The 60,948-nt window shown below is 40.3% G+C and overlaps 7 protein-coding genes across 10 annotated transcripts; 4 read left to right on the top strand and 3 right to left on the bottom strand.

The window, feature by feature from the left end:
- The first annotated feature begins 12,943 nt into the window (after positions 1 to 12,943).
- Positions 12,944 to 25,905, top strand: LOC105277071 (polycomb group protein Pc). Of its 2 annotated transcripts, none has more exons than XM_011335219.3 (5): positions 12,944 to 15,170; positions 21,662 to 21,705; positions 21,789 to 21,912; positions 22,287 to 22,691; positions 23,039 to 25,905. In XM_011335219.3, the coding sequence occupies exons 1-5, from the start codon at positions 15,111 to 15,113 to the stop codon at positions 23,645 to 23,647; spliced, it is 1,242 nt and encodes a 413-aa protein (XP_011333521.1). In that variant the 5' UTR covers positions 12,944 to 15,110; the 3' UTR covers positions 23,648 to 25,905. The 2 variants fall into 2 exon arrangements, with proteins under 2 accessions (XP_011333521.1, XP_011333520.1); XM_011335218.3 differs by having other exon boundaries at positions 12,945 to 15,170; positions 22,281 to 22,691.
- Positions 25,906 to 28,322: 2,417 nt separating this feature from the next.
- On the top strand, positions 28,323 to 30,282 carry LOC105277073 (polycomb protein eed-A). Its single transcript, XM_026968715.1, has 2 exons — positions 28,323 to 28,443; positions 28,569 to 30,282. Exon 2 carries the CDS (start codon positions 28,589 to 28,591, stop codon positions 29,873 to 29,875), a length of 1,287 nt encoding a protein of 428 aa, XP_026824516.1. The 5' UTR covers positions 28,323 to 28,443; positions 28,569 to 28,588; the 3' UTR covers positions 29,876 to 30,282.
- A 445-nt stretch (positions 30,283 to 30,727) lies between these two features.
- Positions 30,728 to 35,738, top strand: LOC105277074 (inhibitor of nuclear factor kappa-B kinase subunit beta). 2 transcript variants are annotated; one of them, XM_011335222.2, is made up of 13 exons: positions 30,728 to 30,809; positions 31,261 to 31,486; positions 31,622 to 31,815; positions 31,880 to 32,038; positions 32,137 to 32,354; positions 32,432 to 32,536; positions 32,620 to 32,758; positions 32,838 to 33,023; positions 33,103 to 33,314; positions 33,422 to 33,712; positions 33,804 to 33,953; positions 34,040 to 34,273; positions 34,344 to 35,738. In XM_011335222.2, the coding sequence occupies exons 2-13, from the start codon at positions 31,375 to 31,377 to the stop codon at positions 34,408 to 34,410; spliced, it is 2,067 nt and encodes a 688-aa protein (XP_011333524.2). In that variant the 5' UTR covers positions 30,728 to 30,809; positions 31,261 to 31,374; the 3' UTR covers positions 34,411 to 35,738. The 2 variants fall into 2 exon arrangements, with proteins under 2 accessions (XP_011333524.2, XP_011333525.2); XM_011335223.2 differs by lacking the exon at positions 30,728 to 30,809 and having other exon boundaries at positions 31,170 to 31,486; positions 33,422 to 33,503; positions 33,576 to 33,712.
- Positions 35,732 to 40,491, bottom strand: LOC105277076 (translocation protein SEC63 homolog). Its single transcript, XM_011335224.3, has 12 exons — positions 40,368 to 40,491; positions 39,251 to 39,353; positions 38,983 to 39,097; positions 38,799 to 38,904; positions 38,215 to 38,438; positions 37,975 to 38,136; positions 37,629 to 37,857; positions 37,390 to 37,535; positions 37,141 to 37,288; positions 36,549 to 37,041; positions 36,169 to 36,460; positions 35,732 to 36,080 (listed from the first exon to the last, which is right to left on the bottom strand). Exons 1-12 carry the CDS (start codon positions 40,489 to 40,491, stop codon positions 35,940 to 35,942), a joined length of 2,283 nt encoding a protein of 760 aa, XP_011333526.1. The 3' UTR covers positions 35,732 to 35,939.
- A 326-nt stretch (positions 40,492 to 40,817) lies between these two features.
- LOC105277079 (UV radiation resistance associated protein) lies at positions 40,818 to 53,826 on the top strand. 2 transcript variants are annotated; one of them, XM_020030903.2, is made up of 10 exons: positions 40,818 to 41,653; positions 41,754 to 41,958; positions 42,103 to 42,690; positions 42,765 to 42,937; positions 43,015 to 43,241; positions 43,323 to 43,493; positions 43,569 to 44,528; positions 44,603 to 44,672; positions 44,777 to 45,007; positions 53,069 to 53,826. In XM_020030903.2, the coding sequence occupies exons 1-9, from the start codon at positions 41,549 to 41,551 to the stop codon at positions 44,966 to 44,968; spliced, it is 2,691 nt and encodes an 896-aa protein (XP_019886462.1). In that variant the 5' UTR covers positions 40,818 to 41,548; the 3' UTR covers positions 44,969 to 45,007; positions 53,069 to 53,826. The 2 variants fall into 2 exon arrangements, with proteins under 2 accessions (XP_019886462.1, XP_011333531.1); XM_011335229.3 differs by lacking the exon at positions 53,069 to 53,826 and adding an exon at positions 45,189 to 46,716.
- Positions 46,196 to 48,474, bottom strand: LOC105277078. Its single transcript, XM_011335226.2, has 5 exons — positions 48,009 to 48,474; positions 47,725 to 47,924; positions 47,433 to 47,587; positions 47,158 to 47,334; positions 46,196 to 46,994 (listed from the first exon to the last, which is right to left on the bottom strand). Exons 2-5 carry the CDS (start codon positions 47,895 to 47,897, stop codon positions 46,828 to 46,830), a joined length of 672 nt encoding a protein of 223 aa, XP_011333528.1. The 5' UTR covers positions 47,898 to 47,924; positions 48,009 to 48,474; the 3' UTR covers positions 46,196 to 46,827.
- Positions 48,576 to 49,687, bottom strand: LOC105277077. Its single transcript, XM_011335225.1, has 3 exons — positions 49,416 to 49,687; positions 49,135 to 49,249; positions 48,576 to 49,013 (listed from the first exon to the last, which is right to left on the bottom strand). Exons 1-3 carry the CDS (start codon positions 49,614 to 49,616, stop codon positions 48,643 to 48,645), a joined length of 687 nt encoding a protein of 228 aa, XP_011333527.1. The 5' UTR covers positions 49,617 to 49,687; the 3' UTR covers positions 48,576 to 48,642.
- Positions 53,827 to 60,948: the final 7,122 nt, after the last annotated feature.

A 60,948-nucleotide genomic window follows, 5' to 3' on the forward strand; every position in this document is an offset into this window, starting at 1 on the left:
ATCGGTGTCACAATTGTGATTTCATTCACGAAGTTATCACGTACCGGGTTCTTAAATCTTTTCATCCTTGTTTTATTGTATCCTTTGTGCTTCTGATAACGCTGTTATTTATTCAATTTTCATTACAGTTAATAGAAATAAAATAAGATAGTGCTGTTGTGATGTAACACTAATGAAATATTGCGATTCAAAGTCCCCGTCGTGAATCGGCGCGATAAATCAAACAGAATTTAAAATTTAATTATATATCAAAAGAAATAAGAAAAAGTTTATCTGCGCCAAACTGCGCCGAAGTTTTTTCTCAAAATGCTTCCCTGAAGACATATTTCAGTGCAACTTTTAAAATGGGACACCCTGTATATGTAATTAATATTATATTAATTACATTGCATCAGAATTATGGGAAAATCACTAAATTGCAGTTATATATATGATTTAGAACAATTTGAGTATGTATAGAATTTCGACCAGGTTTTTGGTAATCTTGACCACTGTGCGACGTAAAGAACGAACAAACTTAATTAATCAAACAATTTGAGTAATATGACGCACAACTTCCTTGTAATACCATTTCGCAGAAGGCGTACGTGTATATATTACGATATTCATCTTAAGATTATTCCCTTCTCCCATAGGCTCGGTGCACAATATACAAAAGAGAGAAACAGAGAGAAACTCCTACGTATGACCGAGTACAGGAGCGAGAAGGCGGGACTCAAAGAAACTGAAAGCGGGAGAGAGACGCGGACAAGAGAAAGAGACGCGCTTACCGCCGGCGAAGTGGTAAAAGAAAGAAAGTGTGAGAAAGATGGCTAGCACGAGCAAAGTGAAACAGAGGAGCGAGAGGATGCGAGAGGAAGAGAGAGCCGAGAAGGCTGGCAAAAGAGCCGAAGGTCTCGCGCTCTCTTGGCGTAACTGCAGACAGATACTACGCGCGTCACGTCGAGCCGTGCGCGTGTGTATGTGTGTATGCACGTGCGTGCCTCTCTCTCTGTGTGGAAGCGCCGACGTACCCACTGATGCTTCGAGAAAGAGAGAAAGAGAGAGAGACCCGTGGAATATCATAAAGCTGCCTTCTCTTGCGCCGCTCGTGACACGGCCGCGTTGTCTCCTAAACTTTCCGCGGTGCACCGGTGCTCGTATGCAGTGATATTGATATCCACTCCTTCAAAATTCCTTCTAGTAACGACGAGGATACCTCGTTCATCAGAAAAGTGCAAAGAGATGAAACGGAAATTTAGAATATTGCTGTCGATTTAGAATCTTTCTTCGAAAAAAATTAATGAAGACTTAATTATGTAAATAATCGTTACATATATATAATTTTGTATATCTATAATTCACATATAAAATATTTATAAAATTAAAGATGTAAATAACATAGAAACAGAGGAAAATATGATCAAGAAAGGATTGGCAAGATCTGGCACAGAATAAAAGATTAGATTTATAGTTCTTTCTTATACGCACTATCATAAAACCATGATGAGCGCATCATTTGATAAAATTCTTAGTAGTTCTTTCATATTGTCAAACATACGAAAGATTAACGTTCAAGATACTCTATGACGGAAATAAAATTTATAAAATATTCTTTAAAAGTCATCGAGTTCAATTCTAATAATGCCGATCGAAATTTCGTTACCTGGAAACATTATTTTAGCAAAGGAAATTTTTGTGGCGATCAAGGAAGTCCTTGAATTCGCACTAAACGCAACGAACGACGACCGCGGCAGCTCCGTTAGAATTCCGCTAGGTCTGAGAAGGATGCGAGAGAGAGTGGAATAGAACGAGAGCAGCAACGAGCGGACCGCCGCTGCGCGCGGAACCGTCGAGAAGGATCCGACAAGATGAAAAGGAGGAGGACGAGGAAGCGGAGAAGGCGGAGGTGAAGGAGGAGGTGAGTAAAGCGCGGGAGGCAGGGGAGGTTAGATCTTATTACGTCGCGCACCTCGTGGCTTACGATGCAGCCGAGACACCCGGAGCCGAAGTCATGACCAGAGCGAGAAATAGTCTGGAAAACACGAAGGTATATCGACCGCGATTGTCTGCTTAGAAAGTGAAAAGGACCACTTTGTGCAAAGTGCACGTTACAAAGAAAGCAGCACGCACACATACAACAAATTCTCAAACCGCTTGCAAGTCTTTAAACTAGTGCTTTAGTCGATATATGTCTGAGGAGGAAGGTTGCGCAGAGGATTCACCACTGACCTTCCCTACTCATCGCGCTACTGAAATATTGTAAAAACATGTTAGTTTGAACTTCGACAATACAAGAAGATATGTGAAACATAATCTTTCCAGTTCTCTTCTTTCTCTTCTTACCGCACTTTGAAGAAAGAAATGCGCATCTACAGCGAGTAAGCGATGGTCAACTGAAGTTGCGATCCTGTATTTTACATCGCAAGAATTAGAGCTACGAAGAATTGATCTAAGAAATTGTTATAGATATTTTGATGCGACAGGTGTGCAAGTTGTATCAATGCGATTGCTCGTGATGCTTTTCGAGATACGATTGCTCGAGGATTAAACTTTTGATACCTATTGTTTGCAAGCTTGAAGAATCAAATGTACATTACTTCCAAATAATGATTTGCAAACTTTTAGACCGGTATAAAAAATTGGTTTCACGCGATACGAACGTATTTTTACAGTGCGTACGTGTACGTAATAGAGCTGTGTGCGTATCAATGAAGAAATTAGCCTCGTAGTTCGAAGTTCCCGCTCGCATCGCAGGAAACGTTTCCGACTTCAGCAAGCAAGGCCACGTGCAATATGACCAAGCCTCTCGTGTAAACGGCGAAAACAAACCGAGATGCAACGCGCGATTTCTAACAGCGGAGGGGTAGAGGAGCGGAGGGATGAACGGCGGTGAGGTCGGGAAATGGGAGCCCGAAAGAGAGTCAAGCGAGGTACAGGCCTCAGGTCGGAATGCGCGAGAAACCGAGAGAGAAGGGTAGAGAAGGAGAGGAAGCGAGAGGGTAACAGCAGACTCGTTGTCAGTAGCACTCCCCGTAGAATACGTAGGACCTCGAACTCGTCCGCGGATCGATACGGGTTCCTGGTGGACTCGCACGAAGGGGAAGGGGAGTTCGGGGTGGAAGAAGCAGTGAGGAGGGAGGGTGAGTTGGGGGGTGAGTACCGAGGAGAACGAGAGAGCGACGGTGGTGTTTGTGGGGTGCGGGGGTGGCCTGGCGCGCGGGGACGCCTCGGGGGTGTTTCCATGACGACAGGAATTACCAGCAGGGGTGGCCTGGCGCGTATCGAGGGGGGGGGGGGAGGGACCCCTCGTCTTTCTGCCCCGCTCTCTTCCTCATCGGGTCCGGGTGTCCTCTCTTTCTTACCGTGGCGAACTTCTGATTTTGCAATGCTGACTCCGCCACTGGTCCTCAAAAGGGTTCCTGTTTCTTTCTTTTTTCCCCGGTGAGGAAGAGCACCACGGATGGCGCACCCCCTGCCGATCAACCATGAATTGCTCCACTCATCGAGAACTCGTGGAATTCGACCTGCAAGTGCACCGGCAAGAATTGATGATTTTGGATAATTCGAATACTGGCTCAGCATTGTACTTCGATTATGCCTGCTATTTGGCTGTGTGAATTTGAAAATATGCGAACATTTCGATAGATTGCCTCTAAAAATGGCTTGAAGATTTCGGGCGTTTCCTCTTCTCTTATTCTGACATTAATTTTCCAGTTAGCAGTTTTGTTTTAACACTAGACAACCTCAAGACTGTACTAATATTGTAACTCAATCATAAAATTACTTTAGACTTGAAAACAAATAAACCTTTAAAGTTTTACAAACGTATCAGATTTTCGCATTGAAGAGAGAATCCTAAAAGCTTCTTCTACGAAAATACAAATTTCTGCTATATTATTGATGATAAATCCGATTAATAACCGAAGATACATCAGCAGCATAGTGTGCAGGGTTAAGTGAACGATAACGATTAGATGATTCTGTTATCAAAAGCTTCTAAATGTATAAAGATAATGCGTAAACTTTAGTAAGCTCATGCACCAATTTCTCCATAAGCGGTAGCATTCACTAAAGTCAGCTAAATTTTGATCTAGTAGAAGATATACATTTTGTCATTGAGACGAAGTGTACACAATGCGGAAAATATGGTAATTTCAAACTAGAAATCCACTCAACGTGTCTAAAGGAATCCGAACAAAGAGATGACGAGCTGAATGATTCACCGAAATTGTCTTCGAGATGATTTATGATCAAGACGGCATAATTATTAATCCAAGAAGCGACAAGAATAAAAACCATTAAGTCTTCTGGCGCGTTTTTAATTTTAGTTCATATGAGAGAGCAGAAAATCGCACTTCATTCAGTCACAATAGCGTTGGAGCTACGCATCGCAAACGGCGTATTATTTACAGTTTCAATTTCTAATAAGGGAAAACATCGCTTTGAACTGAGTTGGCTTGAAATCAACAATCTGTACTACGCCATCGAAATTGTAGTTAACGCGATAAAGCCAATTTATTGCATCTAAACGCAACAGTTAGAACGTAAATAGTTACGCAAATAAACTGCACGCGAAAAAATGCGAAAAAACAAGATCTTACCGGAGCGCTTAAATTTGTTGCACCAGCAAGCGTGTTTTTATATTTGCATGATTTTTCTTGCCAATATTTCATAGATTGACTTAGTATTTATTCACCGCCTATCCATAACAGATAATTTCAATCATTGATTCCGTTCATACGTTGTCTTGTTGTAAAATGACAATGATTCTACGAAAGGCTTATCAAAGTATCACTACATGCTTAATGAAATTGCACTTTTACGCTGGTGGGTGCTATCGATCTTGAAACAAAGCATAGCGACACGGCAGATTGCTTGTTATAGCAAGTTAATTCTTACGCCTCGGACCGTAATTTTCGAAGCACAAAGATCGGCAAATGACAAAAGTGACCAAATTTTGATGAGTGTTTCCAAAAGTAGAATCGTATCGATGATTTTACATCAAGATATCGATACCGACGCCGAGGTCGTTGGGTCTCGAGGAATGGAAACTTCCACTCGCTTAAGAGAGGCAGGCGATATGCGCAGCGAAGGAACAATATCGACCACTGGCGCGCAGACGAAAAACCGCTAATTTATATCTCGGCTTGCAGACGCGATAGCGATTTCATTCTTTTTGCATATGATTATACACTATTTCGCAGAGCTACCTTTTAAATTTCATTCCGATCGCTGCAGTAGGAGCCGAGTTATAACAAATTTCTGGAAACCGCCTTTTCGATACGCAGCCGTGATAAATCTCGATGTTTAGCAAAAACTATCGACTTTCTAAGTTCAGATAAAGCTTGATAATTATTAAAAATATCCCCCGCAGCTTGCCGCTGTACAGATATCGTATTGGATGTTACTTATATTTTGTTTAAACTAAATATTTGCAAAATTACGAAAATTACAACATACAGATATCGTTTCAGAGTTCTATAACAATGTCATGAGAAAAAGAATTAAGACAATTTCTTAAAATATTATGATTAACATTAATTTCTTTAACGCAAGTGCAAAAAGTATCGCCATTCATAAAAAGACTCGGGTTTTCCTACGACTTTTCGGACATTTTTAAGCTTCATGACGCAAAACGAGGGTGCCAAAATAGATCGAGAATTATCGTTATTATCGTGAAATTAATCGTCAATGATTAGCTCGAGAAAATTTATCACGCAGTTGAAGTTACGCAAAAGGTTTTGCAGTGTAGCTTTTGTAGCTTTTGTAGTGATGCTATTTTCTCCGAAAAGGAAACGTTGAAAGAAGAGGAGGAGATGGTGAAGAACGGATATACTGTTTCAGGCCAGTCTTCTATACAAATGAATTTTTTCGAGGGAAGGTTTGGACGACCTGTTAAGCCCACCAAAATGGTAGTCTCCCGATCAGGCTCCAAATCAAGCAAGTCGCCTCCGGCAAACACAAGAGATACTTCAAGATAGACTACATGGAAAGAAGAGTTAGAATACTGAGAACGATTGATTTGAAAAGATTGAGTAATTTGTTAATTATTCGTTATATCGCTAGTTTGTTAATCAAGTATTTTTACTTTATCAGCGCTTATATCTTGGATTTAAATACGGAATATATCCAAATTTTACCGTATGAAGATTGCTAATGGTTATTATCGATATATTGTTAATTAAAATTACGAATCACAATTTTCAAGAAAATAGCTTATTATTATAGTTATATTTGTAAATGTTTTATTTAAAAAATAAGCTTCGAAATGGAATGGGATATCTTAAAAAAGTAGTAGCCATTGCAGCGTTCATTTCAGGAAAGTTATTTTATCTTGCTACTTTCTTTATCGATTCTCTCCTTTATTAAGCTTCACTCGCGTTATAACTCTACATGGCACGCATCGTAAATGAGCAGTAAGAAAAGAAAAATTATAATAACTCAGTTGAATCCTTCTCGCAATTAAAAATTACGCTTGTAACTGATACTTAGACTAAATTTCCTTCTTCTCATATTCTTCTACTGTTACATTGACGAGAATAAATGCGATGAAAAATACAATGTAAAGTTAAAGAACTTCCATCCATTTAAAACCCACTATTATAAAATATTTAGCGTAACAAACATAAAAACAATATGATAGAAACGCATGGAGATTACTTTTCTGTTACGTGTCAATCTCCGCGAATCGAACGTCGTGACTGAATAAACATAAGCCAAACACTCCATTAAAACATCTAACATGACGAGTCTTTCAAGTCCTAGATGTTCAGGAAAATGTCTCGCTTTGAGCGACGTATCCATTCAGTGTGTTTCGAATTGCCAGATAAGGCAGACGTATCAATGGCAATGCAATCATCCTCCGCTTTCTGCGCGGATCGGAAAGTTCACGCGTCAAACTTTTTCCGGATTCTCCTTTATCACAGGACTCGCGAGAGCAGACTACACGGGAGTCATCGTACGGTCGCGTTCGTTGCAGCAAAGCGTACTTAAACTTGCCGCGAGGCGAGTTCGCGCGATAACACGGGTCCGATAACGCAACGATGTGGAATCACGACCGCGTTATAAACAGACACAGCACGTGCATGTGTGCGATACGTCGCCGAGACGCGCAATACGTGCCGCATATGCGCCAATACTGTTGCATAAAGAGCGACGCGATGCTTCATCGCGCAGCGTGCGTTCGCCAATGAAACGAGATGACAACCGGAAATAGAATACGTAACCGAAACTGCGTCTCGGAAGTAATGCGTTCTGAGATTATAGAAAAGAACGGTTCTACCCACACGAAAATTGTCCAATCTTTCCCAATCAGGTATCAACATGGATTCAACCTAGATTTTCTGAGTACTTGAAACGGAGGAAAAGCTCAAATTTCCCTAAATAGATATATACATAATGATATTGATATTCTCATTTTATATACTTACATAATTTATATTTACATAAAATATACGCGTTTTCAAGTTAATAGTTAAGACACTATTAAGACATGTTTCTCAAATTCCTCAATTAAATTCTGATATTGTACTTGAATCAAAGACAGTATTTTTAAATTTTGCTCTAAAATAAGAAAGATAAGAATTTTGGTTTTAAAATTAGAAGAAGGGACGTTAGAAATCGAAAAGGTTGGAATTTGTAAGAAACGGATTTCAACTACCTGTTTATAACCATATTTCTTCGAAAGTAGCGCATTTTTTGAACTCATTCAGGAATGAGGAATTGGGAATGCTATCATCACCTATCTTACCTGAATGTGTTAACTTTTTCGGAAGTTGTATTTTAAAGCTTTCGACAGTTTTAAAGTCCTTTCGATTAGTTCCACGTTTTGCGAAACATGTATATGTATCACCAATAGTTCTTTATACGCGTATTATGCTCAGGCTCAACGTAATGATGTATAACAGCACTTTTTGATGTTCGTCCTACCCTCAGGAGACAAAACACCCTTTGTGAACCGTGAACCGTTCCGAAACTGAAAGACATTCTCATGAATGAGGGCTTGCTATTTTTCGAAGAACATAAGGTCGGCCGAAGAACGATAAGGTGTGCCGTGAGTTTAAACATAAAGGAAGAAAAAGGAAGACGAGGCAGGGAAGAAAGAGAGCACGCAGAGAATCATGGAGAGTAGTCGTTCGGTCCCTCAGAGTGCCGATAGGGCCCCAGGGCAGGGACGATAACCGAGCCCACAAATACCAAGTACCATCCGGCCGGAGCCGCATGCTAATGCCCACGTTACTGGGCCGCATCGTGCCCAGGGAGATCCGCGGATAGGGAAATATCTCGGATCTGTGCAGAACATGACAGCACGTACATCGGTCCGGCATCCCCGCGTCTCAACGCAGCATCCGCTGCGTAATTGCAATTGATTCTTGCGATTTACGGTAGCGCGTGTCGTGATCGCGGAGGTCCAACGCTGCGAAGGCCACGCGTTTTTCCTGAGCATGTCTGTACTTTTAGAGAATCGTAATCATATCCTAGTAGTCGAAGAGTAATCATAGTTTCATGAATCTATAATTGTCCATCGGACTATAAAAATATTCATCGCTCTCAATAATTCATGGTCTCCATTCATTCGATTCTCGTAATCTCTGATTCGGGAAATGCAGATGAATCGCCAACCATTTCGCCCATCGGGTCGACGAACGACTGATTCGTTAATTATCCGCGCAAACGTATTTAATGTATCAAATGTTACATTTCCATTTTCTTCATCCCGTTTTCATTCACGTAATATTAATGTAATTGTAATATATTAATCTTCCGTGTACTAGAATAAGAGAAGATAAAAAAATTAAATATCTTCGATATGAGATAAAAATAGGATAAATATAATAGCGCAGCATTCGAGTTTCATAAGAACATCCGGCTTATCATTTACTATTAGAAAAAAATCACTTGATTTTAGCATTTTTGCGATAATAGACTCAAATAAGACATTGCCGTGTTTCAGGTATAGACTCGTTGTATAAACAATCGTGGACATTGCGGCAGGAAAATGAGCAAAAGTATTTAAAGAGCAATAACTTTTGCTCTCAATGTATCTTTTATTTCATCGCACAGCGATCTATTCAAAGCGATTTGCGATTATTTAGTTTCATCACAAGTGCTTATTATGTTCGTCGTCGCACGTAAAAGCTGCATAATTTCGTAACGCGTGCGTGATGAAAGTTCCGCGACTGCACAGGACGATTCGACACACACGTTGACCGACGTGAAAGCACGAGTTCGCATAAGAGCGAGAAGGATCTGACGATAAATCGATAATTCGTTGGAAAAGCATAGGTTGAAGCGGTTGAAGGTATAGCTGTCGGTGAGTTTCGTTTATTTCTCTTCGAGCAGCTCGTGTAGCTGGTACTGGTACAGTCCGCCGAGCAAGTAATCATGTGTGCTTCGTTATGCCGAAGAGCTGTTCGGCGTGTAAAGAATGCCTTTTCAACGAGTTCGTTCCGATATTAAAATTGTCGTTTGTCCGACAATTTTATCAAATATAGAAAACACAAATTAATAAGAGCTTGTATAAGTGCATACAATTGAAACAGCATTTCAATTGAATGCGTTACATATTGCAGCAAATCCGTTTGTTCTTCTCAACCAGAGATTTGTTTGTCATTTTGTCATGGAAGAAGGTCTAAGAAGAAGCAAATTTAGATCTAAAAAACCGAATTAGAAAAAAAAGGTGAAAAGAGGCTATGAAATGAAAAATTTATAAAGAATGTAACTAGAATATCTCATTATATTTTCTCTTTGAGACGCGTTGTAAGCTAGAATATGCACAGTAATTTACAAGTGCTATACTAATTTTCTCTTAATTGTAAGAGAAAAACTTGTGCGCAAATGACGCACACATTTTAACCATTAAAAATAGTTTTTAGATATTATCTCACTTATCTTTTCGCAAATAAGAAGGCGCGCGTGCAGCAAACCGCTAATTATTATTAATTCCACGAGCTCCAAATCGTCTATATTGTAGTCCCCGAATCATCATCTATTCGGCATGTATTCTCAAATAAAAACTCGGCAAAAATCCGTCGCTAATTTCTCCGCAATACGCATGCGCTCGGTCCTAAAGCGCAAACCTTAAAACGACTTGTACGCGGAAACTGTCGACGCGATCGAGTTCGCACCTAAATAATTGGGCATGACAAATGGTAAGGAATTGTCCAGTGAAGATTTCATTCCAATATCTCGCGCTGTTCCCGAGATATTAAATAGCCATTTTTGACAAGGGCGACACGCGGCGTACGGTACGGCGGCTCTTCGGCATGGAAACGCGCGCGCCATCGACATCGCTCGCAGAAGCATGTCAGGGCCTCTCGCTCCCAAGCACGAGAACGTATGCCTTTACAGCGTGTTTATGCTGCACGATTTTTAACGATATTGCATACAATATCGGCTTATCATTATTTTCGTTATCCTTTGCTCGTATTCGCATATTTTTATAAGTATCCGTGTTTTAGTCGTGTTCTTTTATGCTTTCCGCGTGTAAAATAGAATAAGGCCTGCAAAGGTTGGACGAAAGAAACGGTGCCAGCAGATATAATTAAAATGAATCGATCTTTTATCAGACTGCGCTCTGACAACAGCTTTATAATTGTATATAAGCTGTAACCGTAATAATATAGTAGCGTGACAAGTAGACGATGTTTAATATTAATTATTATCGTGCCCTTTGCACATAGAATGCTGAAACGCACCCCTCGTAGAAGAAACACGATGGCGAATCGTATTCCAATAATACGTATTATTTCTGGAAAATCTAAGGGTAATATTAGCTCTAGGGGAAAATCTAGGAATAATATTGGCTCTTTATAATGTTAAAAGATCATTAGATATGTGAATCATGTTATAGATGAGGAAACAACTTCAAACTGACATCGAACTACTAATCTATCCCGATACATTCGTGTGAAACGCCATTAACGTTATCAAGTTACAGTTTCTCTAATTGCTTCCATAACTACAAAAATTCTCTACATGTGATTGTCGGAAAAGTAAACGGAATTCGTAGTATCCAGATAATATTTTATAAGATAGCGCGCTTATTTAATCTAGTCAATTTGCTAACCAGTTCGTTATATTCCTCTTTTGCTACGTATAGAATATAACATATCTCATTAAATACATATTGTATGTATTATATACGTGTTGCCAAACGTTTAAAAATTACATATCATAAGAAGATATATTATTGTTTACACAAGATGAAAATGATCTTGCTGCTATTTAGAATCAATTAACAATTTATATTTCAATAAAAACCATATACCATGTATCTACTATAATAATAAACTAACATAACTTCGTATGGCAGACCATAGGTATGTATGACGAATTCGTCCCAAAATATCTTAACTTTCTCTGCTAATATTCTCTGCCACTGGCCAGTTTGATACTCAACACCAACCTGATTACGCAGTTGGCTATATCTATATAAAATTTTAGCTGTTGCACATTGCTACAGTTGCAGTATGTGCCAGTAGAAGAGCAGCGCGACAAGCACGAGGTGAAGCAGACGTACAATAAAAACCGCAATTAATGATAAATACTCTAGTGGAGGCATCGTGGAAGAAAGGAAACACCGGTTCGTCAGGGCGAAAAAAGGAGAAGGGAGCGATTCACGCGTACTCGTGAATACGCCATCTACGTGGACCGCACCATGTATATCGCAGGGTTGCGCAATGCAATACCGCGCGCGCGAATGCGGCGACCGAGAATGCTTAACGCGCGCGTCCGCGTTTTCTCGTTTACGCATCGCTCGCGGGGTTGCGCAGCGTTTCGTGCACGACGATTGATTGCGCTCCGAAGGGAGGCGAGTCTCGCGCCGGAGGGAGACTCGAGTAGGTGGAGCGGGAGGAAGGGAGGTAGGGAGAAACGGGGGAAGAGAGCGACAGGGACCCCTGAAAGAGGGTACGAACCATCGCGAAGCTAGCGCGTCTACGACGCTTCTATCGGGAGAAACGAAGATGGCACACGAGAGAGAGGCGACAACGAAGTAGGTAGCGTAGGGGTCACGAGGTATAAGCGCAAAGAGAATGAGAAAAGAAAGGTGTACGGAGAGGCGGAAAGAGAGAGCGAGAGGCAAAGAATAGAGCGAGAGCACGGGAGAGGAGAATCGCGCGCGGTAGTGGTTGTAGAAAGAAGCGGCATCGCCGCACGGCTACTTGGCTCTCCAGGGCCAGGATATTTCAATACCAACGGTGGTCGGCCACCGACGTGGGACCGCACGGGGAGGGGGAACGCGACGACGACGGCAACGACGGCGCGGCGCGGCGCGATCGCATGTATGCGTGTGCACACCACATGTACGTGTGAATGCGCACGGACGCGTGTACGTCTACGTACGCGCGCGCCACACGTATGCGTCGGTATATCGTTCCCCCTTCGCCGCCCGCCCGCGCCCCTCGTCTATGTGCCCGCCCTTCGTGGCGGGTACACACGGCTTCGCGTCGTGCGGCTCTACACGGCCGTTCGACGAGAGAAGAGAAGCCCCGGTGGCACGATAGCGCGCTCCGCTATTCGGGTTTCCTGCGCGAGGGGAAGAGTGCGAAGGGAAGGGGCTCTGCCTCTATCTCTTTCCCGCCGTGAAGAGGGGGAGACTCTCTCGCCGAGACGCCGGAGACTTTACACACATAGCGGTGGGTCCGAGGGTGAGTGGCGAGGAGGGGTAAGCTCGGAGTCCGAGCGCGGCTCGTCGGTAATACCCGCCTTCGCGACGCGTCGAGGGGAACCGACGTGGGCCGAACCAGGCGCCGATTGGACGTCCCGACGAGTGGGGTTCGGGACATCGGTGGCGCCTTGAGGGCTCCGCCAATCAGCTGCCTCCGTCGTGGGTTTTTTATCCCGCTATTTGCACCGAGGACGGAGAAGAACGGTCCCCCCCACCACGTACCCGCAGTGTCCCTCTTGCACCCGGGTAACGCGCGCTCTCCATCTCGCTCGCGCGCTCTCTCCCCGTGTACTCGTCGGCGCAGGAGAGGACACTCTCGTTTCGGGATCCGCCGAGGTAGCACGCGTTTTCACGAGACGGGAAGAAAGTGTTGGATCGAGCGTTTCGCGTACGTAGCTGCGCGAGCGTACGCGTCGCGTCGATACTCGTTTTTGTTCGTTTCGAAAGGTGGTGTTCACCGCGCACAGGGTACAGTGCCTACTCCGAACCGTCTGGTGTGCGCTGGTGTGCGCTGGGCACAGTGTGTGACAGAACGTCGCAGGAGGATGCGGCGTTGCCGGATGCCGTAGGCGCGAATACGCGTACGATCGTACGGTGCGGTGGGACTGCCGAGGAGAGAAGTGGAGGCGCGCGCGCGTTCTTGCCCCGACGGAAAGGGAGAGAGCGAACGAGCGGCGTCGATCGATCTCAACTCGCGCGACCGGAGGCGGAAGATCGCGGGTTGTTGGTGCGGCTGCGGCCACTGCGAACAATTCTCGTGGGCATCGTCGCGATCGTACGCCAGTGACATTTGCTGCGCGGTGCTATCGACGAAACGGGCTTGGCAACGTCGCATCGACTGCCCTCGCACACGAACGTGCGCGTACACGTACCTAGAAGGGAACTTGGGGTGGCTGGCTGGTTGGCTGGCTGGCTGGCTGGCTGGCTAGCAGGCAGGCTAGCGGACAAGCAAGCGAGCAGGCAGGCAGGCAGGCAGGCAGACGGCTTTCTTGTTCCGAGGACGGCGCTCCTGGTCGCGCCGTCTCTCTTTTCTACCTCCATTGCGCTTGCTCTTCCTGTCCCTCGACCCCTCGTCCTCGGTCAACTCAATCGCGCTCTCGTTCTCTCCCTTTCTCTCACCCTTCCACTCTCTTAACCTCTATCACTCTTTCTCTCGCGCTCGCACACCGCACGTACCGTTGAGAGCCTCTCCCTTCCCCTGCCGCGCTCTTTCTCTGCCTCTACCCCCTCTTCTCCTAACCTCGAGCGGATCGGGCGAGTCCACTAGGCTCGCGAGGGGAGTTCGGCAGACCTCGGCTCTAGTCGGCCTCGATCCGCAGAGTGCGTTGGACGCCGCGAGTCGATCGCTCCGGTTTCCGAATATTCGTGACCCGAGGGCTTGGTGCATACGTTGCGGGGCCGACGAGTGCCGTGACGCGTCACCTGCGCATACCCGCGGTCCGCGGCAGTCCGTATTGCGGCCAGTTTACGCGCTCAGTTCGGGACGCACTCGACCAGCGTATATCCGTGCGACGGCCATGTTTGGTGTTTACGACGTGAGGGGGAATCACTGACGTCACGCACGAACGGGCCGCCCGATCTTGCCCGAACGGAACGGCGACCAGGGACGACGGCGATCACGACCACGACGGCAGCGACAGCAGCACCAGCAACGATTGAAAGCGTGCCGCGCCACGCCGGTAGCTACTAACACACGCGCAACCAGCGATAGGCGACCACCACCGTCACCTCGCGTCGTCGGTAAAACTGACGAGGCGACCGCGAGCAACCGGTGCATCGACGGTGCGTGCGGAGTAGCCAGTGCACGTACGCGACTCCGCACGCTGCGGACGTGGACTTGAGTTCTTTTTCCAATGGGACGCGGCGCGTGCACGCCGATTCTGCTCGCCGGTTCCGTCGCAGCTACTGGCCTTTCAAAAAACATCGCGCGCACCGCCATCTCTCACTTTACTTCATCTCTGTCTCCGATTCCGTCGTCCCATCTATGACATAGCACTACTTTCGACGCTCCGCGCTTCAGCTTACGCTGTTGCATCACCCGATCGTTCGATTTGTCGATGTCGAATGCCGTTTTGCCAGTCGGCAGAGGACGACGACGCGCGCTCCGTCACTGACAACGAACGTGCGAGTGAACTGATCGATCGTACGAAACCATAAATAGAATCGCACGCGCCACGTGATAATCGCACGTGTTTTACCTCGACATTCCGTGTTCATCGCTCGGCGACCTCTTGGAGTCGATGATCGTCTACGTCTAAATAATACGTACGTGTCTCACGGTCGCAGTGGTCGATCGTTGTGAACGTGTTCCCGTGAATCGATCTGCCGGATCAGTGTGTCGATGCATATGGTGTTTCGCGGGATACTGCGCGTGATTCCCAGCTACAGACTGGCAAGCAGTTTCCGCGCCCGACCGGACCACCAGGATCAGGATTAATAATCACACGCGACAAGAGCCATGGATCTGGGTGACAGAGTTTACGCCGCGGAGCGGATCACAAAGAAGAGGGAAAAGCGGGTTAGTATCGCGAGCTTCGAGCTATCGTGTCGAGGTGGCGCCAGCAGGCGGAACCAGGCGCGTCGCGCGCCGTTACCGCCTCTAACCGCTCCTCCTACCTCCTCTTCTCTCTCTCTCTTTCTCTCTCGCTGACAGCCGGCTTCTCGGCTACCTCCTTCATCACGGCTGTTAAACCGTATTTTGCGACGTTGGACGTTAAGGTGATCCTGGAGTTGCTAGTGAACTATTTTTTCACTATAGCGACGGTAATTGCAGTTTCGAAAATTCTCTTTATTGCTTGTGCAGAATAAAAAACCCTTTTCCACAAATGAAGTATAGATAGAAAGAAAGCCCGCTCTACAGGACTTTATATTCAAAATGGAAAAAAGTTAAGGGGAAGCTGGAGTTGCTAGTGAACTATTTTTTCACTATAGCGACGGTAATTGCAGTTTCGAAAATTCTCTTTATTGCTTGTGCAGAATAAAAAACCCTTTTCCACAAATGAAGTATAGATAGAAAGAAAGCCCGCTCTACAGGACTTTATATTCAAAATGGAAAAAAGTTAAGGGGAAGCTGGAGTTGCTAGTGAACTATTTTTTCACTATAGCGACGGTAATTGCAGTTTCGAAAATTCTCTTTATTGCTTGTGCAGAATAAAAAACCCTTTTCCACAAATGAAGTATAGATAGAAAGAAAGCCCGCTCTACAGGACTTTATATTCAAAATGGAAAAAAGTTAAGGGGAAGCTGGAGTTGCTAGTGAACTATTTTTTCACTATAGCGACGGTAATTGCAGTTTCGAAAATTCTCTTTATTGCTTGTGCAGAATAAAAAACCCTTTTCCACAAATGAAGTATAGATAGAAAGAAAGCCCGCTCTACAGGACTTTATATTCAAAATGGAAAAAAGTTAAGGGGAAGCTGGAGTTGCTAGTGAACTATTTTTTCACTATAGCGACGGTAATTGCAGTTTCGAAAATTCTCTTTATTGCTTGTGCAGAATAAAAAATCCTTTTCCACAAATGAAGTATAGATAGAAAGAAAGCCCGCTCTACAGGACTTTATATTCAAAATGGAAAAAAGTTAAGGGGAAGCTGGAGTTGCTAGTGAACTATTTTTTCACTATAGCGACGGTAATTGCAGTTTCGAAAATTCTCTTTATTGCTTGTGCAGAATAAAAAACCCTTTTCCACAAATGAAGTATAGATAGAAAGAAAGCCCGCTCTACAGGACTTTATATTCAAAATGGAAAAAAGTTAAGGGGAAGCTGGAGTTGCTAGTGAACTATTTTTTCACTATAGCGACGGTAATTGCAGTTTCGAAAATTCTCTTTATTGCTTGTGCAGAATAAAAAACCCTTTTCCACAAATGAAGTATAGATAGAAAGAAAGCCCGCTCTATAGGACTTTATATTCAAAATGGAAAAAAGTTAAGGGAAGCTGGAGTTGCTAGTGAACTATTTTTTCACTATAGCGACGGTAATTGCAGTTTCGAAAATTCTCTTTATTGCTTGTGCAGAATAAAAAACCCTTTTCCACAAATGAAGTATAGATAGAAAGAAAGCCCGCTCTATAGGACTTTATATTCAAAATGGAAAAAAGTTAAGGGGAAGCTGGAGTTGCTAGTGAACTATTTTTTCACTATAGCGACGGTAATTGCAGTTTCGAAAATTCTCTTTATTGCTTGTGCAGAATAAAAAATCCTTTTCCACAAATGAAGTATAGATAGAAAGAAAGCCCGCTCTACAGGACTTTATATTCAAAATGGAAAAAAGTTAAGGGGAAGCTGGAGTTGCTAGTGAACTATTTTTCACTATAGCGACGGTAATTGCAGTTTCGAAAATTCTCTTTATTGCTTGTGCAGAATAAAAAATCCTTTTCCACAAATGAAGTATAGATAGAAAGAAAGCCCGCTCTACAGGACTTTATATTCAAAATGGAAAAAAGTTAAGGGGAAGCTGGAGTTGCTAGTGAACTATTTTTTCACTATAGCGACGGTAATTGCAGTTTCGAAAATTCTCTTTATTGCTTGTGCAGAATAAAAAACCCTTTTCCACAAATGAAGTATAGATAGAAAGAAAGCCGCTCTACAGGACTTTATATTCAAAATGGAAAAAAGTTAAGGGAAGCTGGAGTTGCTAGTGAACTATTTTTTCACTATAGCGATGGTAATTGCAGTTTCGAAAATTCTCTTTATTGCTTGTGCAGAATAAAAAACCCTTTTCCACAAATGAAGTATAGATAGAAAGAAAGCCCGCTCTACAGGACTTTATATTCAAAATGGAAAAAGTTAAGGGGAAGCTGGAGTTGCTAGTGAACTATTTTTCACTATAGCGACGGTAATTGCAGTTTCGAAAATTCTCTTTATTGCTTGTGCAGAATAAAAAACCCTTTTCCACAAATGAAGTATAGATAGAAAGAAAGCCCGCTCTACAGGACTTTATATTCAAAATGGAAAAAAGTTAAGGGGAAGCTGGAGTTGCTAGTGAACTATTTTTTCACTATAGCGATGGTAATTGCAGTTTCGAAAATTCTCTTTATTGCTTGTGCAGAATAAAAACCCTTTTCCACAAATGAAGTATAGATAGAAAGAAAGTCTGCTCTACAGGACTTTATATTCAAAATGGAAAAAAGTTAAAAAAGACAAATGCAAGTTTTTAACTTTTTTCCATTTTGAATATAAAGTCCTGTAGAGCGGACTTTCTATCTATACTTCATTTGTGGAAAAGGATTTTTTATTCTGCACAAGCAATAAAGAGAATTTTCGAAACTGCAATTACCATCGCTATAGTGAAAAAATAGTTCACTAGCAACTCCAGCTTCCCCTTAAGTACCAACAGGTTACGGAGCTGTCACTTGACACACGTCCGTCTCGCGAAATGTACTTACCGAACTTAGTGTGCAGCTACACCTGCACCTCAAGTTCATCGATCGATCGGCTTCGACACACGTGTTGCCATCGGCGAGATTATCGATTCGCTCTCGTTGCAAAAACCGCACAAGCGATTCCGTATTCTCTACGTCACGATATTAATATGCCTGTATTAATTAGAAAAAGATTTTTAAAAACGTCCAGTACGATTTCATATTTCATAGATATAATTGTGAAAGAGTAAAAGTGAAATACAAATAGCCCACAATATTTTCGCATAAGTGGTAAATTGGTTTGCATGTATTAAAAAAAATATCTCGACCATACCGTATTCTAACACCGACTGTACAATTCTGGTTAACGGGAATTTGAAGGCGAACAATGGTGAACTCGTTAACGGATAGGAGAAAGGCCTCGTGTGTATGATGATCAGTTGGTAGCAACTGGCGGCGTGTTTTTACGAAACGCACTATAAAACTCGTCTACTACGAGAATAAAATTCTCCCGGACAAGCACGAAACTCGCGTGACTCTTGATTTAAAATGTTAATTTGTCAGTCGTGTAAAAAAGCTTGAATTATTCACTGTAACATCACGAGTCGTAAATACCGGAAGATGACGTTAAATTACACAGTAGTTTCACGCCGAAGTAGAGGATCACTCTAGCAGTATTCGATACTGAGCGAATTAATCGTCGAAACGCCAGCGAGTTGAACCTACCGTTTCACTCGAAAACGGAACGATTTGCAAGCTCTGGCCAAGTCTCGTTCCTCGCAAGACCGATTCAGCGTCTAGCTGCGAGCGAAATAAACGAGACTCACGGGGAGAGTCGACTGGCGCGTAAAGCATTAAAGTGCATTCACTCGCGAATCGATGACACGATTGTTACGCTATCGACATGTAACAATATCGGGTAACGGCTCGCGAAAGGATGACAACCCGCTCCACGTCGTTATCACGTCGATCATGTCGCCGTGCAATGCGTAGGGCTTCATTCTCGTCGCTTCGCGACGTATCGCGTGTGTCATTGTTTTCCAACTGTCACGCCGGGCGGCCTGTGCACCGCGATGGGCCGGCATGTGCCGTTTCTGTCATTGGCCCACGGCCAATGGTCGAGCTACTCGTGCACGTCACATAAAACCGTACTATCGACCGTGCGCCGCGCGAAATGGATTCGAGAATCCCGAGCGCGCGCGCCAGCGAAATCGCTCATTCTCACGCTTCTATCGGTTCAGAAATGCAATCGCCGACATTGCGCTCGGTCCCGCGGCAAGTTCGAGCAGGATTAGCGCATTGCGTTGTATTAGGGGTGTGATTTAGTTTTGAGGGTTTTTTTGCTCAAAAACGCATGTATTTAAATATGACAATGAATGAATACCTTAATCAAAATATTTTCCTTCCTTTTCTAGAACTTTTTCCCATCTTTCTGGCAAGAGATCGATTCCACCACGATAAAATCACTCTTCTTTTCAGTTGATCCATTCGTCGACGAATTTTCGCACTTCTTCCAAATTATCAAAGTGTGTATCCTCTAAAGCGTGTTGCATCGACCGGAACAAATAATAATCGCATGGAGCGATATCCGGAGAATACGCGGGGTGCGGTAAGACTTGCCATTCGAGCTCTAATAGTGTTTCTTTCACTGATAACGCAACGTCAGGTCGAGCGTTGTCACGAAGAAGAATCACTTTCCGTCGTTTACTCGCAATTGGTGGTCGTTTTTGGTCCAATGCTCGCTTCAACTTGTACAATTGGTGTCGATAACGATCAGCCGTGACAATCTCATGCGGATTTAACAGCTCATAGTACACTATCCCACCAAATACAGAGCATTACTTTTGAACCGTGAATATTGCGTCTCGGAGTGGATGTTGATGGTTCGCCTGGATCCACCCATGATTTTCTGCGTTTCGGATTATCAAAATAGATCCACTTTTCATCCCCAGTAACAATCCGAGACAAAAGACTCTTCTTTTTTTGCCTGGCGATCAACGAAATGCAAATGTTCAACCGGTTCGCAATGGCACTTTCCGATAATTCATGTCGAACCCATTTCCCTTCTTTCTGAATTTTTCCCATTTCATGTAAATGTTTCGTAACTGTTGTACGATCAACATTTAATGCTCTGGCAAGTTCTGAAGTGGATTGTGTTGGATTTTCGTCCAATGATGCTTGCAAATCTGCATTTTCAAGCTTTCTTGGTTGTCCCGAGCGTTCTTTGTCCTTCACATCAGTATGACCACTTTTAAAGCGTCTAAACCAGTATTCACACGTCTTAATTGATGGGGCAGAATCACCATAAGTTTCCACAAGAATTCTATAACCGTCAGCCGCAGTTTTGTTTTGATTAAAAAACAAAAGCAACGCATGTCGAAAATGCTGTTTCGGAAGTTGCATTTTTACGATGATATAAACACGACTGTTATGCATCTATTGCTATAATGCTACTAAATGTCATGGATAATGTCAACACTGTAAGAAAAACAGTCATCGGAAACAGCTATTGGAACAAACTGACACTACAGCCATCTGTTGCAAAACCCTCAAAACTAAACCACACTCCTAATACTTTGAATAATTCGTATTGTGCTTTCAGCACGCATGCCCGCGCGTGGTATACTTTGGAAAAATGTTTCGTTATTTTCTGCAGCATTTATTTTTCTATCGGTCGGCTCGGTCTTCTAGTACGGCTCCTGACAGAGAAGAACGCGGCTTTCACCGATCGTTCGCTATTATCGGACGATCAACGAAACGCGACGTGGAAAATCGTTCAGGTCTGATGGCTGTAACGGTGCACGTCGAATTAATTATCGCACGATGATAGCTATAATTACGCGTATGTTGATAAGCGAATTGGCTTTCACCGATTGGCAGATCTTATCGGTAAATGATCGGTTCGGCATGCACGCGGTGCGAAGCGCGCAACACGTGGATATAACTTTGATGTTGGTCGGCGTAGGCTAATGATAGATCTAATTACGAGTAAATGTGAAAGTGATTAATGTACGTTTACGTCTAATAGGAGTATAATTCATGATTTGGTGTTGCGAAATGTCGGTACAAGTAACGTGATGCTGCATCTCAAAAATATATGACAGTTAATAAATTAAATTTAAAATTCTCAAGCTTAAATTATTCTTTGGCTTTGTTCTCTCTTTCTTTCAGTGATATATCGAAAAATATCGTGTGACTTTCAATTTTGCATTTAATAATCGTTGTTTTTACATTTGTTAATATTTTACTGACGTATTCGAGTGCAGTCTGTGTTTTCAAAAACGTATTCGACAATTAATTTGTCGTTATAGTTGTCAGTTCGAGGGTAGATAAAAGTCTACATGTGACAGTCAGGATTATTGAAAATAATGAAACAATTGAACACGCGCGCTCTTTCACTCTCTTTTTCCTACGCAACGTTGTGGTTGTCAATGTGTAATTATATCAAAATTCGATAATTTCTCTTCGTTCTTTTATATTCTGGTTTAGATCAATATTCATAAATTTTTGTCAGAATTCATTGTTTAACGTTCGTAAATTTTCGTTCGTTGGATAAACCATGCGTACAAAGAGTGTTCAAATTTACAAAATATTACTATCGACTATTTGTTTGTTACTATTTTATTATCGTATTTTGCTTTGATTTTTAGGGCAAGGTCGAGTACTTCGTCAAGTGGAAAGGATGGAGCAAAAAGTAAGTACAAATCAGAGATCTTTTGTTAGATCCAACGGTGTCTGTAATACATTTGTAAATTTGTTATTGTTCTTGTGCTTTAGATACAACACATGGGAGCCAGAGGAGAACATCTTGGACGTCAGGTTAATCGAATTGTACGAGGAAAGTCAAAAAGGCGGAGACGTGTCTACTAGAAGACCAAGGCGAAGGGATACCAGATATAGTGTAAGAGAACGTGCAATATATTTGGCAGGAATTCTTTCTGGAACGAAACGTTGTTGAATATATATTCTATTTCTTAGAAAGTATATAACAAATATTATATTTTGTATAGTTGACGTAAGATTGCTATCGCATCTCTTGAAGGTGCACGGGTCATCTATCGCTTCCGCGTTACGTTGCGAACCACTGTAATAGCTTAGCATCTCAGCGAATTTTATGCCGTTTATGACGCTGAACTAGTTTAGCTACCTATAAAATCTTCCTTCAGCTTGTAAAACAGTCGTAACTTAAAACAGAAAGTTAAGCACGGAAACTCGCAAAGTTGGATTAAGAAAATTCTTAAGCAAAAGCTGATCGATGACTATCTTCAGGAACAGGTGCTGGCTAATCTTGTTGTCGAAGAAGAGCCTGGTGGAGATGAAAGGGTGGGTGAGGATAGTCAGGATGAATCGACAACGGGCAGCACTTCGACGCCTCGTTTAAATCCAGTAGCACCTGACGAGGACACGCTCCCGAGTTCGTTGGATGGCCACGAGTCTCCGACGCCACCAGAATTGGCTTCGGCATTCAGCGTTGACTCTGACAGTTCCAATAGCAGTGCGGACAGCCCCTTGCTGCCGGCAGGAACGAAAAGGAAGGTGGAGGTGCTTAGCAAAGAATCCGGCAAGATTGGCGTTACAATTACTACCAGCAGTCCCAGTAGCGGTAGTGGCAGCCCGCCGCCGAGCAAAGTTCCTCGGTTATTGCCTCTGAAAAACAATCCCACTACCCCGGCTTATCACGTGAGTACTAATAATTAGAAAAGTATATTTACTCATTATTGGCGCTTAACACGTTGAATTAATTAGATATAATTAGATTACGACCTTGTAGACCTTTTTCATTTTATTTTTCTCTTGTAATAAAATTATTTAAGCCATACTGATCACTCTTCTGCTGGACAATCAAACTTGATGGATACATATAAAATTTATTGAAGATGCATACACGAATGTAGTTAGGTATTTGTTGACAGCAAAATGTCTCATCTGTGAGACATTAACGTAACGTTTAATACTAATGATTTTGGCATGTTACTTTGTCTTCGGAATGCAATGCCGGCTAATAAAATCTAAATTTCCCGTTACAGAACAACAAATTCAATGGTAGAAGGCCGTCGTCTTCTAGCGTGAAATCGACACCGGAAGAGCCTCTACCGGCAGTACCGACGACGCCGGCACCGGCGGTGCAAGACAAGAAGCGTCCCGAAGCCGATGTACCTCATGGACCACCACCTTCTCTTCCACGTGCACTACCAGCTCCCCTGTCTCCGCAAATAGACACTCCTTTGGAACAACCTACGACAAAGAAGAGACACTTGTCAGAGCAGAAGCAGGAGAAATCCAACAACGCAGTTGTTGCTGAGAAAGCGAACGGTCACAAATCACCTAGTCCCACGGACTCTTACACCAACAACAACAGGTTACCCACCGTCGTAAATGGGCATCATAGTCATAACAACAACAACAACAACAACAACAACAACAACACTTCGAGCATCAAGCAGACTGAAATTGCCAAGTCGGAGATCTACCCTCCGCTCACGAGTCCCGGCACAGATTATTGGCACGCGAGAAATCCCGTGGCGGATCAAGTGTTTATCACGGACGTTACTGTTAATCTCAAGACCGTTACCATCAGGGAGTGCAAGACTGAAAAGGGTTTCTTCCGAGAGAGAGATCCGAAAGAGACTCTTTGAACCACGAGGATGGTGTCGGTTGGTAGTCGCGCATCGCCAATCGGAAATATGTGCTCCGGATTGTATTGAATCAGTGTAAATATAAATTATTTTCACACGCTGGATGTAAAGAATGTGATGATCGTGGTACGAGGCGAGTTAAACTTTTCTAATGATTGCTGAGGACAACGTCACGGATATCGCAAAGAGGAGTATCCCGAGGATAACCGGATCAAATCGTGTCGAGATCTGTACAATCTTACGCTCTGTTTGGAATCGTGAGAACCATCGAGTGAACTCTGAAATCAAGATCGACTTGGTCTCAGTACGAGAATTCGTGAATTCCTTTGAAAATTGAACGAATTTACGAACAGCGTGTTTATAGTGTGCAGATCTGTGTATATCGATTGTAAAAAAAAAACGATGCTGAATATGACGAATTCATTATCGAGTGCACGCGGCGTATTCGCCATTGTATTATGGTATAATTGTATATTTTAAAACGCTTGATAGGTTTTAACTACGCTGAAGATCTGGAAAATGTGCTAGAGGATATCACAATATTTTCTAGTTGATTTTATTATTTGCTCGTCTTAGAATTTCGCTAAGGGAATACACAAGTAAAATCTTTAATTTTCGTTTTTACTACGGGATATACATACATATATATACAAGATATATCTAGACAAAGTATTTTTCTAATTCGTTTTTAGAATATCGAAGCTTCATGGAAGCAATTTGGGGGGAGATATTCCGAGTTATTTTGAGAGAAAAAAAAAGTGAGGAAAAGATTTTAACATTACGGTGTCGAGAATCTATCGAGAGAAACCTTTTTTGTTATCTAACAGAAAATAGATCGTGAAAGGAAAGTAGAAATTAAATTTTCTTACAAATATGCGTATATGGAAGCATAAGTGTTTTAACGGTAATCTGGATAATTGTTGAATAATGAAATTTCAAAAGGCTGCTTAGTGGGAAAATACAATCGTGCATAGATATTTCGATCATTGTCACTAATAATCATAGTCGCTGATTTCTTCCGTTTCGGTTTTGTCAATTCTTTTGTTGACTAACATAATTTTTATACACAACTCTATTCAATTTACAAGTTTTCTTATTTCGGATATCATGAAGCAGTAGACCGCTTGGAAAATTTTCAAGAATTCTAATTAATTACTGACTGAATGAATAACTTATAAATTTTCAATGATTTTTCTACTAGTATAATCTATTACAGTATCTTATTACACATGAGGATAGGAATCGGTGAAAATTGTAGAATTTTCTGTCACTTATAATATACAACATCAGGGAAATGCAGTGCGATTGTGTGATGAGAAACAACACAGTTTTTATTGTGGAGCTTCAGAAGTTCCTACGTGGATAATATTGAGTTGAACATCTAAATTAAATATATATTAAATGTATAGACTTTAATATATATTTAATATATTTATACATATTAAATTCATACATATATACGTTGCTTATTTATTATAACTGATATGAAGATTTAAGATTTCTACGTTTACAGTGTAGTTGTAATTAGATTGTACATGTATCTTATTTGAAAATGAGTACGACATTCAGCATGATGTTATTCCTCGTGTTGATTCCGCATCAAGTATAGCGTCTTTCTCCGCTAAATCTGTATTCGGAGAAATTTTATAGATGACTTTTAAAGGAAATTTGCTTGGCAACGCATCATGACAGAGAAATAGAAAATAGGTCTGTGTTTTAAAACGGGGCCATTTATGTAAGATTAGGTTGCAATTATCTATGCGGAAGCATGAAATACACAATTGAATTGTTGCGACGTATCACTGTATATTGTGAGTATATTTCTTGTAAAAATTGTAAATAATTGGACGGACTATACATCTCGTCATAACGGGTGGAATACATCGGAGAGGAAGGGAAAAAGAAAGCGGGATAATGGCTTGTATGATTCTGAATTATCAATTGTATATAGATGAAAAGCGGAAGATCCCCCCACACCTCCTTTAGTTATAAACGTAAAACTATAAGTATATAAGTCTATAGGAAGAAATTCTTTTCTTAGCTTTAGAACTTCAAGATAGACTGTGCGCGTACCTTTGTTTCTGTACTTATAAATATTCGAATTTACGATAAACTTATATGATAAACGTGAAACGATAACGCAGTGACTACGCAGGCATATACGATACGTGAACCCCGGTAGTACCAAATTCAACAGTAATTTTAGTTCTGTCTGGTACAGATTCCTTATATTTCAATAAAATCTCGACTTAAAATCATGTCTCGGTCAATTCAATTACTTCCTAAAAGAATCCTGCAAGATTTCATAAAAATTCAAATATTCTTTCGTGAACAAATGTTTATTGAAAATATATACATAGATGCATTGCTTATTAAGGGGATCCTGGAGTGGCCAGTGAACTCCGTCGCGGCGTCTGAATTACCGGCGGAATCGATGATTTTCCTGTATTTTCTTTTTATTGAATTCACAGAATGAAAAATCCTTTTCCACGATGAAAGTACACACAATAATGCAATGTGAAAAGCAGGACTTAACTTTCCAAACGGCAAAAAATCACAATTTTTGATTCAGCCACGATTTCACAGGCATACGTAGGCACGAAATGATCACGAATCTTTCTGCACTAATTACTTTTACACTAGGCTTCTAAACTCATTTCTAAAAGCTTCCCCATATTCTTTCATTTTGTTCCGTCCTTGCAATTATCGAATTTTGGCCACACGAACTGCAAAACATTTATATTAAGAACATTAATGTACGAGGTGACGTCACAATAAGCCGATAATAAAACTGTAAATTTTTTTTGTCGTTTTTAACATAAAGTCGAGTTTCGCTCGGTATATTTCTTTGTATACTTTAATCGTGGAGAAGGATTTTTCATTCTATACAATCATTAAAGAGTAATTAGTACAGTAAGATCGACCAATTCCGCCGGTAATACAGACGACTCCAGGATCCCCTTAAGGATCGGCTATCTTTAAGCTGTCATGTTGGTTTTCACATCATGCATCAGAGGCGAGGAGTGACACTGTGTAAAACTCTCTCTTGTGTCTACAGAGTTTTAATTTTCAATTTTTTCCCACAAACATAGTATTTTTGTAATCTTGAAATCTGTAAGATGTATCAAAAACTTTGATATTTATGGAACTATAAAATAATTCCTGAAATAAGAATAATTTTTCAGGCGCCAGGGTAAGTCTGACAGTTGAGCTATAAGATTTAAGATAATATAAAATTTAATATCACGATTTTAAAACTGTCATTCATCATTAAAACAAAGTTTCTAACATATTTTGCAATTCTGAAGAGCATCTTTACTCCGTCGATAACGGTAAGAAGTACAACTGTTTTACGATAAAGCGCATGCGGAAAACATACGCGGAAGCTTTTATTTAAAAGAAATAATTTCAACACTTATACGTTGGCTATTTTCAAACTGTCCAGATTTCTTCAAAAGTTCTTGACTTCTTGTTTTGTTTTCTAAGGCTCCTTGGCAGATGGCGTTACTAACGCTGGCGCAATTCCCTCATTGCGCAGCCTCACACTGTCACATGACTATATGCATAAGATGATGTGTTCGTAAAGCTATCGCCAACTAGTGGATTTGATTTTCGAAGCAGAAATACCTCTTTACTATTTTACTGTGCAATGGTTGCAGAACCGTTACGTTTTCAGAGTGCAACTATGGTTGAGGTCTTCAAAAGCGGCACAATGCGAAGAAGTAATTGCTTAGTTGCTTTTATGGTGTGTTTGTGGCAGTAAAAAAATATTGTGTTCGTGCTCTCACGTAACTCTTTTAAGTTTTCAAGAAAAGTTCAAGTTGCTTTGTTCGGCATATTCTGACCGATTTCTCTACATACTTGGGCTTTTGTTTGTTTCACGTATATTTTAAAAAATTTATTTACTTCTCACCTTTAATTAATAAGAGACAAAGCGGAATCTTTGGCTCTTGCAGTACGATGCAATGTGATGTACATGAATATATTTAATATTGTACCTCGAAATAATTCGTAAGCTATTTTGCCAGTTATATTCGGAGTACAGAATTTTGCTCACGTCTTTATCAACAGAAATGATTACCTTGTTTTAGCAATGTTCAATTCTTACTTTAAATATATTTATTATACAGTATAATATCTTTTCAGATAGTGGGACCAGCTGAATTATGTCAGAAAATATCAGACAGTTTGCATCAAAATGCAGTAGAGAGAAGATGGCAGATATCCGTGCATCAATGTGAATCTATCGCTGATGTTATAAAAGCAAGAATAAATATCTCGGTAGATTTTATTATTTTCGCTTTCGACTCAAGGACTGCACATACGTTGTCAGAAGTAAGATTCCAGTTTACTTTTCATATTAAAAGATTTCTAGTTATTTATCGTTATTGTTTATTACTGCTTTTGTCAATGTTAATATTTTTATCATTTCTTTTTAGGTAGAAGCCAATGTAGCTTTAGTAGATGAATATTATGTAATCTCAGGTGCAACGTGTTTGATTAATTGTAATGGAATGTCCAATGTTATGGGATTAATTCATAAGTCAAAAAAATTATGTCACAAATACAACGTTCGGTTTTTATCTGCTAATATTTTTGTAAGTTTTCATCAAAAACCTTTATTTTTGGATACACGCTGCAGTTCATGTTTTCTAAACTTTACTTTTCCATTTAGAACACGCAGGCATGTATACAATTAGGAAACAGAATTTTGAACATAAGTGAGGGTCTGTTGGGAATAAACAGTGGCCTACCAACTTTACAAGCTGTTGCGCAACATAACTAACACCACTGAGGTAATATATCTAATATAATTTGATTGGCTTATGTCTCTTTTTATTCAAAAAGCTTTTTAATTTCAATGTCAAGTTACAGCAGTGTTACATTAAACCATTCTCAATCGAAATTATATTATTTTTAGTTGCTGAATGTAACATCGAGATGAAAAGATCGAACGGCAAACCCCAGACATACGCCTCTAGCCAAGAGGACAGCGAAAACGACAGCGACGTAACCGAATGTAGCATCGGGAGCAATTCCACCGCTGGTACTCATCGCAGCGACACACCTACTCGCAGCGCCCGTTACAAAATACGTAAGGGTCGTCGCCGGAGCAAAACTGCAAAGTATAAACCCTCGACGGACAAGCCATTGTACAAGTACTGCTGCAGTGTCAAAGAGGACCACGGGCAGCCGTTGTTCGGCGTGCAATTCAATTATCACTTGAAAGAGGGTGAACCACTGGTATTCGCGTCGGTCGGCAGCAACCGCGTGAGCGTTTACGAGTGCCCGCAAAATGGAAATATACGATTGCTGCAGTGTTACGCCGATCCCGATACGGAAGAAAACTTTTACACGTGTGCGTGGACGTACGATGACTCCGGGAAGCCCCTATTGTCTGTAGCGGGATCGCGCGGTGTCATCCGGGTTATAAGTCCCTCGACGATGACCTGCATCAAGCATTACATCGGTCACGGCCACGCGATTAACGAGTTAAAGATTCACCCGAGAGATTCCAACATTTTACTGTCCGCATCGAAGGATCACGCCCTCAGGCTTTGGAACATTAAGACTGATGTGTGCATCGCGATTTTCGGCGGCGTGGAGGGCCACCGGGACGAGGTTCTGAGCGCCGACTTCGACATAAAGGGCCAACGGATCATCTCGTGCGGGATGGACCACGCACTTAAATTGTGGTCGTTGGACAAGCCGGACATACAGGAGGCAATAAAGCAATCGTATCACTGCAATCCCAGTCGTAATGGCAGGCCGTTCGATTCGATACTTCAGCACTTCCCGGACTTCACGACTCGCGACGTTCATCGGAATTACGTCGACTGCGTCAAGTGGTTCGGCGATTTTATCCTCAGCAAATCCTGCGAGAACTGCATCGTCTGCTGGAAACCGGGTAGACTCGAGGACTCGCAGCTGCGTAACGGGGAGACGAGCGCGACGGTCCTGCACCGCTTCGAGTTCAAGGAGTGCGATATCTGGTTTATACGCTTCTCGATGGACTTCTGGCAACGCACGATAGCTCTGGGCAATCAGGTCGGCCGCACTTACGTTTGGGACTTGGACTCGGACGAGCCTGGACAAGCGCGCTGCTGGTCTCTTCAGCACCCCCGTTGCACTGCCCCGATACGTCAGACCAGCCTAAGCCGTGACGGCTCGGTCTTGCTGTGCGTGTGCGATGACGCGACTATCTGGAGATGGAATCGCGATCATTGATTAAAATTTGTTTTGTCGCGAACGTAAGCTGTATGTGCCTTCCTCTGTGCGTATATACATACATATATCGAGTCATGTTGTGAATATTTTTTATGCAAACAATTTAAATTTAGAGATCTAAAATTATTAGTCACCTATTACAGGACACTCGAAACTTTTAAATAGTTAGCTATATGTAATATAATTATACATATAAAATAGTTATATATCATGTATGTATATATAGGTGTGTGTTTATACGTAGCATGGACAAGCTATTGTTAAATGGCAAATTGACTTTTTAGACTGCTCTTCAGCGATTTAGTCATAATTTTTTACAACGGAAAAGTTGCGATCAATGTACGATTTTTCATTGCATCTCATAAATGTATGAACAAGTTCACACACATAAACAGGAAGTTATTTTTTATGTTTTATAATATTAGCGATATTTATATAAATCGATAAGGTTTTATGCTTCCTATATTTTTCTTCCCACATTTTGCATCTTAAACTGATGAGTTACATTTACATTTAATAGTGTTTAATGTTACTGAGCAAGTAATCGAGCAATGATCCAATTTTAAAATAAAGCAGATGAATGTGACCATTTTCATTTGCCTTATTTTAAAATTGGATCATTGGTCATACAGTTCAAAATGTATTCCGTGTATTTCTTTCTCTTCGTAATTATACGTGTTGTAATTTGCTTGCATTTCTTTGTGGTGTATCATAGACGCACACCAAATAGCGATTTTATCGACAGTAAACTGATAACAAAAGCCGCAGTCCAGTTAACGCTGCGAATGCTACAAAAACACTTTCTATTCTTTGTCTTCTTTCAAATAAAAGGAAGGATAGAAAATGTTTTGTAGCATTCGCAATGCTGACTGAACTACAACCAAAGTTCTGAGAATTGAAAAGTGGAAAGGATGGTTAGCACTGTGATTAATCGGTGAGGTTCTCGATTATTTCTCAGCTGTCAGTTCTTAAATGTGTAATACTGTGTAATAAATTTTATCTAAATGTTTACAAACGACAGATCTGAACAGATTTGTTCAGCTTCTATCATCAATTTGTTATTATATTGATGAATTCTCAGAGTTTTACATTCGAATAACAAAAGTTGTAGATACTGTCTTTTTCTTAATTGTTTATGTTTTCCTCTAAAGCGTGAATGTAATGACCACTTTATCTAAAATAATATAAAAAAAACTATCTGACATATCTTTTATAAAACACTATCTATCCTTATTTTTAAAAAATCATCTTCACTATTAATAAAAATTTAAGTTACGAATTAATTTTATGAAAGTTGTAACAATGTATATTTTTATTAATAAGTAATATTAACGTAGTAGTGTGTTTTATTTCCAATATACGTATACAAGTTGTGTTACTCACAGAAAGCAGCGAAGATAAACCTTATCAGCATCCAATAATGTAAAACTGTGTTTATCAAAGATTGCCTGAAATTTTTGGCTTGATACAGACAAATAAATTTTCTTGACAAACTCGAAATGGCATCAAATACTGTATCGAGTGACGGTTGGACATTAAGCCGTACTCTTGGTACCGGAGGTTTTGGGATAGTCGAGCTTTGGATACACGTGCAAAGTGGAAAAAAGCTTGGTAATGTCAATATAAAAATACAAATGACACTTATTTGCATTTTGATAGACATTCGAAAATCTATAGCAATAATGATAGTAATAGATATTAAGAATAATACATACACAATAATAAACCTGATAATCATACTTTCAGCATTAAAGAAATGCAAGTGGGATTATTCGCAATTAACTCCAATTCAGCGAAAGAGATGGACTAATGAGGTTGATATAATGAAACGCCTGAAACATCCCAATATTGTACAATGTATTACATTCGATCTGCCAAATGTGGACAAAAGACTGCCGATTCTCTGCATGGAGTACTGTAGGAAAGGAGACCTGAGAAAAGTTGTATTTCACTTAAGCTGTATAAATTGTAGTCAACTTTGTCTCATAATTTCCTTTCTTCTAGGTTTTAAATCAACCAGAAAACTGTTGCGGGATTAGCGAAGTAGAAGCGATTAAAGTGATGACTCAAATCTCATCTGCCGTGGAATACTTGCACTCCCACCAAATAACTCATCGTGATTTAAAACCGGAAAATATAGTCTTGCAAGATGAAAAGAACGTGGTAAGATAGTATAAATTGAATAATAAAATTGCTTATTAGAAGAATTTATTCTATCAAACTAACAGTTTATTCAATCATTAATGTAAATTATATTACAGGTGTCGTACAAGCTAATAGATCTCGGATATGCTAAAGAACTAGGCGAAGCAAGCGCGTCTGCATCTTTAGTCGGCACGTTAAATTACGTGGCTCCGGAGCTTCTCTGGGAGGAGAGATATAGTTGCTCGGTCGACTATTGGAGTCTAGGAATATTGTTTTACGAACTTATAACTGGAACAAGACCCTTTCTGCCGACGATGCAGCATACTATGGAATGGTAAAGGACGATAAATATAATAATAGATTGCGTATGTACGTATACATCAACTATAAATTTAACGTGCGTGACTGCAGGATGAGGTATATTCAAAATAAGAGTTACGACGAGATCCATGCTTATGAGTCAGAAGGAAAAGTCATACTTGGAAAAGATATTCAAGATCCGACTCATTTATCAAAGTAAGGCTGTATTATGTATCTCTCTTATAATCGTATAACAATTAATTATAACAGCGCTTTTATGTTATATTTTCCCCCATCAGTTGTCTCCGAAGCAGGATGGTCGAGTGGTTCAGATTGGTTTTACAATGGGATCCACACAAGAGAGGCAAAATGCGCGATGAATCTGGTGCATCGCGTTTGATGGTATTCACGATGCTGCAACGCGCGTTATCAAACAAAGTATGTATGTGTAGAAAGACTAAACACATTGATTTTTTTCTATTTCTCCTTCCTTCATCGGTATCTTTTGCACGTGCAGATATTTTACGTTTTCTGTGTTCCATTTCACAAAATTAATATATACGAGATTGATAACGCAACTACTGTGAAAGATCTTCAGTTATTAATAGAAAGAGACACTAACATTGCAGTCAAGCATCAAGTATTAACTGATTATAACGGTGTAACATTGATTGATACTACACCACTCGTATCGCAAACTAATGTACGTATATTCGATAATATGTGATGATACATTATAACATTGTTAAAACACTCTTAAATTTATCACGAGTTTGTTGTAGCATCATATTTTATTTCTCTTGAGGGACGGATGTTGTTCGATAGAAAATACACCCACACTAAATATTTCTACAGTAGTAGAAAAAATGCTGACACAATCAAAGAATGAAGTAACTTATGAAGTGCTGAGAGATTATTATCGACATACAATATATTTTATGAGAACGGAAGTAGATTTATTCCAGTGGTATATTTTCGCTCTCAGTATAAGCGTGTAAGTTGTCTGTGTAATTTTTATTAATTGTGTGTGCGCTACATAATCGTTATAAATATCAAGTTGAAACTGTTGTAAAGTAGCACGTAACGCCTTACATTTCTCAGAGACTTATTACATCAAAAGATCTGTACGTTTAATGTGAACATGGACGAGACATTGAAACATACAAAAGCACTTATGGATCAGGTACAATCAATTCGCACAAAATGTACAAATTGTATGGGCGAAGGTACGGCTAACGGAACGGAAGCATTGCAGACTTATTTCGTGAAAGTTGATAAATTGGTTAGCGCAGCTGATCAAATAAGGATGAAGTTTATTTCTCTGAAAGAAGATAACGATAGATTGCGAGATAAAGCTCAAAATATTGACTGCATGAGAGATCTATCGCAATTGTACGTGAGCGATACATGGCATAAGTAGATATTATGAATTATTGCGTTTACTTTAATATCTTTATAACTATTTTTACATGCATGTATGCAGGTATGATAAGATATGTGACGCATATCTAGAATTTAGGAAACAAACTTCTCGTAAGACAGCAAAGCCACTGGACATGGTGAAAGTAGTGTTTGCATTTTTAGAGAAACGTGAAGCGCAACTACACAACGAAACTCTAATTGACATTACAAGGTACTAAACTTTTTTTAATGATACATCTCGTGCGCAACAAAAATTAAAATATATTTCATTCACATATTCTATATTCTCCTCGACAGCCAGGTAAATAGACTGCAAGACGAATTGTCGAAGTTGGAAAAAATATTTAATCCAGTTACTGTCGTGACAAAATTGTATTGGAATGAATACCAAAAGATTGTACAAGCGGATGCTAGTGTTGCTCCCCAACAGGCCAGCAATCACGAATTTTTCAACATTTCCAACACCGAATTAGATCAGATTATTCGATCAAAGGACAATTTGATATATAAAAACTTAGTTACGCCTTACAAGTAAGCTTCGTGTTACAATACTTCGTGTTCAATCTCGGAGCTTTTTGGATCTTAAATGTTTTTTTTTCAGGTTGGATAATTTGATAGCTGAAATACAAAAACAGTATTATGAGGTGATAAAACTGGATGATGATTAAAGATATAGCGCACATACTGAGCTATATTGAGCTATGCATACTTACACAACATATGAATATGTATATACATATACATATATATTTTTATAAGATATATATTTTTTAAAAATATATATCTCCATTTGTTGAGTCATTTTTAATTTCTATATTTCAATTATTACGTTTCAATGTGTTTAGTTTATTGAAGTTTGTTCATGTTAATGTCATGTTATGTGTGTAGAGCATAATGCCGTACACCCCATTTAATATTGCCACGTTTATCCGTTTTAACAAATGTGTAGACAGGTTTGTTGAACAATTGTTCTGGTCTTGTTACTTGGTATCTGTTACTAGGATTTGCTAAAAAATAAGTATCATAATTTTTATGAAAATTTATAACTATTATAGAAGGATTATAGATTCTTGTGGAAGGATTGAATCTATAAATATTTTATACGACATGCCATACATAAATTAAATTAAAAGTTAATAAACACAAAACTAATAAAAACAATAATTGTTTCAATAATGAGAAAATCCATGAAGTTCGATTTATAAACAATTATATTATATATGGCTGTGAAAAACAACGAATTTTATATACATTAGTTATCGTGATAAGCTATACAGATACAATATACAATGCACGATTCATAAAGTTTTATCAATAATTTTCGAGGCAATGTTGAGAATTATTATAAGTAAAAGAATGCATATGAATATGAATTAATTTTAAATCTTCAAAAAATATATCGATACACTAAACCTGATAAAAATTAATACAATTTATTGACAAGGCATTTATGATGTAATAACTTACCCTTTTCAAGTGTATCTGCAATCGTGATATGTAGAAAAAGGCAGAGGATGAAACAGATTTTAAAAATCTGAAATATATATAAAATTATTCGATAAAATCAAGAAATGTTGAAAAAAATGTTGAAGATATATAATATACTCACTCGAGTTGCACGAAATGTTACGCTTATTATTCTCATTATTAATATTTGTCACACGTCTATTTAGTTATCGATGTCCCGTCAAACTGTCCTTGTAATGGACGAGCGGATGCTTTAAGTTCACCGCGTATACAGCAAAAAGCGTTACGGTTGAGTGCTCCTTTAGATACAATGCGTGAATATTTTTTACTACGCTTTCGCTTAACCCAGATTTTATTATCCATTACTCTTATCGTTACAGCCCGTCGCCGGATGAAGGAAATGTTTTATTGATAGTAATAATAAAAAATATGCGCATTCTTGTATATTTTTTTATACAGCAAGATGTATATTGTATTAAAAAGCCGTACAAATCCTAAATTAAGGATTAAACAACGATGTTAAAATAAATATCATGTTCTTTATTCACTATTACTTTCTCCACACTGATAAATCTTACACACCAGACTATTTCTCTAGATTGTCCACATACATCAACGATTATGCAATTCCATGTATAAAAGTCCATTGTACATTAACTCGAGAAGTAAAAAAAGAGGAAAATGCGGATGTGTTTAGAATATCTATCCGATCACACGTGAGAAACAGATATTATTCATTGTCACTAATGTCTTCGTCTGTTGTGAACTCGGAATGTTCATCAGCTGCATCTACATCTTCCGCAGTTTCTTCATCGGAGATATCCCATTGTGGATGTTCCGTTGGTATTTCCGGTGCTTCCTTCACGTCCAGCTGCAAAGTTTACACATTGTCGCGGATATGAATCGTAAGGAAAATAATTTGCGTATTGTAACTTGACAAAAACTTTCAAGCGACTTACTTTGATATCTTGAGCCTGATCAAACCCTAGGTAGGAATCGCTGCGTAAGCACACCGTAAATGTATAAAGGCCCGGCCAACGTGGCGCCGTGAATCTTAATTGGACTTCCTCGAACTGTGTCAAGGACGTGACGTGTACGGGGGTTGTTAACAGCGTTAGACTCTTGCGATCACAGATATAGACCCACCAGTATTCTTGCTTTACGTCGGGAAAGAGTGGACAATGCACTTCGTGCGACAGATTGCTTTTTCCCTCTAGTACTCTCTCTCGCTTGGAGATCCTCTGTTGAAATCTGAAAGAAACAGCGACGTTTTATACATCCCGAGTCAGCGAGTACAAACGCAAACCACAAAAATGTAACTGTCCACGTTTCTTCGTACTTCTCCCATTCTGTATCGTCGTCCTCGACCGACGCGTCCTTTTTCTCATGATTATCCTCGTCGTCGCTTCTGTCGCTCTCTCCTTCGCTGTCACTCACATCGGACAACTTTTCCTTGGAAGACTCTTTCTCGATTTTATCGTCCTTTTTCCTCGCATTGGGAGTATTACTGTGTTGAGTATTGTTGGCCACAGTCTGTGACTGTGCTTGTACGCTTTTAGCGGGAGCTGCCTTCTTGTTGGTGCCTTTCTTATGTGACTTCTTTTGACCTTTCCTCTGCTTGAGCCACGCTGGTTTCGCGGACTTGGTAGATTGATTTTGCTCCTCTGCGACCTCTTCGACCGCTTCACCACCGGCCTTGGTGTCGTCGATCAGTGTTTGCTCATTGACAGAGTCATCCCCAAAAAGATTTCTCATATCTTTTCGCGTTAATGATACCGTTACGGTTACGATAGCACCAGCAGTGTAGACAGTGGGATTCTCATCATCAATTACTAAGGTAATATACACGTGGTGAATTTATATTATTATAGTTGGCACATTTTATAAGAATAAGGTACAATAGAAAGCAATTAATCGAAATAATGAATTACCTTCGGATCGTACTTTAAAGTCTATGTACGGCATATTTCCGAGAATTTTCATGACATCCTCATACTGACTGTCTGACAGATTTCGAAGTATCAGTCTTCGTTCTTCTCCTTTCAATTGTGCGAATTGTTGAAGACTTTTGATTTGACGCTGAGGAAGAAATGCACATTTATGTTTTAGCAATTTTCCTTACTGATAGTGATAAGAGCATTGTCAGTAAGTAGAACTTATTGCGACTTTATTGCTAATACCTTCTTTGCATGAAAGTATTTTAAATTATCCTCAGTTATATGTGGCAATTGGAGTAGAGGATTTTTAAACTCCCCAAATCCTTGAACAATCATCGGGCACAATTTCATACAGTTCTCTATAGTTGTTATAGTTGGCACCCGTGGCACTATAAAAAAATTTTACATCTCCATTGAAACGAATTTACACATGTATTATTTATATAGCTTTCCCATTGAAGAGGAAATGAACACGTGCTTACCTCTCCTAGCATAAGCCAAGAGTATAACTTGGTGGACACAGGCAACCATCTCTTGAATCAAATATGGACATTTTTTTACTACAAACTGCCTATCCTTTTCTAATGTCTCGGGATTGAGTGGTATGCGTGCTAAATGCGCATGTAATAAGGCTCTAGCTTTAATTGAATACAAGTGGCATAACGGTACTTCTTTGTTCTTTTCACCTAGATTCGGTAACTGCTTAATCAGCTGAAATATACGTGAAAAATGCGCGTAAGAATGTGTATGTGTACAGAAAAATATTACGCGAAATTATCTTGTTAACTAAGAGGAATCTAAAAAGAAGGCAAATAAAATTAAATTTACCGAAGGAACTTCTTCACTATCGGTATGTCTCTCAATTACTTCTGCATTGCGCTTTTTGCAGAACTCAAATGAAGCGGCAAGTAACATGATGACTCTCTTCAATGTCATGGATGGTGTTTTTACGAAGAAAAAGTAATACATTTCAGTTGTTGCCAAGAGAACCTAGGAATAAGTATAAATACACGTAACTAGTAATTTGTTGTACATGAAAATATTCTTTGCCACAAAAATGCTAATTACTTGATCACCAGTGTAGCGAATACTCTTGTACCACCACATTCCTACAATCGTTGGCAAAGCAACCATGAAAATCAATCCATATACTCCTAAAACCAATACTGAATTCTCTTTTTCCACGATCCAGGAAGGTAAAGCTATACCAAAACTCATTGCTCCCGGACCGTCCGGATTTCCGTATTTTTCCCAATTTTTTCGCGCCTCATCATCCGTTAAAGCTTGGTAAGCTATTTTTGTTAATAAAAGAACAACTCAGTTAGTTGTACATTGGAATTGAATGTGTGCAACTTAATCATATCTGTGTCTTAAGTTTTTAATCTTAATTATAAACTTAGCTTGATAGCTTTTAACAGACTTGTCAAATGTTATAGTAGTTAAAGATTAAATCGCAAGTGCAAGTGCAAGTGCAGGTATTCTCTAATGGCTTGTATCGATCATTCAACATTCCTACATGTTGCGTTACTATTGGTTATAATGCAACAAATGTGCTATAAATTAATTAAATGTATGGCAATGCACATTTAATATCTACATTTTTACTTTAATTCCCTATATGCTTCATGCTCTGTATTTATTGTACATCTTACCTTTAGTTAGTTTCATGAAAGCTTTTTCATTTCCAGTTTCTTTATCAGGATGGAGAATTAAGGAAAGCTTTCGATAAGCTTTCTTTATTTCACCTTGCGAAGAACCCTACAATTGAAACTTTTGTATTTATTTCTGTTATATAATAAACTGCTGTATATCCACGCTACACTATTTTAGACTTACAGGCGGTACACTTAATATCTCATATGGATCAAAGTTAGCCATCTCGTAATCAAATTGGGATACTTTATATGCTAGCAATATCAAGATAACCCATCCCATAATGATTAGAAATTTCCTACGATAACATAACGTATATTATTAGAGAAATGTTGCTTATGTACAGTTTGTGAATGTAATTGTGGAAATTTGATGTGTGTATCAATGTTTTCATGTTATATATGTTCAACTTAAACACACATACATACACACATGATGTATAAAAACTTACGTGAATAAAGCCTTGGTTTCTTTCCAAGGTTTATTAGCTTGAAGTATAATTTTCTTCTTTTTGCAGCCATCGCATTGGCACTCTTTGGCTAACAGGTCAGGATCTGAATAAAATCAAAAAGCTCCTTAATATATATAATTAATTGCTTCTCTCAAACATATCTCTTTTATTTATTACTAAATTGATTGATATATGTATATAATATATATAATTATCTTAGCAAACTATTTTAAGGTGCTTTTGTGACATTGTAACTCAATATTTCTTTCTCTATCCTAGATATAAATAATGTTACTTATAAAAAATATTAATTCTTTATATATTTGTCTAAATTATATATTATAATACTCTATATAATACTCTATCATGAATAAATTAGTTATGGTTACCATATTAAATAAACAATTGTTTTTGTAGAAGTTTAAATACATCTTTAACTTATTAACAATTAATCTTTGCTAAGAATTGCTGCTAAATTAAAATCTTATCTTGAAATTTATATATATTTGAAATATTCAAGCAAAAATAAAATTTGACTTGTTTTTATATTCTCAGCTTTTGTATGTTCACACTATGTATTTATTGCTAGTTATTACACATATTTTGTTCAATATGTCGTCAATATCAAGAAAGACAGGATGATCTTGCTATCACTGACAGTGATAATGGATCACAGCCTTATAAGAAAAAAAAACTGGTAAGTACTACAGGACTTAAAAACTGAGCAAATAACAGGATTACATGTAAATTTCAAAATGAAATATCTCTGTACGAATATTTGCATACTGCCTTAAACAATTTCCATATTCTTTGAAAAATTAATATACAATGTTATAATTATAATTAAAAATCGAAGTACAATATTATAATTATATACTAATTATCGCATTAATATATTGAAATGAATGCATGTAAAATCCAATGGCCAATCAGATCAATTATCTCTGCCCTCTTAGATCAGGCAGATTTGACCTATGGGTGAGGGCAGGAGAGTGGAGATACATCATAGCTGTCACACAATTGCTGTCATAAACAGTCATCCGTCCAGTGAGATCGACATCAGATCCATTACCATGACTAAATTCTTTCAGCTGACAAGTGTATTACAATTTCTAACCTTGCTTCGGGCAACGTGGCCAAAGGTAGTAGGTCCCAGGTATAAGCAGCAGTGCCAAGAATGAGAGCAGAAAATAAAAGAACGTCCCTCCGCTCTCGTCATACTGGAACTTCTGCCCGCTCATCGCTCATTAAGTACTGCGGCGTAATATTAAGTAGACCGTTTAAGTACATTCATTCGTAACATCATCCAGGCTCGCGCTGTGTACTCGGACGTGCCGTATAACATGCAAATCAACAGTTAGCGAGACTGCCTCGTCAGTCAAGACTGCCAACTCAGCACCGACCTCGATCTCCGTACAACCCGTACTTCGATCCTGACGCGCGGCGACTAACCTAGACATGTCCTTATGATGAGATGACAGGAGTGACAGTACAGCCCCTAGCGGAATAAGAATGAACCACGGAATCGTACTTTTTTTTTTTCGGCCTCAATATGAACATGAGAAATGAATCTGTGATATTCGTGTTCAGAAGAATCGGTCGTAGGTCCGTAAAGAGCGATTTTTTGAGAATGTAAAGTCTAAAAAGCGTTTTTCTTTGATGTAGCACCTAAAGTGCAAGTGCGGTTGTATAAAATCCGATACTTCCATTTTTTATAAATTTCCGAGATCCAAATTGCAAAATCAGGCTCTTTGGCCGATGTTCATAAGTCCGTTCTTGTTTAAGGTTATCTCAAAATACTCTAAAGATATTTGTTAGCCAATCAGAAAGCTGTGTTAGTTTATGAATACCGCCCTAACCTTGAATCAGGAACACACGCACACATATGTAAAAGAGACGAGCTTTGTCGCCATTTTGTTATCTTTGTCTGTTTTGTGGGGTGGAAGGGATGCGTCCGTACTCCGTACGCGTCAGGTACGATGTGTAGTTCGTGGTATCGATACGCGAGATGTCAGAATTTATCAAGCGTTTTACGCCCATTCGTAAATCGCATTCGTCGTGCAATTTAACGATTTGAACTGCGACGTAAAATCACGAGTTAACTTCCACGACTGCTGCTCGAACAGTTGCTAAATACGGATTTATCTCTCGATGTTACTATCTCGTGACGGATCAGCTAACCTACGAGCGATACGAACATAATCGCTCGTTTTGATCGCGGTGCTGTTTTCCCGTTCCCGCAATCCGTGACTATCTCCGTGACTGAATGACATTTCCGCAGTACTATGCGGTTGCACAATGGAGCCCTCCGTATCGCGAAACCTCGTTAAGGATCTAGATCTAACCCTCCAGCCGCGAATCGCCCTGCGCTACAAAACCTGGCTTCCCCTCGCCACTCAACAGGTGAGCCACGAGTGAAAATTGATAGCGTGACGTTGCCTACGCGAGGCGCAACTTTCCGACGCGATTACTCTTCCGTATTTCATACCGACGTCGCTTTCAGTTGCGGCTCAGAAGTCTAGTACAAATAATAGGCCATGATCTGAAGGGCAATGTGAATGGAGAAGTATGCTGGTTCTACTACACGTTGCACAGATCAAGCATGTCGTCTCCGATATACACCAGTGAGGCGATCAACAATGTCAATCCAAGATGGGCGAGTCTCGAAGTACCTACTCTGCATGCCACAGGTTACTCAGCAGCCAGTGGTGAGCGTTACAAGTCTGTTAGTACAATAAGTGCTGTTTGTTAGTATAAGGATGCATATTTGCTTTTTATTCAGCTCTTAATACGTCTCAAATCCATAATTTTCTCGAAGAACGTAAAAATGATCCTTGTGTTTCTTTAAACAGAGATCATTCTAAGAGTATGGAAGCGTACGATGCCAGGTAACACGGCGACTGACATAACTCTCTTTACATGGGGAGTATCGTTCACCGGATTAGCATACATTGGGCCTAAGCTTCCAACTAATCTGGATACCATCATGATGGAAAACTCCTTGATATTCCATTTCCACGGTGGCTATTTCGCCCCTATGTACTGCTTTGTAACGGTTCTTGATTTGAAGCGATACCTACACATAAATATAAATGCACTCGAAGTGAGGAACAGTTACACCGTCAGTAAGCTCAGCAGTCTAAGAAGCAAGATGCAGGCGCTAAAGCAACAAACGGAATCGGTACAGGCACTCAGATTACGCATTGCCTCGGGCGACGATTTTCATACTCCCAAGTATCCACAGACGACCTTGAGCAGGCTACTGCAGCCGAGAAGAGTGAACAGAGAGAAGAAGGCTGAAATTCTGAGAATACGTAAGGAGCTAGAAATGGCCAAATTCCGAGCCAAATTGTTGGAGCAAGAGAGGGCACGAAAAATGGGGGAGCTTCGCGCATTGAATCAGATACATACCAACATCGTCGAGGAAAATCAGGATAAAAGTTAGTGTTAATTAAAAAATTATATATGTCTGGTGAAAATTAAAGGAAATCTAAGAAAAATTATTGTTTTCTAGATTCCGATTTGATGGAGAGATATAGGGAACTGTACAAAGACATAGAGAGGCTGAATGAATGGCGGCAAAATCACATGGACACGAGGGAGACTTACTTGCAAATGAGCGGCCAGCTTGCGCAGAGGCGCCGACAGCTGATCTCGGAATTAAGTTTAATATATCCAATCCGACAGGTGTGCATTCCACAGAATCAAAATTCATATATTTAATATGAGGTTGAAAGTGACCAGCGCTCTGCTCGATCTTGCAGGACAGCAGTGGAAAGTTCAGGATAAACGACGTTTACTTGCCAGACAGCGAGGAATTGGAACTATCGAACGACACGCAAGTAGCTGTGGCGTTGGGCTTCGTCGCGCATACGACGCAGATGATTGCGAGCTTCCTGAACGTGCCGACCAGATATCCTATCCTGCATTATGGCTCGCGCAGTAAGGTCATAGATCACATCACGGAAAGCTTACCCGACAACGACAGACAGTGAGAGAGCTCTCTAATACATTCGTGAGCGACGGAATACACGAGTACAATATCGCTAACGTGATGCGGCGTTGCTTTCAGGTTTCCGCTGTTCGCTCGAAGCAAGGATAAGCTGCAATTCCATTACGCTGTATACTTGTTGAATAAAAACATAGCGCAACTTCGATGGTACTGCGGTATGCCGACTACCGATTTGAGAGCAACGCTGCCGAATCTTGCCATGCTGGTTAACATCAAACCCAATCAGATACAGTGCGTAATACTAATCAGCACATAATATTCACTTTTTGTCATTTCTAATGTCTCTAACGTTATTATTCTTAACAGTTTGGACGATTCGAAACGAACGTTTTCTACGTCATCTCTGGACACCGAAGGCGGTAATGGTAAACAGAATCCATCCCTGACGCCACCACTGCAAAAGATAATTTTCGAGAAGTGCCATCGTTCCTCTCGCTCAATGAGTCAATTAAAAAGCATAAAGACATCGCTCGGTTCTTCCTTGGATCAAGGTCTGGACAAACCCATGCAGTCGCTCGCGCTAGGTAGCCAATCGAAGCGTATTTGTAAATCGGAAGAGAGTGCCATCGACAATAAGATCTTGGTACCGGCCAAGGACAGATCAAGCAATAGCAGTAATGAGACGTTAAACAGTGCCATTCTGAATAATATTGAAAACCTAACTCTTAAGGACACAGATAATTTTGTCGAAATTAGCGATAAGGTTGTAATGGAAAGTACTATCGAAATTATGCTACCCACTTCGGTCTCCAAAGCGCGAAATGTCGCGGACAGTTTAGAGAGCTCCGTGAGTGCCCGCGATAGAAGCTCCAATTCTATAAGCAGCTGCGAAATGGCCCTTTGTAGCAGCCAAAACGACGTCGACGACAGTTCAACCGACACTTGCGCCGTGAAGAGAGAGGGGACCGATGACAATGTATTTATGATTGACGAGGGCTTGAGAAACGTCAGGGATGCAACGGACAACGAGTTGAAGAACGGCGAACGTAGTAAAGAATATAATTCCGGAAACGGTATCTCGCAGCGTTACGATACAAGTAGTACAGCCATCGGCGAACAAAATAGTTGTGTTCACGAACAAAGCCCGCATACGGAAACTGCCATTTACAGCAGGGAACGTTTTGCTAAATCGTGTTTATCTTTGGATGACGTGTGCAGTTACGGAGACTCGGAGCAAAAGCAAAGAACAAATTCCACTTGCGGCTATCCGGCAGAAAGCGCCGCAAAAGATGCCGCGTTGCGACAAAAATATAATTCCGAATCTAGGTAAATGCGATTATTTGAGCGCGGAGAGCAGATATTCTTCTGCACTACGTATACACAGTAACCTTTTTTTGCAGAACAAACGGATCAGATTATTCTCAACGTATTGAGAAATGGCCTCGGGACGTCGTGAGAAACGAACAAATGGTAAATTTCGTTGCTCTCCGTCAACATAATTTAAATATAATAAATTAAGATAAGTCTGTCGCTTATAAGTCAATTAACAAAAATGATGTCTTTCGACTTTCTAGATGGACGCGAGATCAATCTTGAGTACATCAAAGTCGGATTGCTATACGTATGACGAAGTGAAATCACAGTGTGACATACAAGCGTCGAGCGAGTACATAGACATCATCAGGCGCAGCTCGGAGAACGTATGCGCGCGCACCGAAGCTTTAGCTAAGAAAACTAGTTTCAAAGTCATGAAACCGCGTCTTTAATGTCTGCCTACATCGTGAAATCGTGCCCTAATAATATGTGTAAGTACCATAAAGATCTTAAGATACAGTTTATACACTTCATGATTGCGTGGCACGCGTGCTGGTGACACGCGACTTAGAGCTTTACTTGAAGCTGATTATAGAACATCGTAAAGTGTTGTATAAAGATCTTTATTATACGTCTTTCATTTATTTAAAACAATTGAATTATTGTTTTCAGTGCAATTGCGGAAGAAAATATTTCCGCGGTACACATATAAAACTAAATTATATATTATAAAAAAGCAAGCTAAAGATTAGTTATATTTATCGTTCTATAAGCACTCATGTATAGTTTTCTTTCCAACGCGCAAGCAATTGGAAGTATGATCGAGACAAAGAATATTATTAATCCTTTGCACTCGGAGAGATTTCTCAGATCCAACAACTCGACATTTTTATTCACGAAATAGTGAACATATCATTTCAAATAAAATGGTATAGCGTTCGAACAAATTTTATGTTTGCATAAATTTTTCTCAATAATTACCTTCAGTCTTTTTTCGTGTCCCCTTGAAGGGACATGAAAAGAGTTTCGAGTCATTTGCTACATTTAAGGGGACAGTCGAGTGCAAACGGTTAATATATCAATACGATGATACATGTAAAGATCAGTAGAATCGATAGTTCCTCTGTAACTGCACACTTTTGTACATGTGATAAATATGCGTAAGCATTATTTAGTTACGTTAGTTTATGATTCGCATTGTGCACTTACTGAAATCTGAATTGAACGGTAATTATAGTTAACGCATTTATCGCCATGCGTAATTTAGCTGACTTTCCGTTCACGCCAACTGGATTATCACGATTCACCATGATATATTCATATAATTATTTTCATAATTTAATTAATAAAAATTACATCAATTTGTTTACAAATGCACTTTGTCCGTTATACTTTTTTATTATCATTAAATAGTCATTATTAATTAATACTTATTATTTAATAATTACTATTTTACACATGTAAATAATTGCATGTTATATTATTCATCTGTCTTAATATATTTATTGCATGATCGGCGTCATGGCGCAAACGGAAAGCTCAGGGCCGATCACCGATGATCGCTGTGGCGGTGAATGTGTTAAAAACTGCGGATCGGGATCTTTTTAGTTTGATAGAAAGATGTACATATAGTATAATTGTGTATGTGCGTGTGCGCGTGCATATGGGCGCGTGTGTGATACATATTATGTTGCGACTCTATTATTGTAAAAAAGAATATTATAAAGTTCATATTGTTATTATCTCTGTATGAAGACATTTTTATTAAACGGAGGTAAATACGTAAATACGTAATACGCAAAATTTGTACATATTAAATCCACGTATACATATAAATCTATATAGATTTCCATATAACGTAGATCTATATGTATATATGCAGATATTCTAGATTTTTTCACTGTACTTAGCTCACGTAATTGACTAACATTTAGTTTGCGCTTTTACAATGCAAGCATCAATATAGTTGATTATATTTTTGCCATTGAGAATGTAACGATATACCGTAAAAATTTACGTACGAGGACCAAGCAAAATACTAAGCCACGTAATCGCTTAACGGTACAGCCATATAGTTCATCTGTAACCTAAATAGCAATCCGAGAGAATTGTTTGCAAACCGACTCCTTTGTGAGAACTCGTTAACTACGGGCTACTGCAATGTGATAAATAAAATATTGTCTAAAGACAGAGACAAAAATTGATTACATCTTATTCGTGCGTTATTATATTCCCTTCACTTTACAATATGAATGATTGCATAACATTATTTTGTTCGGCAAAAAAAATTACGTCCCCGTATAGGCAGTTGTTACATCGATTTTGGTAAATTGCAATAATCAAAACTTCTTGATGGCAGAAGAGGCCTCAGATATTGTTGCTGATTTCTCATATTATTCATACCCATTTTGCTGATGGTGTCCATATATTCTGAACAACCTGTGAATGGCTCGTCCCAAAAAGAACAAGTGTCTGAAACTGCAAATAATCCAATTTAAACAATTTAGAAATTTTGTTTTCAGATTGTAATTACAGAGTAAACTCTTTACAAGTCGAAATTATTTAACAGATTTTATTTATATATACTTGTCACGTACGAATACTCTCTCTCTCTATATATATATCTCATGTTTCTCCTTACCCTTCAAAAGAGTTATTGTCTTGGCGGGTTGAATCGTTGGACTTTCCATAGCTGAATATTTGAATTTGATCGGATCTTTATAAGCATCTTTCAAGCCAACCATTGCAGGCTTAATGGATGACAGAATCGGCGAATCTACCGCCGCTATTAACGGTCTATAGTGTGCCACGGGTAGACCTAAAAATAAAATTATTAAACAATTGTAAAAGCAAATTTTAATATAAGAAAGCATTTTCTTCCTTTAGATTTTTTGGATTAATATAAGCCGTTCTTACCTCTTTTCTCATAATCCGTTTTGTAAACGCTCTTCATCGTCTCGTCTACATTGCAAGCACTGTCCAGCATCAATGATGTGAGATCTATCATTTCGCGATTGACTTTCGCTAGCTCGTCACGAACTCGACGTTCCTTATTAGCCAATTGTTTGTATCTTTAAAATAAAATTTAAAAAATGAATAATTTCAGAACGAGTACAGAATTTTATAATAATTATTACAGAAAATAAAACATGTAGAGATGGTTGCAAATTATTTGCTAATCACTAAAGTTTTCAAAAAAATAGCTTACCTAGCTTTTTTAATTTCAATACCGTGAACGTCACATTCACAATCCTCCGGATCGGGTTTTGGAAGGTATAATCCAGTACCTGTTTTCATTAATGGTTTGTGAAATTTTTCGCATGGGCGATTAGAATTCTCGTGCATATTCATAGTAACAAAAGCCTTTGACAGGTTCGGCATTTTACAGGCGATTTTATGAGGACTTCTCTGCAATAAATCATAAAAGATCTGCGTCAAGAATCTTCCCGAATTTCAATAATTCAGGAAACGAAAAATCCGCAACGGACTAACCGTGGCACGGCAGATTCACATGGGAATTCACATGGGATAAAGCATCAGTTGCACTTCGTGACAAGCTAAATGTTATTAATTTTCGGAGAATCCAGCCGATGCATTCCTTCAGCAATATAATTAAAGCGATAGTAGCTCTATAGAATGCATAATGCAATATCGCATTCAATAGCGCGAATACAATGTGTGCGACGAGTGAGTCAGTCGTCTTTTCGATGACGATCATTTTACGAGCATACGGACGAGCTTAATTATATTCTGCGCTGATAATTCTTTGTTCCCTTTAAGTCAGTCAATCAGACGATCTTAAGCAACTCGATTGATTTAGCGGCCGCATGTTTGTTTGTAGTTACATGACATTTTGACTGGAACGAAAGGCAACGATATGATCTGAAGTAGCCAATATATCTCGCAAAAAGTCTGAACATCGATTACGACTGTTTCCTTCAATTTTGCGTTTTCCACGGTTTGTTTCTCCAGATTAGTTTTCTTCATCTATATCCTTCTTAGATGTATTATTAATATAAAACACTCACGCACGTGTAAAACATAAACTTTTAATTTTCCGTATCACTTTTTATTTAAATGTTGGCTTCACATAATTTGGTGATTAATTGTAAATTTTTTTAAATATTTAGCTGGATGTCGTCCACACTGGTACAATCGGTCTCTTCGCATGATGCAATTTAGTTCTCATGATAGTCTGACCAATTTTGTTAATGTTGTCTTGATATTCTGTTCTCCAGGCTGGCATTCGCGTCTGTCTGCTCTCGACAACTTCGCATTTCTTGTCACGTCTCGATCCATTTCTTCGTTTGTACTCGTATCTTTTGGCGCTCGGTCCGTTATAACTTGCGTTATAATTGCGTCGTGAAGAATGTGGATGATACCGTGGTTGACAGTCGGCTTCTGTGGTTACCCTTATCGGAATGCAACATTGCACCCGCTGACTATCAACCGTATCAATGGCTGTTGGTTTGGTATATTGCATCATACGTTTAGCTGCTGTAAAAAAAGTTTTGTTGAGACAGTGAATGCGACACTATCCATTCTGCGGAGACAAGCTGTTGACAAGTGTAACATCTTTGATGTGCACAATATTTTTCTATATCTGTCGCACACTTACCAGGATCACTATAATCCACTTGATATGTCGTCTTCATACGATCAGCCTCCACCAGCGCAATTGTCTCATCCGGAAGTGGCTTTGCTTCATACAGTTCGGGATACCTTACCTCAAGCTTAAAAAATTGTATTTTAAAATTTATTTATTATATATGATGTCCTTTTTTTATTAATTTTTATATCCTCTTTATGTATTAATTTTATATTAATTTTACAATAATCTTCTAAAACAAATACGTAGGATTCGTAAGGAGAAAGAAGAGAAAATTCTGAAATATATACCCCTTTTACGCAAGTGCGCGGCTGATCGAATTGCATTGCATACGGAATCTCCGGAATCTTTTTAAACTTGGTGGGATGCAATTTCGAGTCCAGGAGCCGTCCCATAGGACCTGTTCGATCCCAGTCGAGGGACTCCCCAAGACTCACGTCCACAAGTGCTTTGAGCACTTGGGGATCACAGGTGCAGCTTTTCGCAGTCATTGGCAATTGAATCGGCGGCTTCGATTGACATACACGCAATGCACCCACAGAAAAGATTTCTGGACTTAATGATATTACTCTTTAATCTATCATAAAATAAGATCGCTATAGCGACAATCATATTTATTATTGAAAAGAAGCATATTTTAATCTTGAATAGAAAATTCGAAAATCTAGATTAAAATAATCTTGGTGCTATCTCATTAATTTTCTCAGAAGGATTTAGATAAAAATTTGTAGCAAGTTCGAAATATTCTTGATTTAAGAATATTGTGAGATCTAAAAGACATCTTATTCTATTCTTGTAAGAGAATTTGTAGAATCTGCACAAAACGGCCAATATTTATGTGTTGCAATCGAAAATCGGGAGTGTTTCTGTTATTTACAATGAATAAGTGCAATACTCTACAAGAAATATTAAAAGATATGGAAATGTCTTATCTCGAATCTTATTTCTCAAGTAAGTATATTGTATATACTTACTTACATTTCCATATCTTTTAATATTTCTTGCATTGTAAATAACAGAAACACTTTCCCGATTTTCGATTGCAACACATAAATATTGACCGTTTTATCGGAATAAAGGACGCAGAAGCGCCGAGTCGACGAGCGACTGTGAGAAAATGATGCGTCGACATGGACAAAGCCTACTATAAAGTGGCGCTAATATCAAATTATTCTACATACAAGAATATATAAGCATAAATTTGTATATGTTACTCTTGTCTCAAGACAGTAAGACAATCTTATTTAATTCGAGAGAGAAGAATAGAAATTACTGATTTAAATTAAAAATTGTTTTATTTTCATATTTTTTATACTTGTAATACGATTAAATTAGTCAAGAATATTTTTCGTCTTGTTATCAGAAATCCTTTCTGAGGGTGTGTATAAGGATAAATGTAGTCTTTTTGATAGGTCGAAGCGTAGTGATTCATCTTAACGATTCAATTCCCGGATAGTGGATAGAGATTTGCGAGAAGGTTTTACGAAGATGTTTCGGATGGTCTCAAGTCATCGTTGTTACCATTGATCTTTTCAGAGTCATCTGCAATTAAGTGCTATTAATATATAATTAAATTAATTAATGGTTTCCAATAATTCTCGCTTACCTGTCAATTTGTCATCCATATTCCGCAGCGACAGACTTTCGCTTTAAATTTCCATTGTACAGTCTCACAATTCTTAGGTGCTATTTTTATCAGTTGGCGCCATAGTGATTTACAATTTCGTGTTTACATTTTTACGCTGGAAACTTTCAAACATTTTGGGATGGATTTGACATTGGACCGTAATATGGACATGGATCGATACTGATAGTCGATTTTTTCGTAGGAGAAAAAACGTTTTTCACATTTTTCTAGGGATTGTTATGAAATTGCTGATAAGAGAAATCGAGTGTTACAGCCAAATTTCGAATTCCGTTACATGGCGAATTAATAATAAAACGATTCTCATCGTGGATTATAAGATTGGTAGGATAAATAAGCCTCGTCCAGTAAATATTCAGATCGAGTATTACTGTTCGCGTTCGCCCGTATTATTACAAACAAAGGCGCAAAGTAGCAACAAAAGATGGCACCGTAGAGTAGAAATTATTGTGTTTGGCATGATGCCACTCGTGCAAAAACTTATTCATTTTCAAGTTAAACACCATAAACGGCTATTATTAACGAATCGGACGAACGCACGCATTAATTGTGCTATTTTCGGACTTAACGAGAAAGAGAGAGAGAGAGAGAGAGAGAGAGAGAGAGAGAGAGAGAGAGAGAGTCTCATTTTAGTCCATTCTAGATTTCTCGTTTAAATATTCATCTGACTAATTATACGTTAGCAGTGAGTGTTGTACGAAGACGATTTACATTATATATGATAATCGCCACCAGGGGATAATAGTTGGATAATAATTTAGATAATAATTGGACTGGACATTTAATTTAAAGAGCGATTAAAAAGCAAGAACTACTCATTCGAATTTTTAATCGTGCGATGTTTCTTCTCCTTTTTTCATCGATTTTATCTCTTACGATAAATATAATTTATTGATAATTTATTGTCAAGTTTGATTTGAGTAACTGCGATCGTTATTGGACAATTGTCTTCAAATATTCTCTCGTGAGTGTTAAAATTTGTTCATGTTGTACAGAGCAAGACTTTACGGCTTTCCACTCGCATCTCACATTTTATCTTTATGAATCCGTTCCACGACTGCTCACAAAAGCGAAAGGAAAAGCATTTCAACAAATGGAACAAATGGTCAAAACTTTTTAATGATTATACCGTGGCGGATTAGTAGTTTCGGTTTCGACATCATTCTAATTTTATGAACTGTCCAAATTTACCCACCGTGAAACTCGGATCGTTTTTTAAGAGTCTTGTAAACTTCAAAATAGACGGACTTCGCGTGTCTTCTCCCATAGAATTTGCTACAATTTTTATGCGGTGCTTCCGAGTTCTTGCTAATCTTCCGGTGAGTCAAAAAACGCGAGTTTTTTTCACAACGGATTTATAATCAGCACGACAATGAAAGCCGCACACGACATTTCCATCAGCGCTGCTCGCTTGCGAGATCGCGAAACACCGTTGGTTTAGAGTTTCTAAAAAATTCTAGTCCAGCTTTCCAGTCGTGCCAAGACAGTCCTATGAGACCTTTTGATGTACCGCAAGGGTTTCTGATAAGCTACTGACGATAGCAATAGCATGGCGAAATTAAGGGCGGTCACGGACGGCAGGACGAAGACGAGAAAGAGGAGGAGAGCTAGCAGTGTGGTCCGATTTAGTCGGTATAAATCATCGCCGCACGCCTCGCCTGCTCTCGTCAACTGGCACTCGTTTTCGGCTGCGATGGAAGGAAAGCTCGAAAACGGACTGTACCACGATGGTCGCTCTAAAGATATCGCTGCGTCCACGTCGCCAGGAATAGAACCGTGACGTCGTCGCCGAGCGTCGACGGAGTCGTCGTGCACACATCGGCGGCTCCACGACGTGTATACGGCTGATGGGATCCGCCACCTTCACGTGCCGCGACGCCTCGATCCTCTCGAACGATGCTGCATCGGGACCGACGTGCTTGTCCCTTCTTCCGCAAATTACAAGCTCGATTCTCTGTAATGTGACGCAAAATCGTGGAACTCAAAGCGGAATCGAGTATCATGATAAATCATAGTATGGAGGTTTGCAGCTTGGAAGAAGAAAAGCGATGCCCATCATCGATCGTGTTCGACAGTAGTCATTAGACGTTTTAACGTTAAGATACATCAGTCACTGTCCTTTCAAGAGGTCCTCTTATTCTGGAAAACATTTCAAACGTTTACATTACAATGCCGTTTTAAAAATAATAACATTGTACACTATGCCATACGATTCTTCGTAAGTCTCGTCAGTTCTTTAGCGAGCTGAAACTGATTTCCTGTGTTATTACAAATTATAATTGTCATCGTCGGATTTAGGATGGTTCGGGACACTCCGGAACGCTGCGAATGTAGTCTGCGTTAAGACGGATGATTGATAGACAGAACGAAGCGGAAAGAGAGGGTCTTCTACATCGTGCGGTCCAACTCCTGGCCTGGCTGCCAGGCAGATGGGGAGATCGGGGCTTTGACTATCTGTCCCCGATGACACCGCTTCTATTAAAACACCGATGGAACTTCGTGGGTGGAAGAGGAGACGAGAGTTTTGCGAAATCGTGCCGTTTCGCGGAATAGTCCCGGGTCCCGCAGACGTGATCACAGACACGAACGACGGGGTGGAATCGCTCGAGCATCGAGATAAAGGAATGATTGACCCTCGGAAGCAGAAGAGATATGCACGCGGAACGGAACGGAGGAACGAGGGATGGGAATCCCGAAGAAGCGTCGACGGCCTGATTTACGGTCCGTCTCTTTTACCCGCTTTGGTCCAGTAGAAACGCTCGCTCGGCTCGTGCGAGCGGACAACAGATTGCGGGAAAAGTCGCGGGCGCTCACGCGGCCGTCGCCGTTAAAAATCACCGACACGTGCGTGCGCCGCCGTAAATCTCAGCCCGGAGCAAATTGTTGTTCGAGCGAGCTCTGTGCGAGATAGTAATCGGCTCTGACCAGAAGCCGTTAACGTGATTTATAGAATGCGTTCCTGCGTGTCGTCTCTTTCTCCTCGGCCAGCCGCGAGATTCTCGGTGCCTACTTCTGAGAGCCGCGACGAGGCGACAGAGGGAGGAGACAAAAAAGGAGAAAAAAAATTAAAAATCGTCCGTATGCAAGCCGAGATGCAAGCACTCGTGTCGCGGAAAAGTTAATGGACTGGATTTAATGGCGCGTCGCATATTAGTCGGACATAGCGTTATTGTCTCAACGGTTCCTCGGTCCACATCCAGCTTCTGAAGCGCTCTTTGTACTTCCGTGGATTTTCCGCGGTTAACCAGCTTTTATGTTTAACTGTGACGAAAAAGTTCAAAGTTGTCCTGTAATTACTATCATTTTTTTCGTTGATTGCTCTGCCATGAACGATTAGTTTTCCGTGCAAGCAAGTTTAAAATTGGGATGGTAAGATTGTCCGAATCAACCCATCTCTCCTTCTTGAACAATCACCGCATTTGAAGATCACCGCGTGTCCGGCATCAAGCCGCGTACAACGTACCCCGGCGCTTTTATTCCCCGACGGCCACGGCGACGACGTTTATGCACGTGGTCGTGGTGGTTTTACGTCGGTCGACACGCGGAAAACGCGTGCGCAGGTGTCTCGTCGAATTTACGTCGGTATTCGCGTTCCGCGGACGACGCTGCGTCTAATTAAACGTTTGATATATAGGGGTGGCTCCTCCCCGACGCGTGTTTTGACTTTTGCGGTGGTGCGCGCGCGGGACGACGCGGCAAAAATAAATCCGCCGCGACTTGAGAGATAGAGAGAGAGAGAGAAAGAGGAGAGAAGGACCTCGGCGATTCGCGGAATGGCGAGAAATCGCGCGCATACAAAGTGCGAAATTACTGTGGTGGTAAAGTACGCCGGGCGCCGCAGTCAGAGGATGCTCGGAGGGATGGCTCGCACCCAGTGGTCCTTTTTTGTGCATAAAACGTCAGCTGAAGAGCCTCGTTCCCACTCGCATCCGGATCATGACGATAAATAAGACCTAAAAACCGTCGTTGTCGCTAATATCGCTGCACTGTATCGAAAACGATCCTACAAAGGGGCGCGAAATGACCAGATAAAGCTCTCTCCACAGGGGAGTTACGTCCTGAATACTCGGCGACAAAACGCAATAAAGCGTTTACCGGTTACCAAATTGCACATTAGACGATAAACGAGTCCAATCTGAAGATGGACAGAGAAGCTTCTGGGAGACGGGAATTCCTCGAGCACGTCACGTAAAATTGAGAATTATCGTCGTTGAAGCGTCCGCCTGGTGCATTCAAGCTACTCCGCTTGACGTGAAACGTCAACTCGACGTTACCATGCTTAATCTCTTTATTACACCGGAAAATTTATACGTGAAGCTAAATTGTAATAAGATGGACTCTTGGTTATTCTACGTTCGTGCATATCTGCAATATAACACGATTGCAATCAGTAAAATAACATTTCCACAAAAACAGAGATACATGCTGTGCGCATAAAAAATACCAGTTTGCAATTATTACAATCGTAGCAAATCGTACTATTCACTTATAGAAGCGGCTGAATCACTAACGATTTCGTCATTTCGACATTCTTTTCTCGTTACTAAATGTGGAACCACTGAATCATCTCACGCTGCCGTCCGAATCGAGGGGACACGAATAAAGCGTTCATCTCTGCACTTTGGAACAGGACAATTCGTAAACGGGGATGCGTACCTTCTAAGAAGCTAGCGTTGCTTCTTTAAAGTTTTACTTGTGCGCAATTTTCCCGTTGTTTATCGATAGAGCGAATAAACAATGACTATGTTTCTTGCGAGAAGGTTTGGAGAATCCGGGGTGGTGTGTCAGCGGTTCAGTGAACTATCGTGTTCCTTGTTAAATGAGTTCTTCGAGGATGAACGGTGACTTTTTCAAAGGCAGTTAACGTACTTCGCATCCGTTCAGTGAGCTCATGGAATTCTGGACGTTCAACGAAATCCAGAAACGGCTTTCGCTGACAACGACGAAGCGGATACTCCGTGTCACTTCGTTCGCAGGAATTGTCACCGGCCACACTTTGTCTGCTCGTTTAGGAAAAAGCTTCCGCGAAAGAAATCTAAATCAGTTTACCTCGTATACGGGGTGAGTCGTAACGTCGAGCAAAATTAAGGGGGGAGCCTGCTTTAGAACGCTGAAAATAAGGTATCTCTTACGAATTGTTTTTGGAGAAACTATACAGCGGATCATTATAAAACTTTGATGCATTTATTAGTACATGTTTAAAGATAAAAAAAATTATTTTTTTATTTGAATATATCGCTTGTAGAGGTCGTCCTGGAGAAATCTTAGTGCAGCCGCGTCGCCGGCATTGCAAATTGCTGAGCATTCTCCTGCCTCCAAATTTCGTCTAAACTGAAAAATTGAAATATGTTCTCGTTATTTATGAATTCCCATCGTCGATGAACCAAAGAGAGAAGAAAAAAGTTGAAAAGTGCCAAAATGGTGGAGCTTAGAACACAAAAGTACGATTTTTAGGCAAAGTGTTTGAACTTTTTCATGCAAAAATAATTGTTTAACTTAATGTTTTTATGAATATTAAAGGTTCATCGACGATGGGAATTCATAAATAACAAGAAAATATTTTAATTTTTCAGTTTGGATGAAATTTGGAGGCAGGAGAATGCTCACCAATTTACAATGCCGGCTGCACTAAGATGCCTCCAGGACGACCTCTACAGGCGATATATTCAAATAAAAAAATAATTTTTTTATCTTTAAACGTGTACTAATAAATGCATCAAAGTTTTATAATGATCCGCTGTATAGTTTCTCCAAAAAAATTCGTAAAATTAGACCTTATTTTCAACGTTCTAAAGCAGGCTCCCCCCTTAAGCGGGAAAAAGCGAGGCACGAGGATGACACAAGAAAATTTAATTAGCCGCTGCAGAAACGTAGAAAAGCAGGAAAAGTTGCAACATGGACACTGTTTCTCAGTCGTATTTTTTTGGGAGGCAAAAGTCGACTAGAAAATAGCAAAGCAAAGGATACAAGCGCGAGGTAGCTCGCCGCAGCTACTTAATGTTTGTTTTTACTTAATATTGAGAATTGTTGTTCTTACGTTAATAAAGGCGCTATATGAATAATTCCGAGTAATGATCGTACGTGAAGGCTGTCACGTTGTCTTTCACGAACACTGCCAAGAAATTCAATAACTCGGTGCCAGTTTGTGCATCAGTTCACTAGTGCAAAAAATTCTTCCAGCCAACAAGAAGCGTACGTAATTATTATAAATTATGATTAAAATATAACAAAATAATATAAAATTCCAAATATAATATCATTATAGAGAGGATCCTGAAAATAAGAGAATAATCATCTGAATGATGATCTTTGTAGCAATCACGAGAGTGTTGCTGAATGTAACAAAGTTTTGCATCCTACTTTGCAACGTAGAATGTATGTTATAATTTTTTACGTGTGCTATTCGCATGTGTGCAAACGCATACACATATATATACATAGAAGAGAAACTTTTCCCTGTCTTGTTGGAGGCAACCTGCCGATAAACCGGCTGCCGTTTCATAAACGTCACGTCGCGGTAACGCGTTGCAGGGAAAACAACAGACCTAGAAAGCTACTTTCGGTTTTACAATAATTACAGGACATTCCGTTGTTCTCATTCTGTCCTCATTCGCAAAGTTTCACACGCCCTCATTTCGCGATACGCAAAGTTTTTGTATAAACTCCATTTATTTATATCACGCTGTTGTTCTCATCGGATTGCGCAACGCAATTGTGAATGTTTAAAGCAGATATGCATGGTACTTCTTGGTTCCCTAAGGTGATTGGATTTCCTGTACGCGCTTAAATCTTTCATAGAAACGACGATAATCGATAGCAGAAAAATTTTGCGAAATTGTTCCACAAACTGCGATGAAATGAGAGATTAATTTTCCGCAATGTATAGATGTAAGAACCTGAACATATGATTAATGACACGTATACTTCAATCTATACAGTTTACCCGTATACAGTGCCAACCATCATTAATCAAAATTAAATAAATTCAAACATCCCCATCTCGCTGGTTTGGATCCTCGGTAATTATGTACTTTAACGGACCCAGTCCCGATGACCTTGACCTTAACATATGTTGTCAAGGTCACCCTCCTGAGTGACCTTGAAGAAGTTTTAGCCGTCGCTCGTTGTTTGTTAAAAAGTTATAAACAAAGAAAGTTTAATGATTTCGCACGAATTTTTAGCTGTCCACGTGAAGCAAGAACATGATACTGACATATATTACAAAGGTTACCTTCCCGAATAACCCGCATTAGGTTTTAGTCGTCGATCGTTGTTTATGAAAAAGTTATTAACAAAAGAAATTTCGAAAATATAGTAGTTATTTTGAAAGAATATTGAATATTGAAAGATATAAACGACGAATATGTATATGAACGAAGAAAGGAAAGTCATTTAAAGCAGTGAATTGTTAATATATAGAATGGTTTCTTTTAATATAAGTACAAAGTATTCTTCACTTTAACGAAAAGCACAAACAGTTAAATACAAAGTATTCTCTGCTTTAACTTAACCTAACCTAACCTAAGCTAAAATTCCATCAAATATACTCATTCGTAAACGTATATGGTATCGTAAAATTATGCTTTATTCATTAAACATTTTTGTTAATAACTTTTTAACAAACAACGAGCGAAGGGTGAGACCTAGTGCGGGTTATTCAGGAAGGTGACCTTTGTAATATATATCAAACTCAAGTCCTTGCTTCGCGTGGACAGCTGAAAATTCGTGCAAAATTATTAAACTTCTTTTGTTAATGACTTTTTAATAAACAACGAGCGACGGCTAAAACCTCTTCAAGGTCACCCAGGAGGGTGACCTTGACAACATATGTCAAGGTCAAGGTCATCGGGGCTGGGTCCGTTAAAGTACATAATTACCGGATCCTCTCGTAAGTGAATGATAAACCTAATCAGTTTTTACTTTAAGCATGTCCTCTCTTTCCAACACGCGGTATAAAAGATCGGAAAGTGCTGACGATCAGTACGAGAACCAGGACTCCTCCGTACATCTCTCGTGGGCATCTTTGCCCCTACCCGGGACGCAGCATCCACGCGACCGCCGTCAGGAAGCGATCCCCCGCGGAGCGCCGCATCAAAGGAGAGAAAGGGGTTCTCTGCCAAGAAACTCATCCGATTACGCGCTAACCAGCAGGCCGTCGTGGCCACGACCACGGCGATTACGGTACCGGTCGTGTCGCGGTCGCAAGCACCGCAGGACGGACGGTCGCTCGCGCGCGAGTTGGAAGGACAGCGGTTTTAAAATAAGCATCGAGAGTCGCAGCGCTCTGCCAATGTCCATCGGTCCAAGCGCTCTTTCTCCTTCCGTCTTCCCCGCTCTCCCTCTCTCTTTCTCTCTGTTCGTCTGACTCACTCTCGCTCGTTCTCCTCTTCAGCGGTGGTAGTTTGATCGTGCATCGCGTTCGCAGCAGCCGCCGCGTCGTTCGCCGCCAGTCGCGAGAAGAGAGCGCGTCGCTCCGTAGTTTTAAGCGTGTCGACCCGGCTTGACCGACGCCGGGCGGCAAAATCGGCCGATCGGCTTGTGCGAGGGGATCGATCGGCGAGGGATTTCATTGAGAGGTTCCAGGAGCTACGATCGCCTGCCGCGGGAGTCAAGATCAAGATCGGGGCGGTTCTTGTCGGCCCCCCGCGGACGGACCAAGCTGGTGATTGCGATGTTCTCGGAGAGACTCCTCGATGTCTTCGGACATCGCTCGTTCTGAAGCTTTCCTGACGTTTCCGCCGACGTAACTGAGTTGTGGTTGAAGCCACGAATTTGAAGGGGGTGATTATTGCGATCGGTGCTGCGGATTTTATCGCGGTTGGATTACCGCTGATCACGTGGCTTCGGTGGCTCCGACATTGGAGGATGAAGAACGTCAGCTGAATCAATCGGTAGATTGATCTATGGATGTCTTCTACATGCGTGCATTTATTCGATAAAATTATGTGTACAAATGCGTGTACAGTATCGTATTTATATCGTGCTTACGCACGACGGCGATTTTCTTTAAAAGATACGCGTGTCTGCCTGTGAGAGAAAACGACGCGAAATAAGATCGTCTAGAGATCGTACTGATTACTTGCGTTGCAGCGCGTTTAACGTCGATCGCTGTAAAAATAGATGAACGCGATCAGTACTGAAATCAGAACGTTAAATCGATCGGCGTACCGACGAGTTGCATCGTGAATATCGATTTTCACGAGTGTGTTTCTGTCATTATCCTTGAAATTTTCATTGTTATTCATTTCATTTTCATTTTCACACAAATATATATCCTCGAGTAAAAATAAACATGACTTAACGATTGTTTTGAAGTTAACAGATGTCAGTTGTCTTAAGATCAGCTCAGAAATACAAACGCGATGCTTTCTCCTTGATAAAATGGTTTATGTGAGAGAGATTTCATCGACGTTAAATTTTTACCTTGTTAAAACCGACGAGCTAATTAAGCACGCGTGGAGATCATAACGTTCGCGGTGCATCGTCTTACTGAAATGCATTATTAACGCATTAACTGCACGATTTTTCCCACGAAAAGATAACGCCGCCTAAAAGTAGCGATCCCGCTACTCTCTCTCTTTCCCTTCTGACGTCGCGATTAGGCTCCGATTAATCTCAGAGCATTTCGCAGCGGGCGCTCACGCTTGTATATTATTCCATTCTTCACCTCCTGTTTTATACGACTCTCCCAACGTGCCGCACCACGTTTCCCCCGTTTTCTCCAGCTCTTCTGACGGCTCGACGAACCGCCAGCGGGCCGAACAGCGACCGCGAGTATCTCGGCGCGAGCATCGGACGATAACGCGATGATAAAAATAATATTTCCGACGACGAGACAAGTGTTACACTCTTTGTGACTCACAGCCTAGATCGCGAAAGATCATCGGTGATTCATCCGGGTACAGTGGACGGAATACGCGACGGTGAGAGGTGAATGCTCCGGCGGAAGTGAACTCGCACGAGGAGTGACGGAAGTGATTCGAGCCGGCGTTTGATCGGCCGACGATCTATCCGATCGCGCCGATTTTCGCGCCGATTCTCGCACGATTTCCACGTTATTTGTTCACGTTCGCATGGCCTCGTCCTGCGAGATCTCGCGTACGGTGATCGTCGGTGATCGCTGAGGGGACCAGCACTCCCCTCGTAGGAATTATTCGACTTGCTCGAGCAGATGCCAG

Source organism: Ooceraea biroi, chromosome 3 (assembly GCF_003672135.1).
Source record: "Ooceraea biroi isolate clonal line C1 chromosome 3, Obir_v5.4, whole genome shotgun sequence".
Classification (NCBI taxonomy): domain Eukaryota; kingdom Metazoa; phylum Arthropoda; class Insecta; order Hymenoptera; family Formicidae; genus Ooceraea; species Ooceraea biroi.

Bases quoted from the DNA above. Each gene is read 5' to 3' on its own strand.
- LOC105277071 (XM_011335218.3), top strand. From the start codon at position 15,111: ATGGATCTGGGTGACAGAGTTTACGCCGCGGAGCGGATCACAAAGAAG. The intron at 15,171-21,661 runs GTTAGTATCGCG...TTTGATTTTTAG, and splicing joins CAAAGAAGAGGGAAAAGCGG to GGCAAGGTCGAGTACTTCGT. The intron at 22,692-23,038 runs GTGAGTACTAAT...TTCCCGTTACAG, and splicing joins CCACTACCCCGGCTTATCAC to AACAACAAATTCAATGGTAG.
- LOC105277073 (XM_026968715.1), top strand. From the start codon at position 28,589: ATGAAAAGATCGAACGGCAAACCCCAGACATACGCCTCTAGCCAAGAG.
- LOC105277074 (XM_011335222.2), top strand. From the start codon at position 31,375: ATGGCATCAAATACTGTATCGAGTGACGGTTGGACATTAAGCCGTACT. The intron at 31,816-31,879 runs GTTGTATTTCAC...CCTTTCTTCTAG, and splicing joins GGAAAGGAGACCTGAGAAAA to GTTTTAAATCAACCAGAAAA. The intron at 33,315-33,421 runs GTAAGTTGTCTG...TACATTTCTCAG, and splicing joins TTCGCTCTCAGTATAAGCGT to AGACTTATTACATCAAAAGA.
- LOC105277076 (XM_011335224.3), bottom strand. From the start codon at position 40,491: ATGAGCGGGCAGAAGTTCCAGTATGACGAGAGCGGAGGGACGTTCTTT. The intron at 38,905-38,982 runs GTAAGTCTAAAA...TTTCAATTGTAG, and splicing joins AGATATTAAGTGTACCGCCT to GGTTCTTCGCAAGGTGAAAT. The intron at 37,289-37,389 runs GTATTAGCAATA...TTTCTTCCTCAG, and splicing joins AATACTTTCATGCAAAGAAG to CGTCAAATCAAAAGTCTTCA.
- LOC105277079 (XM_020030903.2), top strand. From the start codon at position 41,549: ATGGAGCCCTCCGTATCGCGAAACCTCGTTAAGGATCTAGATCTAACC. The intron at 41,654-41,753 runs GTGAGCCACGAG...CGTCGCTTTCAG, and splicing joins TTCCCCTCGCCACTCAACAG to TTGCGGCTCAGAAGTCTAGT. The intron at 44,529-44,602 runs GTAAATGCGATT...CTTTTTTTGCAG, and splicing joins AAATATAATTCCGAATCTAG to AACAAACGGATCAGATTATT.
- LOC105277078 (XM_011335226.2), bottom strand. From the start codon at position 47,897: ATGCCGAACCTGTCAAAGGCTTTTGTTACTATGAATATGCACGAGAAT. The intron at 47,588-47,724 runs GTAAGCTATTTT...TTTATTTTAAAG, and splicing joins ATTGAAATTAAAAAAGCTAG to ATACAAACAATTGGCTAATA. The intron at 46,995-47,157 runs GTAAGGAGAAAC...GATTATTTGCAG, and splicing joins GACAATAACTCTTTTGAAGG to TTTCAGACACTTGTTCTTTT.
- LOC105277077 (XM_011335225.1), bottom strand. From the start codon at position 49,616: ATGACTGCGAAAAGCTGCACCTGTGATCCCCAAGTGCTCAAAGCACTT. The intron at 49,250-49,415 runs GTATATATTTCA...CAATTTTTTAAG, and splicing joins CGCGCACTTGCGTAAAAGGG to CTTGAGGTAAGGTATCCCGA. The intron at 49,014-49,134 runs GTAAGTGTGCGA...CTTTTTTTACAG, and splicing joins AGTGGATTATAGTGATCCTG to CAGCTAAACGTATGATGCAA.